The sequence below is a fragment of the Rhipicephalus microplus genome, chromosome 6, assembly GCF_043290135.1.
Source record: "Rhipicephalus microplus isolate Deutch F79 chromosome 6, USDA_Rmic, whole genome shotgun sequence".
NCBI lineage: Eukaryota > Metazoa > Arthropoda > Arachnida > Ixodida > Ixodidae > Rhipicephalus > Rhipicephalus microplus.
Window position 1 is genome coordinate 95,759,034 of NC_134705.1, and position 63,152 is coordinate 95,822,185.

Sequence of the window (63,152 nt, forward strand, 5' to 3'; positions counted from 1 at the left end):
CTCTAAAACAACATATGGGCCGATAAATCGAGGCTGGAACTTGTCGCAGAGACCAGGTGTGCGAATTGGTGTCAATAGCAGCACCTCGTCACCCGGTCGGAATGATACCACACGATGAGAGGAGTCGTAGACGGCCTTCCTTGCTTGTTGCGTAGCTTCCGTGTTCATACGAGCGCGCTGGCGGCACTGGGCAAGGCGAGAAATATATTCTTCGCAAGAAGATGGTGATGTAGGGCCATTGCTGGTGAAGAAGGAAACATCAATAAAGAAAGTAGGTGAACGTCCGTAAACGAGATAAAACGGTGAGTAGCCGGCTGTGCGCTGAACAGCGGTGTTGTAGGCGAAAGTGAGAGATGGTAGAAGTTTATCCCAGTTTCTGTGATCCGGTTGAATGTATACGGCGATCATGTCGGCAAGGGTTCGATGAAATCTCTCGGTCAGACCGTTTGTTTGAGGATGGTAGCTAGACGCCATCTTGTGTGTGGTACCAGAAACGCGAAGAACTTCACCTAAAAGCTGTGATAAGAACACCTTTCCACGGTCACTCAGAAGTACACGAGAAGCCCCATGACGTAGTATTATGGCCTGAAGGACGAAGTCAGCAACTTCCGATGCTGAACCAGTAGCTACTGAAGTTGTCTCGGCGTAGCGTGTCATATGGTCTACGGCGGTGACTATCCATCTATTTCCAGCACCAGTAACAGGAAGGGGTCCATAAAGATCGACACCGACGACCTCGAAAGGTGTTGTAGGGCACGTCATTGGCTGTAACTGACCAGCCGGGGGAGATGTCGGAAGTTTGCGAAGTTGGCATGGAGAGCAGGAACCCACGTACTTTGCTACGCTGGTAGAAATCCCAGGCCAATAAAAGCGGCTTCGAATGCGGTCGTAGGTTTTGTGAAAGCCTAGGTGGCCAGCAGTCAAATCGTCATGAAAGGCGTTAAGTACATGATGTTGAAGAGCGCGTGGCAGAACAGGTACCCAGCGTTGGCCGTCAGGATGATATATGTGACGATACAGCACACCGTCCTGAAACTTGAAGTGCTCGAGTTGTCGACGAAGGCGTGCATTGGGTGGACGCGTAGCTCCTGAAAGGTGGTCTATGTAAAGGTGGTCTACGATGTAAAGAGGAGGGGCTTGCGGCGCAGTGACGGCTTGCGGCGCAGAGATGGGAGCAGAAAGGGCATCCACCCACTCACTCTGAGACATGTTGGCAGACTGAGGGTCCAAGCGGCGGCCTGAACGGAGCTCCAGCGAGTAGGCGTTGTAAGGAGAGGTACTGGGAACGTCCATCCACCTCCACCATGTATGACGACTCAGTTGTAACGAGGTTTATTCGTCGTGAACTCGGGAACGAACAAGCGCAATGGACCCGACAAAGAAGCGCTCGTGCCAAGAAGATGATGATTGTCAGCCAGAACATATGATGATGATTGACTGCTGTTCAGATGAGGATGAAGCGCATAATAGATGCCTACAATATATATACCCTTGTATTGTTGCAGTTACTTTCTTTATGTGCCTGCCCTGTGTCGAACGTCGCGAGTGTCTAAATCGTGTGTTATAATTTTGTGTAGTGGTTGATGTACGCGGGTATACGATATTTGCAGTTAGTAATAAATTAAATGAATCAGTAAACAGCAACAGGTCGTAGCGTCTTTTAACTTCCCGGCCCGAGCACAAATCCCGGTATGTGGGAAGTGATTGAGACACATAGCCAAGAGGGAACCAGATAGCCAAGGAGTTGAGTGGTCTTCCCTCTCTTTAGAAATTGGTGGCGTAGCGGGGGACGTCTCAAAGCTAGAGCTGAAAGTAGCGAACGGGAAGATCATGGCTTCCACTTGAACCCAAGTAAGCTGGTCGTAGCGTTTGATGAAAGGAAGGACGACCTTAACGCGTACCTTCACAGACTTGAGACGACTGCAAGGAGCCAGAATTGGCTGGAACATCAATGGGCAACTGCTTTGAGTACCTACTTGAGTGGCGAAGCACTCAGTGTGTACGGTAGGCTTGACGCCGGCCAATGCAGCCAACTATGCTAAGGTGAAAGCTGCTTTACTGAAGCGATTTAGATTTGCTGTGGAAAGATTCCGGGACAGATTTTGGACAGGAAAACCAGCTGATGGCGCGATGGCTACGCAGTACGCCGCCCGACTTAGCCATTATTTTGGCAGGTGGATCGAACTTTCAGGGACAGCACAGTATGATGAGCTTAGAAAGCTCCTTATTAGAGAGCAATTTCTTACCAGTTACCACCCAAGCCTGCCGCTGTAGTTGAAAGATAGGAAAGCTGAGTCACTTGAAGACATGCTTGAATTGGCCGACCAATTCTTGGAAGCGCGAGGTGGCACAAATCTGGCCAAGGTTAAGAAGGAATGTCCCGAAGATTCGAAGAAATCAGCACCCGAACAAAAGAAGTGTGCACCGGAGAGTGTTCCGCGATGTTTTCTGTATAACCGAGTGAGTCATCGCGCTAACAGCTGTCGAACTAACTTTACGAGCCCTACTGTTGTAAAATGTTTCAAGTGTGGTAAGACTGGGCACAAAGCAGGCGCATGTCGTAACGGAGTGAGTCAAACTCACCAAGTAGCCTGTGTGCAGGTGGCGCCGAAAGCCGATGATGATGACGTCACCGACGGATTCGTGGAGCTGCAAATTGGGAAGAAACTTCCAATTGTGGGTGCTATAATGACAAAACGGCCAACCGGTGTTACGAAGGGAATGCCAACGCTGCCTTGAAAAGTTGCGGGCAAGGACGTTGCAGTGCACGGAGAAACTTACTTCGGGAAAGTTAGTTAATAGGCAAAACGAAACCGGTTTGCCTAATTGACAGCTCGGTTCGTGTGCTTCCTGGAGCAGAGATTGAGGTTGAAACCCCTTACTTCAGCGAGAAGGTTACTGCCCATTGTATGACGACCCCCCTGTACGACCTCATCATCAGAAACATCGACGGTGCGCGAGGGCCAAGCAATACCGAACGTTTGGGGGAACACCCGAAGATGGAATCCTCGCCGACACAGGGACCGCATAATACAGGGGAGGATCATCCCGTGAAGGATTTCACCCAAGCTCAATGTGAAGCCCGGGTGCAAGATACAGTGAACCAAGAAATGATCGTGTTGAATGAGAGAACGTGCCGTGCAGCTGGACTTACGGCAGTGCGACCTCAACCGACCAACAGTGAAAAGGTGACGGAGTCAGCCAGCCAGGCCCAATGTTGTGTGATGAGCTGTTGAATAACCAGACAAGATCGAATGAACGTTATGACCCGTTAACGGTGTCGAAAGTGACAACGATGGCTGAAACGCCGCCTCAGATACCGTCGAGTGGAAGGGCTCGCCAGAACAGAACGAGGAAAACTAAGAAGAGATCGAGTGAGCACCACAAGAAAGGGCGCAAGCGCAGCTCGAAGCACACAGGATAAGTGCTGAGGTCAAATCGGAGTGTGTTTGGTAGTGTTGAGCCTCAGTTGTGTTGTTGTTATCTTGTGGCACAAGTGTATGTCGAGCGAGCCAAAGTGTTTGTTGCGGTGACGTGGTGTATAGGATTTTACAATTGTTGTCAAGACAGACCCTTGTACGTTTGTATTGTTTGAAATGTGTGATGGCGTGCAGTACTCAAGTACCTGTGGTTATATTCCATGTGTTGTGAAATTGAATTGCAATGTGCAATTGTACTGAGTGTTCTATTGTGAATTTGACGCGCCACGAGCGATGGACTGTGTTACGGACTGTTGTTGTGTGGAGTCTATTCACGCTAATTTGTGTGGTTTTGTATATTATGAGATAACATTCTTAAAGTGAGGGGCAGTGTCACAAACGAGCACTCAAAAAAAGGGCGCGCCGCCGAATTCTGGCGACCAAGCGCCAGAGGAGCGCCTCAAGGTCAACGATAAAGAAGAAAACGAGCATCTAAAGACTCCCCGGGCGCTCCGTCCCCCCCCCCCCCTCGGAAGCGTAGTTTCGCCGACCAACCTCCTCACATCGGCGGCCGAGCAAGCCCTGGAAGGTTCTTGAAGGAAAGGGGCGTAGTGATGCAGAGTTGCGTCACTTGTGGCGGACAGCCCTCGAAACGTCTCGCACTTTCCCCAGCCTTGGCTGTGCATCGCGCCGACGTAACGATTAGAATTTTCTGAAATCTAGCGCGGAAGGTATTCAAGCGAGCAGCAGAGAAGGGAAAACAGGAGAAGACGGAATTTAGCGCCAGTGTGCGTAGGGTTTTTCCGCCATGTGGGCGAAGCCATTTGTCCTCAGCGACAAAGGAGGAGAAGAAGAAAGTTTGCGCCAGGATGCGTAAGTTGTTCCGCCTTGTCGGCGAAGGCTTCTGTCCTCAGTGACAAAGCAGGTAATGAAGAGTATTTCCACCTGAGGGGCGAAGACTCGTGCTACAAGCAGAAGAGTGTGTCTACCGCCAGCGAGCGAAGACACGTCGCAGCCGCGGCGCGTGGGAAGCCGACGTGTTACCGGCCGCAGAAGATTGGAGCTTGGAGAGCGGTCAATTGAAGACGCAAGGTTTTCTGGAAGAGAAACTTCGGGGGCAGTGGAACGGCAACAGCGCTGGACTTCAGTGAGCGATTTTTGGAAGAGTACCATTCATACTTTGTTTTAAGGACTTTGGACTGACTAAGTTTTCGAACTCTGTACACTTGGTTGTTCGATGCTTGTGATTGCATTGTAGCGCGTATTGTTGTTTGAGTCCGTTGTTTTGAGTGTAGCTGATCGGACTGTGTAGTACGCTGTTTGTTGACATATCGTATTCAACCATTGTCGAGTCTGTATATTTGTGTATCGTTTGATCTGCTATATTCGAGAATATAATTAAGTTTTGTTTATCAACTCTCGGCTCCGACTTGTTCTTTGGGCCACAGCCGTCGTCCACTGGCGCGCCAAATAGGAACATCTTTAAATTGTCTGTGCTTTCGTGGTGCAGTTCGGGGGGCCGATACTTCGGCACTTGGAAGTAGCCCGACGATCGCCTCCCTAATTAACAGGACCTGTGACGATCATTCACCAATTTTCTTGCGCAAAACATCAAATAAATGTTTTGTTCACTCTCTCCACATGCAAGACTATCGTCTTTCGGCTACGTTTGCAGATCAACATGCAGATACCAGGCCAATTTTTCTACAAGCCATCTGAAAGCATCTTGACATTATCAATTTTACACGTGTTTAACTTCTATTCGAGTGACTCCATCCTTCATGTAAGAGATATTCGTTGTCCTATTTAAATACATGAACATTAACTTTGCAGTAACACCAGTCTCAATTGGAATCACTCTCAAGTGCCGGAAACACTGAGCATATGTTTTGTCGCGGTTCAACATACACACGTGAACGACATGCACTGATTTTCTCGACTAAACAATTTTGTGATGTATCCTTCTACTATGGGGTTGTTTTGGGCCCTTGACTTGACGCGAATAGTGTAACTGAGGTCGTAAATGTGGCCATATAGCCTTCCTACATGCAACTGTATTGAATGCGCGTCTATATCATTGCGCCAACCTGATGAGACTGCGACCTCCATACCTCCCCATCGTCGTTCATTGCTTTTTTTTTTCTTTCGCGCTATCCTCGCTCAGTGTAGAGTAGCAGGCTAGAGCATACTATTGCTCCGGTAGACCTTTATTCCACTCTATCCGCAAACCCCTCTCTCTTAGCCGTGCTTGATTGGTTCTCCAACAGGACAACGTTTAACATACATTTGAGCATGTGACAAATTCTTTTAGCAGCTTTTTTGTAGCTTAACTTACCAAAGTCTCTTCGAATCTTAAGAGCACACTATTTTTACCACATTTAATTCCTTCTCACTTTGTTTTCATTTAGTTCAATCGCTCAAACAGTTCGGACTATCGCAGAAAAAGAGACCTGGTGGGGTCAGACAGCTAGGCAATGAGTGATCACAGCAGGTTTCTGATGTGTCTGCGTCTCCTTTACGGCAGAAGCTTTCACGTGTCATATTCGTAGTTATCATTCAAAAGTTGTTTTTCTTCTATTTCTGACAAAGGGCTAAGAAAGTTGTCCAAACTTCCTCCTTCAAAATTGTTTCTGACGTTGAGACGTGCTAATAGGTGACGTTTACGAAATGTTAACTTCATGTTTATACGCTTCAATCGCTACGAAACTGACATTTTAGTGCACACGCGATTTATGTGAGCTCTCTTCACGAAAGCCTTGCTTAACTTAAACACCTCTACTGTTAAGTGACAGAATGATTCTTGACATCGTGTGCGCAGAACCTACTGGTCGTATACTTGATCGACGAAACTCCTGTGGTTTTCTTTCCTTTCCGAAGACGTCTTATGATACGCGCTGTTGATAAGCTATGATAAGAGGCACAGTCAAATTCACTGTTCTGCTTACGGTGCTGGCGCCTAAAGTGTCTTCGGATACTAACCTGCCACAGCTACACAAGAGGGATATACGAAAGGTGAGTTTCCCATAATATTTGTGGCTATTTCGTAAAATATCAGATAGGAACTTTTGTAAACACTACATAAATTTTACACGAATAATACTCTATTGTTTAGAATATCTTTCGCACATATGTTACTTTTTAGTAACATATGTGCCGAAAAGCATTCTAAATGAAATAAAAGAACAACTGACCGCCCAAAGCTTTCATTCAATACACGTATGAACCCACTCTTAGATATTTACTCTTTGTAAAACACTCATTTGTTAAATCGATACTTTGCAAAGACTGCTTTTTACTGAATTGTGGGCTCTTAATTGATAGTTTTGCTATCTTAAACAGGCTGACAACTATTGTGATTTCGTACCAGTCTATACAGTACGATGTATATCAGCAGACATAGCACGAATTTGCGTTTTCTTTTTTGAAGACGATAGTCTTTCTTGAAGACCTTCGACGCAAAAATTTTGGTCTGTCTGTCTGTCTGTCTGTCTGTCTGTCTGTCTGTCTGTCTGTCTGTCTGTCTGTCTGTCTGTCTGTCTGTCTGTCTGTCTGTCTGTCTAGATATTTGTTTGTTTGTTCATCCTTAACGGTACCCTAAACGGCACCAGACGGTACCCTTAACGGCCGACCCTATCCGCAGCGCCCACCAATATTGCTCAAGATTCATCATTCATACTTGTGTGATTGTGAATTAAAAACAATTATTGCGCATATCTGAGGCACGCTAACAACACGCCTATATACTGTATGTTTGTCTCTTTTTTTTAAATAAATGCAAATAAGGAGAGGTTGGTGTCAATGCGTGCCGCCGGCTACTCCTCTTCCCTTGCTCAAAAGTCGACATCGCATATTATGTAGCAAACACAAAGCTATACATATGTACATAGCACTACGCTTACACAATGAGTCCACGTTTTTCAATACTGAGTGTCCACACCACACAGAAATGTATACACACCACACACAGTTTGTAAAAATACAAGTAATCATGCCAATTTAAGTGTTCACACAAAACATGAAAGTTCAATAAAAGGTCTAAAGTGATCTTCTCACTTAAATACTGAACTGTTTTCAGAAAGGTTTTCCCAAAGGTATCATAGTGAAACACGAAAATACTGTTTTGAAACATACCAGTTATAAGTGACGAAGTACATATTCGTTTGTTTAGTACTTTTGAGATATTTCTGATTCCTTCAGAAAGTGAACGACTGCACGCGCTGCAGTGGCTTGCAGCTTTCCTTTTGGCCATGGACCCAAGATTTTTGCAATTGATGGAGGTGGCTTATCCAAAGAATTGAGTTTTTGTAAAAGGTTCTTTTGAGGTACGTCATGATTTTTACAATGCTAGAAAAGGCATACATGAGAATTTCTAAGGACCGTAGCATTTATCACGTTACGCTGACCATGCAACGCTTGCACGAAAAGGCAAGTGTTTCCAAAGCTTTGCTAAGACGACACGGTGGTGGCATCTACCCGTCGCCTTGATTTTTACGCCTTATCACCTCTGAAACGGTCTCAGATCCACACGTTTCGTTTTCCAAGATACTTCCAGATAGCGCTCATGTCTCACGTGTGACGTGACTTGATGCGCTCGTTCACCTCCGATCTTGAAAATATGCTGCAGTTCCGGCTTCCAGCCACTGAACACAAAATGTTTTGTCTTCAAAGCATATTCAGCCAGTACTAGAATGCACATATTGTCCTTGCTGAAGGCTTGTTGCAATCTTGTCCATGCTTCAAAGCATTTGTTGATACTGGTGATTCTGCATACCTTGTCAAGGAGTGGAACTGTTTTTTGATGAATGAACGAGTCCCATTTATATATATATATAAATGAATGATGTGTAGAATGATGTTTTCAATTATAGCTAGCAGTGCTATTGTTGCTAGGAATGTTACGCGTGTTCCAAGCTTTCCGCGTCTGCCAGTGTGATGTAAATTTCCTGCCACAGATGTCACTAGCCAAAGTGAGAAGTGCATCATAGCTCTGAAGCTGTTGAAAGATAGCAAGCTGTACAGGACTGTCACATCCAATTAAAACAGGCTGCGTACCTAGCTTTTTGAGTCCCTCGCTCTTCAGCTCATTGAAATGTGAAAATATAATAACTGAACATTCACAATGCACCATAATGTCTTCCCTGTCCCTCCTTTCAGAATTTCATCTTGCCATTGTTTTCTCTAGAGATTTATATGTGCAAATTAGGCATACTTCTGTATTGCACAAGCAACAAAATGATCTTAAGCGCTATTTTTCTTCACTTTGAAGGTTAAATAGAATGGACTGCAGCGAGCTTGCATTGGCTGGCAGAGAATGTGCGACTTCCACATTGTAAATAGCGATACAATTTTTGTGATCTCTTGTGGAAATCGTGAAACAGGGACATATCTACCATACTACGAGTTGTGCAGTGGTTTGATGTGTGTGGGTGTGGTGTGCATATATGTCTAGTGGACTCCAAACAAGCAAATGCTGTTCAAATTATTTGACAACAGCTACTGTACATACAGCATGAATATAAATATGAGGACACGACTATGCACGCCTTTGTGCTCGCCAGACACAGCTACCAATAGCAATGAATTTTTGCGCCACGGGTAGCAATAATCGGTTTGAGTTGCAAGCTGTTTTGAATGCTTGTGACACACTTCGAAAGCTACCAAACTGTTACGAGTCGACGTTTGACTCGTGCACAGATTATGTGAAAATCGCTTGTCGATTCCAGACTCACAATTTTATATGCGGTGCAATGTCATGGCTACTTGACAACGTGTTCGAGTCTTCCTCGATGATGATGATGATGATGATGATGATGAACAAACTTTATTTAATTCGCAGAAAGGTCATCTTCCCCTTTAAGGTGCGAGAAGAGAAATAAACGTTTTGTTCACTCTCTCCAGACGCAAGACTATCGTCTTTCGACGGCATTTGCAGTGTAACACTCAAATACGGGACGATTTTTTTTTTGACCGTCTTGCTTTGTAAGGGAATGTTTATCACGGTATGCAGCGAACCACTGAGAACATCACAGACACAAATAGAGATGGTCTGCGCTTCTAATTTCATAGTGAACGCTAAATCGCGAAGCGAGCGTTAGTGCGCATAGACCGACAGGTTTTACTGCGTCATCTTTTCTTAAACAATTTTTTACACAAACAAGCACAATGCACTTGCATGTATAATTTAAAGGAGGACCGCAAGCAAAAATGAAATACGAAGAAGGACATCAGACAGCACCGACACACAAACGCGGACCTACTAACCCAAGTTTTCATTTTGTCAATATGATAGTTCAGTACCTTTGTTTTCAACGAAGCACCGGCCTTTGCGATCACAGTTACGAGACCTCACCTCAAGCTCAAACTCAAGCGCACCTCAAGCTCAGCATAAACGTGAAGCTCCTCACCCTATGGTGTGCTCTACTTCTGTAACCCTTTGTGCGTAGGGTAACCTCAGTTAAGCTATCAGCGTTTTCCTGACTGTGATTACTGTTTTTCGCCATTCGTAATCTATTTTTATTCGATTCATTTCAGTTTCTAGATGTCAATGAGGTCATATGGACATACAATAGCACCAGAGGCTCAACTCTATTCTGCAGAAAGGACACCAAGTTATACTCCAACGAAAAACTAATTAGATTTGAAAGATCGCATTTCTTGAAATCTTCTAGGTATGATTTCCGTTTCTATGAAAGATATACAGGGGTTTTCATCTCATTTTTATTACGTGCAGGCTATGGACGGAAAAGTACCTCGAAGGAAACTATTCTGCTCTCTTCCCCTGGAAGAGTACTACTGAAAACTACCACAGTATCTTCGTTGGTTCCATAGGTAAAATATTTGGTAACTGACCGACGTAGCCAAAGTGCAGAACATTCTAAAATCTGTCTCAGAGTGCTTTAGTGCAATAATCATTTTTTGTTATTGTTCCTACTATGACTGGTGTATGCTGTTTCTCACTATTTACTACTTCCAGCGTTTTCTTGAGAAGTGTCTCTTTTAAGTATGTAAGAAAACATCAATTAGGTAAGTATTTTATCCGATCACTTAGATACCTACAGCATCCTGATAAAGTGAAACCTCGGTGATGCGATCATGGCTCTAACGATTTTCGGGCTGACGCGAATTTACTTGAGGTCGCTGTCGATGCCCATTAGCCTGGAAAATGATGAGAGACACAAAAAACAATGAAAGGAGAGAAGAAAAACTGGCAGATTTCACGTACAGTGGGAATAGATGATACGCGAAGAACGAGTGAGGAAGGTTGCTATGTCACTTTAAAATCAGCAAAACTTTAAGAGACAGAGGGCAACTAGAGTGCAATAAGCGTAGCATGTAGTCAGGTTTTACATGACACGCGTGTCATGATTATCTTGTTTGCACCAGTCACATACCTTCGTCGTCCATCCACATCCCCTTATACCAAACTTGGTATATGTGGAGCTCGCGAAACGGCCACGAGCGCATCATCAAAGGTCCAAAGTACTCAGACGTAACATTGACGCGCGACATGCTGTATTTTGCGCCGACATGCTGTATTTCGCGCCGACTGCGTTACCTGCAGGCAGCACCACGTCTGCCTTTCTTCGTGGCGTAGGGACGCCGGGCGTGCTTAAACGCGCATGCGTCAAAGCGGAACAGCGCGGCGACCACCTGCGAGGATATGACAGGCAGATCTACGCCTGGTGTGGCACCGCCGGCGTGACACGACGAAACGAACGCCGGCGCGCGCGCACACAGGGTTACGTCGAAGTGTATTGGCGCCTTGAGTGTGGCATGCAGTCATGTTCTTACAGGACAGGCATCTCATGGTTATCTTGTTTGCACTGTTAACGACCTTCGTCATCTACTCTCGTGACGTAATACCATATTTGACATATGTGAAGCTAGTGGAACGACCGAGAGCACATCATGATTGTGGCATGCAGTCATGTTGTTACATGACCGGCGTGTCATGATTATCGTGTTTGGACGTGTCATTTACCTATGTCGTCTGTTCGCGCCACGTAATATCGAATCTGGTACATGTGAAGCTAGCGAAATGGCCATGAGCGCATCATCAGCGTAGCATTTAGTGATGCTATTGCATAACACGCATATCATGATTATCGTGTTTGCATCAGTCACATACCTTCGTCATCCATACACGTCCCGTAATTCAAATGTGGTATATGCGAAACTAGCGAAACGGGTGCGAGCGCATCATGAGTGGGTCATGTAGTCATGTCGTTACATGACACGCATGTCATGATTTTCATGTTAGGGCCTGTCTTTTGTGTTCGCCATGCAGTCATGTCATACCACACCAGTTTTGCAACATTTCATGTTAATGAACCCGCTACAAGAGCAGCAAGACCATGGAATGTAAATCATGACATTCATGACAGATATATCATGCTTTTCATGCTATGACTAGTCGAAAATGTTCTTCATACAGTCATGTTATGTCATACCAAGTTTGGTATCGATACCACTATCCAAACGGGCAGGAGAGCTAAAAGTCGTAGGCGGATAGATAGATAGATAGATAGATAGATAGATAGATAGATAGATAGATAGATAGATAGATAGATAGATAGATAGATAGATAGATAGATAGATAGATAGATAGATAGATAGATAGATAGATAGATAGATATACGCTCAAAGTCACCGAAGTTTGCTAAGAAATGCTTCGCATTTGAAAACTGGGGGCGCCGATTGGACAGAGACACCCGTAGTCCGCTTTTAGTTAACGCGCACGCTGCGAATCAATGGTTCAACTACGCGCAATAGAAATCTCCCATCAACACTACATCGCAGGTGAAGATCCAGTGCCTAGCCCCGCCGCGGTGATCTAGTGGCTAAAGTACTCGGCTGCTGACCCGCAGGTCGCGGGATCGAATCCCGGCTGCGGCGGCTGCATTTCCGGTGGAGGCGGAAATGTTGTAGGCCCGTTTGCTCAGATTTGGGTGCACGTTAAAGAACCCCAGGTGGTCGCAATTTCCGGAGCCCTCCACTACGGCGTCTCTCATAATCATATGGTGGTTTTGGGACGTTAAACCCCACATATCAATCAAGATCCAGTGCCTATATATGAACGGTTAGGCAAGTTAACGTTTTTTTGTTGTTTTTGTTTTTGTTGTCAAGATACTCGTTAGCGGTCGCTGGCTACGTCAGCATTCTCTCGTGGGCGAGGGCGAGTTCCCGTTCCTTGCGAGCTGGTAGTGCAGCGTGCATCGCAGAAAGGGTGTTTCCATTATGGAAGAAGAAAAAGGAAGGAGGGAGCATTACGTCACACAAGTAAAGCCGACCGTGTCGGCGACACACGTGATCAAAACCTCAGAGTGTGCGGTACATTTTAGTAGCCTCGGTGGCGATTCATTTTTGAACCTCCCGCGTGAACCGGCGCGTCTGCGCCGAACGAGCACTTTGAAGTGTGAATACACTTTATAAGCGACCCCAAACCATCCACCGCCGTCGGCAGCGTCCGCAGTCTTCTCTCTATCTTTAAAAGAAAGAGGACTTGGCGGGCCGCAGCGCAACGCTCTACCGAATAAGCCACGGACGCGACGCTGATATCGGCGTCAGTAACGCGCCTTATATCTTTAACGCCGCTGCGCGCGTCCCCCTCCCTCTTCTCTCGCTCCTCCGCTCTCCTCGCTCGCTGCAACTGCGCGCGCACCCCTCTCTCTCGCGCGCCCACCTTCTCTCTCAGTCTCCCGTCGAGAGCGGGTCGTGCGATGGATGTCCCGGAGGCAACGCTACCATCAACAACGAATGCAGTACAACCGAATGCCAGCACTGCACCCGTCGTTGGAGGTGACGCTACCGCGGTGGTTTCGCCTACGTTGGAAGACAAGGCGGCGCTGCGAAAGGCTCGTGAGACCGAACGTAAGCGGGCGAAACGTGCAGCGGATGCCGAACTGCGTGCTCGCGAGGCCGAGTGCAAGCGGGCGAAGCGTGCAGCGGATGCCGAACTGCGCGCTCGCGAGGCCGAGGACAAGCGGGCGAAGCGTGCAGCGGATGGTGAACTGCGCGCTCGCGAGGCTGAGAGGAGGCGTCAGCATCGAGCCGCGAACGCGGCCCAAGAAGTGGAACGACAACGCAAGCGTCAGGCGGAGAAGGGCGATGAAGGCCGGCGTCAAGACGCCGCTCGCAATCGTCAACGGCGAGTGGACGTTGCCGAAGCCGTTCGAGCCAGTGAACGTGCCGCGCGGGAGAGGGTGCGAGCCCTGGACTTTGCTCGTCCGGACGCGCGTTTCAAACGCGACTTTGTGGATCGCAGCTTCGGTCACAGCTGCGCCGTGTGTGACCGGCTGTGGTTCGATAACAACCTGAGCTGCATTTCTGGTGTGAGGAACGAGACCAACAGGTTGAACGCGTTGCGGGTTCTTTGGAACAAGTTCGGAAGATGGTCGGGCGAACACCGATGTGACGATATGGATGCGCAAGACCCGCGGCTGGCTCCCTTCGGTGCGTTCCGGGTGTGTGCGTCTTGCCGAGTCCCTGCTGGCCGGGCGGGTTCCGCCGTTGACCAAGAGCCATGGCTACGCATACCCGCCTCGTCTCGCGGACCTCCCAAATCTGAACCCGGTGGAAGAGCGCCTCATCTCGCCTCGACTCCCCGTCATGAGCACCAGGTGGCTCACGCGGGGCAACGGTCAGTACGGCATTAAGGGACAGATCGTGAACGTGCCCATCGACGTTCCGAGCGTGGTGGAGTGTCTTCCGCGGCTGGTTCTCGAGGACGTTGCGATAGACGTGCACGTGAAGCGGAGGCTGGTGAGTCCGGCTACGTACAGGCGCGGACTGGTGAAGCGCGGTAACATCTTGGCGTGGTTGAAGCACCTGGAGCATGCGCCGTTGTATGTCGCTAGCGGCGTGCGCATCGACTGGAGTCGGCTGGGTGTGATTAAATTGCGATTCCCAGGAACCATTACACCATAAAGGCACCATAGTGTGATTAATTAATATAATAGTGCGAATTAGTAAATACCCCTCATAGCATCACCCCGTGCATTCGCACTTAACCATGTTGATTGATTTGTGGGGTTTAACATCCCAAAACCACCATATGATTATGAGAGACGCCGTAGTGGAGGGCTCCGGAAATTTCGACCACCTGGGGTTCTTTAACATGCGCCCAAATCTGAGCACACGGGCCTACAACATTTCCGCCTCCATCGGAAATGCAGCCGCCGCAGCCGAGAATCAAACCCGCGACCTGCGGGTCAGCAGCCTAGTACCTTAGCCACTAGACCACTGCGGCGGGGCCACTTAACCATGTTCACCCTCGGGGAAATGCTTGGACAGACAGACAAAGAACTTTATTCAGGTCCTGAGGAACTGCGTTGTAACGGCCCTGTTTAGGGGGAATCCGTAGCAGTCGCGGGCCGCTCCCACGTAGGGACCGGAAGACCGTGGCCCTCCGCCCTCTCGCAGGCCCTCTCGACAGCCCGAAGTTGAACCAAGAGGTCGCCGCTGTCAAGGGCTTCCTCCCAGTCCTCTTCTTTGTTGAACTCTGCGTCACGTAACGCAGGACATTGCCAGAGCATATGAGGTAATGAGCAATACGCCTCACCGCAGTCCGGACAATGCGGCTCGATGTTGGGAGAAAAATGACTGAACCTGCCTCGCGAAGGGAAAGACCCCGTTTGGAGCATCCTGTAGGCCGATGATTGCGGTCGCGTAAGTTTAGGATGAGGAAGTGGAAAAGCCCTCCAAGATAGATGATAATGAGTCATGATCTCGTGGAAAGTGAGTAGCGAGTCCCTGTATCTTCCGGCGTCCCCGCCTGCGAATCCGCCGGGACCGCCGCGGGAGCGATACCTCGCGCACGGTCATGGGCAAACTCATTGGCGTTGGGGACATCAGGATGTACGTTGGCCCCCATGTGGGCCGGGAACCATGTTATGGTGTGAAACCCAGCAGCCCCCTCACAGCCGAGGATGGCCGCTGCCTCACGCGAGATCGAGCCCGAGGCGAAAGCCCTAGCTGCGGAACGCGAATCTGTAAAGACATTAGGACGCGATGGGTCCTTCATTGCTATGGCGATGGCGATTTGCTCAGCCACCATTGCCGAAACCTTTCTAACCGAGGCAGAGCATAGGAGTGTGCCACTATGATCGACCGAGACCACTGCGAAGCGATCCGAACGCCCGTACTGGGCTGCATCGACAAAGGTCGCGAGATGCGGTCTGTTTGGAACTGATTTTAATAAGGAACGGGCCCGAGCTATGCGGTGCCCTACATTGTATTGTGGGTGGACATTTCTTGGAAGTGGAGCTACCGAAAACGTGCCTCTGATCGAGGGTGGTAGTGTTACATTACGTTGGTTAGTCGCCGTAGGACCGCAGCCTATGGATTCCAGGATGCGCCTACCAGCCCTCTAGGACGATAGTCGCACGACCTGAGCCATCTGCTGGGCCTCGATCACCTCCGAGAGGGAGTTATGCATGCCCAATTGTAGGAGCTTCTCGGTGCTAGTGTGGATAGGCGAGCCTAGAACTCGCTTTATGCTTTTGCGCATTAGTGTATCAATTCTTGCCTCTTCTCTTTTGGACCAGTGCAACGCCGAAGCGACATAATTAATGTGGCTCATGAGAAATGCATGATAGAGCCGAAGGAGATTGCTCTCGCTCAGCCCACCCCTGCGGTTCGAGACCCTGAGTATGAGCCTAAGCATGTTTTCCGTCTTGGAGGTGATGCGGGCTATAGTTCGTGAGTTGCCCCCCTTGGACTCTAGCAGGAGTCCGAGGACCCTGATGGAGTCCACCCTGGGTATTTTCTGCCCATCCCGTGTGTATAAAGCTAGGGGAATCTGTTCTAAATGAGTGAGGTTCCTCATTCCTTGTCGGGTGGGTCTGTATAGTAGTAACCCAGACTTTGCCGATGACAGGCTCAGGCCCGAACCGACTAGAAAGTTTTCCGTGATGTCTAATGCCTCTTGAAACGCCTGCTCTACCCCGGCGTCGGACCCTCCCATGCACCACACGGTGATATCGTCCGCGTAGAGTGCATGGTTAACCCCGCGCACCGTAGCGAGTCGCTCCGAGAGGCCCTTCATGGCAATATTGAAGAGTATAGGAGAGATAACTGCCCCCTGTAGGGTGCCTCTCGCTCCCAAGGTCAATTCCGTGGATTGGATTTGACCGATCCTAATGGTAGCCCTGCGGTCCCTGAGAAAAGACCTAACGTATGCGTGGAACCGTTGTCCTAGACCCATAACCGAAATTGCCTCAAGCACAAACTTGTGCGAGATATTATCAAAAGCTTTGGCTAGGTCTAGAGCTAGTATGCCTCTAGTATCCCTGGTGTTGTTGTCAATTATTTGTCTTTTGATAAGGAGCATCACGTCCTGTGAGGATAGTGCAGGTCTGAATCCTACCATATTGTGTGGAAATAGCTCTCTGCTTTCTATGTACTCGGATACCCGATGGTGAATCGCATGTTCGGCCACCTTGCCTACGCAGGACGTACGCGAGATGGGTCGCATGTTCTCCAAAGCCAGAGGTTTGCCTGGCTTTGGGATGAGCGCTATCGAAGCTGTCTTCCAGGATTCGGGGACGTGCCCCGTCTCCCAGATTTTGTTGACTTTCTCGGTAAGCTTCTCGATGGATTTACCATCCAAGTTACGTAAGAGCTTATTTGAGATTCCATCCGGGCCCGGTGCAGAGCGCCTGTTGAGCTCGTGGAGGACCTTCCAGATTTCTGGTTCAGTGAAAGGTGCGTCCAGCTCCGCCACCATTCCACCCCTGTAATGCGGATAGTCCGCATCACCGTAAGGGCCCAGCGGAAGATAGCTGTCCGCTAACCTCTTCAGGAGGGCCTTTTCGAACACTCCCTTCGCTTTTTGGTTGTGAACGATTCTGTCAATAGCCAATCGCTGATTTCCCTTCGACTGTGACTCATCAAGTAATTGTTTGAGGAGGTTCCATTTGGCCCCCACTCTCATCTGTCCGTCAACCAAAGAACATACTTCATTCCACTGCTGTTTGGAGAGTTCAATAGAGTAGGCTTCGATCTCGCGATTGAGCTGCGCAATTTTCTTTCGAAGTCTGCGATTGAGCCTTTGCGTCCTCCACCGGGACAGGGGAAATGCTTGGGAGTTTTTCGATTAAAAGCTACCTACCGGTCGCTATACCCCACAATCTCGGCAAGTCTCGTTGCTAGCGTGATCTCGCCGTAAAAGGTCGCTTGTTGGGCTAAACACTGATGCCTTGAAAACGCGTTGACTTACAAAATCTGGCGGAGTGACGTCACGCTCCCTCCTTTCTTTATCTATGGTTCCCATCGTGAACGCAAGTCATTCGCTTCCTCTCGCCACGCGACGAGCGCTGAAGTGCTGGCCCCCTCTCTTGCATTCAAGCAAATGAGCCGTCACGACAGCAGCTGACTACGATGCTTGGCGCTTAAAGGAAAGAGGATGATGTCTTAGCACCACTGGTGCTAGCTCCGCCAATTTCAATTTGATAATGTTTTTTTTTGCAGCTATAACATGTCTTCACCGTGTTATCTACAACGTTTGAGCTTTATTCCCAACTAAACTTCTGTTTCGTTCTGCACCTTTACATGAAACTTTCATGTGCGTGATCGGGCTCCTTGGTAATTTCTTTCTTAACGCGAACTGAGGAGACAACGGGTGAATTCTTTTGTCGCTTGTCTCTGAAGTTCTCGCTAAAGAACTGGTAGATTTGTTTTCATTTACTGAATAGCACTGAGTTAATTTCCAGTGACGAATTTATTGCTATTTTCATAGCAAAGTACACAATAAACTAGTATAAAGGGCATGAAACAGTACTATGATGTCGTAGAACTTCATATAACTTAGAGTTGAAAGCACTTCTAGTCTTGAATTTCCCCGCTTATTGCTCATTCTTTTTTCTCAATATCGGTCACTCTGCCTGCCGTCACATACCTAAAAACTCTAAGCGTAACATACCTAAAAATTTCCGTAGTGTGAGCCAGCACTCAAAGTAGCCCGGCACGCAAAACTGCATGGCATGCGTTTAGTACATTAGAAAATGAACATTTTAATCGAAGGGCCAAGCGTTCACCGACAAACACCTCAGACTGGATAAAAACTGGTACACATTGATGACAAAAGACTAGATGATCCGATATCAGTCTAAGTGTTAGCCAATACGCTCAAGTCAGACTATTGCTTGTATATACTACATTTATTGATATTAAGCCTTTCTTTTTAATTTCTTGTAGGCAGGAAATGGAACAAAGAAGAACTCTTGGTGTACCAGAGCGATGATAACAGTTGTGGAGTGTTTAAGATATTCACCAGAGGAAAGCGTATGTATTTCTTTACACACATTTATGAAACGTAAATACTACAAAGATGCTGAATTGTGATTCAACTCTTGGTAAACGCTGTTGGGCCTGAATGTACATGTCAATATAAGCAAATGCCCGTATATATTGATACATCTTGATCTGAAGTGTTATTTGACTAAGATTCTTTCACTGAGTGTTTATAGAGCTGTATATATCGCATCACAACCGATATAACTGGACGCGATTGCTCGCTCATTTATTACTTCAACGTTGAAACAAAAATAAATTTGGCACATCCCACGTATACCTTGGTAATCGACGTTACGCGAAACATGTGAATGGAAAGTGACTGTGTTTTAATTAGCGAAATGTTACGAAATGACGCTAAAGATGTGTACAAATGTACCTGGAACCGATCGGTTCTGATTACAATAAAAAATGACCATGCAGCATAAACTGATCTACATGTAGACCTATTTGGATCAGCCCTGATCACAATCGAAATGATGTGCGATGCCGGTGTCACAGTTTTTTTACGACCACTACGAAGCCCGCTCATTCAGGCTACACTGTGGCTGCGCTGCGTGTTCTGCGCAGGTCCAGCGTCCTGATTTAGCTTAATGATCTTTATTAGTTTTACGCTTAAGCTTTATACATCCTTCAAGTAAAAAAGTTCAGGTGATACTGATTCTTACAGGCGGTTTTTATGTCCACAAAAATGTTTTAAATATGAGTTTGTATCGTCTTATAGCGCTATCTGGAGTTTAATGTTACAAATCATGTAAGTCCGGTGTGAAGGCCTCATCAGGAGACATATGGGACTCCTTTTACCTTAGCCTGTGAACATATTTTAAACTATGAGGAGTGTATATATGTCTGAAATGAAGAGATTGAATTTGAAATGAACACCACGATTGAGGTTATGAGAGACGCCTTAGTGGAAGGCTCCGGAAATTTTGACTATCTGGTATTTTTTAACGGGCACTGGCATCGCACAGTATCCTGGCCTCGGCCACTTTGCTTTCATAGAAACAGGACAGCGGTGGGGTTTGTATCTTCTTTGGTGTTTCCCTCATTTGAGCCAACTCTTGACTTCTGTTTAGCTGGAGCCAAACTGCGGTGTGTTCCTTGAGAAACACACTGTTTCCGGATGCTAACACCGTAACAACGTATGAACGCATCATCACCCGTAAAATCTTCAATATTTTCATAGAGTAATAACGTTTCAAGTAAATCAACCTAGCCAAGTCAATCTTTCAGACATGTTCGGTCTTTTCTTGAGCCTTCAATTGCTGGAAAGATGCGACAATGAAACCCACGTATAGATATGGTTAAAGTAGTACAACTGAAACAAATACCGCAACTATAATACTAAACTACAACATTGTCTATTTTTTATGTGGTGTGCTTTTTAATTTTTCAGCCATTAATTTCTACCACGTCGACCTACGGATGAAAAATTCATCCGTTGGGCAAGGCCCGAGTGCCAAGTGCGTGGAATCTTTCATTAAGCGCTTGAAAAAACGGAAAAGCTACGTTCTGTACTATCCGGAATGTCAAGCAAACGTGATAAATTACACAGATATATTTACCCCACCCGTTCAATAAAATACGTTATTGTGCATTGAGAAGAAGAAAAAGGCAAAAGAAAAATAAAGGTAGACAAAGAAGGCCACCCAGCTTGAACCTTTCTTACTTATCTGTATAGTGCGAAGCTGCCGTAATTTTCGCCGATTGTCTCCGTGTCTTGCTAGAAGAGATAGCTGCTGACGTTCGCAGAACATTGCAAAAAGTGGCTTTTGCATTTCTTGTCATGCCTCGGTGGCTAAAATATGCCTTTTTGCTGCTTTTGTTTGACATTGATTTTCTTCATTATATAGGCGCTTTCCAATACGGTTGAAAAACTAGACAACTTAACTCTTTCGGAAAGATGAATCCTGTGCCATCGACCGCGCTTGAAGTTTGAAGAGGCAGCTGTGCAAGCGCTACTGCGACGACTTTGATATTAACGTCCTGTGCGTGTGTTCATGTGCGTTTGTTTCTGGTTATATATATATATATATATATATATATATATATATATATATATATATATATATATATATATATATATATATATATATATATATATATATATATTTATACAGTAATGCCAAGGAATGTACAGGGGAAGTTATTAGAACCAATTGAATGTAAATAACAAGAAAGAAGAGTGGATGAAAAAATAACCAGCCGTGAGCAGGAATCGAACCTACGACCTTCGAATAACGCGTTCGATTTTCTAACCACTGAGCTACCACAGCGGCCTCCCCTCCATCCACTTTTTTGGGTTTATATGTGAATTTAGAAGTAGGAGTGACAGTCAGCGACATCTATAAGGCAAACGACTCCTACTTCTAAATTCACATATAAACCCAAAAAAGTGGATGGAGGGAAGGCCGCTGTGGTAGCTCAGTGGTTAGAGCATCGAACGCGTTCTTCGAAGGTCGTAGGTTCGATTCCTGCTCACGGCTGGTTATTTTTTCATCCACTTTTCTTTCTTATTATTTACATTCAATTGGTTCTAATAACTTCCCCTGTACATTCCTTGGCATTACTGTCTGTTAGATCTCAATAATATTGTGTTAAAACACGGAAAAACGAGCCCTTAAGGTATACACTTCTTTCCCTTATTTCATTGAACGAGGGTCTTGTAATGGCAGATAAGAGGGACAATTAATCAGCTGCCCGATCATAATAAGTTCACGTGCTACGTGACGCCAAACATGCGCATAAGAGTGCTTTCACACTTGTCATTTGGCTTATAGATGGCGCTGACTGTCACTCCTACTTCTAAATTCACATATAAACCCAAAAAAGGGGATGGAGGGAAGGCCGCTGTGGTAGCTCAGTGGTTAGAGCATCGAACACGTTATTCGAAGGTCGTAGGTTCGATTCCTGCTCACGGCTGGTTATTTTTTCATCCACTTTTCTTTCTTATTATTTACATTCAATTGGTTCTAATAACTTCCCCTGTACATTCCTTGGCATTACTGTCTGTTAGATCTCAATAATATTGTGTTAAAACACGGAAAAACGAGCCCTTAAGGTATACACTTCTTTCTCCTATTATATATATATATATATATATATATATATATATATATATATATATATATATATATATACGTGTGTGTGTTCGCATGTTTTGATTGATATGTGGGGTTTAACGTCCCAAAACCACTATATGATTATGAGAGACGCCGTAGTGGAGGGCTCCGGAAATTCAGACCACCTGGGGTTCTTCAACGTGCACCCAAATCTGAGCACACGGGCCTACAACATTTCCGCCTCCATCGGAAATGCAGCCGCCGCAGCCGGGATTCGAACCCGCGCCCTGCGGGTCAGTAGCCGAGTACCTTAGCCACTAGACCACCGCGGCGGGGTGTGTTCGCACGTTTCTTTTACGCATACTGTGAGTGTCAGTAGAACAAGTGTGAATTCACTGTTTGTTTTTTAACACTTTACACAAAGAGTAATCCTTCCCAGGACGACGCTCATGCACAGCCTCACTACGTGAGAAGCACTCATGCCCGAAGTGGCTGCGGAGATGATCACACGAAGAAAGTATGGACTATCTCCCTGAAGGGAGAACCATAAAGGGACGCGAAGCAGTAGCCGTGCGCACGCCGTTGACCTGGCTGAAACTGACATAGGTCGGCGGATGGCAAAACAGTTTAAACCGAAACTCGGTGTAGCCTTTTCTCGAGTGAACGCAAGGGCATGGAAGGCGGGTTTGCCTTTGTGTAAGTTTCATAGCAGATAAACGAGTCGAAACTGTGTTCCCACTCGATCTGCGCTCGAACGTTGTTAGCGGGGAAGAGTGTGAAGCGAGAGAGATGACATCCGGCGAGCGGCGACAAACTAGGGAGAGAGTGGCGTCAACGCGCGCGCACTGCGAAGAAAGGCGTGACCTACTCGGCACCGCCCCGACACTAGCGGCCAGGGGAGCGTGGTGTCGACGGAGCGACAGCGTTACACAAGCTAGTCAAAGAGCTACTTCGCATATAATATAAGTACCTTCATACTATAAGTCCAGCCATCATGCACGGACTCCAAGTCATATGTCTCCTGTTATTCCTATAGCCGCTCTGTGCACAACATTGTGATACCGTGGCTTAGGCATATGCCGAATGCGTGTTAACATTCTGGGGTGGTAATACTAACCGAACGTGGATAAGATAAGTCTGGCATCACCGCTGGGTCCACCATCCCAAGACTCTCACTGAGCAGGGTTGTCAGGTTTGGCTACTTTGCACCAATGTAGCTACTATTTTAGGCTGGTGGTCACAGAAGAACACGCCTTAGCTACTTGACTGCTTTTTGGCTACTTTCAAGTTCTCTCGATTTGAAACAAATTTCCAATATTTTGTGACGTCACAGCTCCATGAGTTCGAGCATGCAGGGAGAGAACATGGTGACTAACGCGCGTTTAGAGCTCGTAAACTTGAAGTGTGAGCTTGCATTATATAAAATAAATACTTTTTGACACAATTCTCTTAGTCGAGGGAAAGCTGATGCGCAGAATATCTTGTTTCTTAGCAAAGCCATTTTGAATTGTATTCAGAAGCGAGCAGGCCTAGCCAAAGCACTTCTCATATGAGAAGCTCTGCACTCGTCGACATTGTGGAAATTCGATATGCAACGAAATTTGTAGTTGCTTGTTAAAATTGGGCAGAGTGCGCAACTCAGCAATATTAAGTACCGGGAATTCGTCACCACGTGAGAAACGATTACGAAAGTGATTACCGTTTATCCTTCAATCATAGCAAGTATGAAAATTAACACACTCATGCTGTCATCGTGTTGGTTGTCGCAACAAGATTACTATAATTAGTCCATCTAGCCATTTCATGACGTCACACTAAAATATTGTTAAGGTCGACAATTTACTTTATATTATCAGCCATTTTGATCGTGTCCCAGTGTTGTCCCAGTGTTTATTTATAGTTCAATCAAAAGTATTCGGCACTTAACTCTTTAAATAAAAATAACGCATTCTTTTTTCACAGGAGCCTCCTACTCCTGGCTATGCTTTAATTTATTGGCTCTCTTTGGCTGCTTTCTGGACAGTTAGTCCAATCTCTTGGCTGTATCTCGCGCTTTCGACCTGGCAACCTTGACACTGATTTATTTACCTTGAAAAACAAAGCCCCTATTTGGGCTAAGGCAGAGTAGGCGCTGGCAGCTCCGGATCAGTACGTACAGCTGCGTATGAAGATGTTCAGGAGCTATACATACAATTTTATCTCCTCGCGTATAACCCGCCCTGAATATTGTCCCTCATCGCCAACTATATACCATGCAAAAATTTTACCTACCCCCCCCCCCCCGAAAAAAAAAGGAGCTCCCGCGCCGAGCTTTCAAAACATGTTTCTTACCTTATCGTCAAAATTTCCGAGAAGCCAGCTTCCACATCAAAACGTCGCACAAAAAATGAAATGTTTCATGAGAACTTGATTATCAAATTATCGAATCTCTTAAAATAACAAAAGTTTGTGTGTGTGTGTGTTTGTGTGTGTGTGTGTGTGTGTGTGTGTGTGTGCGCGTGCGTGTGTGTGTGTGTGTGTGTGTGTGTGTGTTTGTGTGTGTGTGTGTGTGTGTGTGTGTGTGTGTGTGTGTGTGTGTGTGTGTGTGTGTGTGTGTGTGTGTGTGTGTGTGTGTGTGTGTGTGTGTGTGTGTGTGTGTGTGTGTGTGTGTGTGTGTGTGTGTGTGTGTGTGTGTGTGTGTGTGTGTGTGTGTGTGTGTGTGTGTGTGTGTGTGTGTGTGTGTGTGAGGGAGAGAGTATGTAAGCGGTTTCTATTGTATACACCATTTTACGAACATGCTCTAGCGCCGCTATCTTGGAGAGATAACGTTTGCATAGTTGTAGCCGTATCAAGTAAAAAACAGGGCTACGGTGAACTCGAACGCACAAGAACGCTTAGGCAGACACATTCAACTTTTCATGACCCTGATCATCTCATAATGCGACGTAGAAAACTGGCAAAACGATCACTTATCAGGCCAACATGGCAGCGCCCATAAGTCGATACCCAACTATATGCTATATAACTTGTATACCTACAAGCCATCGCTGCTGAACTCTGCTCTCAAAACCAAAGTGCTCAGTTCGATCATTTCAGCAGGTATAAAAGAGCTGCGTGGCATTAAACATGGCTCGTGAACTCTTAGTATTCGGGTACGCCCAGTCCAAAAACCTTTCTTTACCTGCTTTACAAGCAACCATTGTTGGATACTAGACCTCATCACGGCAGAGATGTGAAAAATGGCGAGATCGCATCTGCATGTGAAGTTGTAAGCTCACCCACCAAACATTTACAATTAGTACTTGGAACAACAGGCGGACAAACAGACATTTCCACACAAGGGGTAACATAGGACAAAAAATATTGGGCTTAAACCGACACTTTCGCAAGCAACCTTGTCCATACTTTCTCTTCCCCACCACCCGCCCATCTCCATGAAGTTAAGACCCCTTGTCGCAACAAATCCACCTACAAGCCATGCTGAATATTCCTCTCTTGAAATCTTTCTTCTGCTTTGTTTAGATTTTCATCTTGTGAGCATGTTTCACGTGTCGTTCCAATGTCTAGCAAACTATTTTACGAATGAGTTGCAGAGCAATGCTGTGTGTGTCATCAGGTTTGACGTACCAGTCAAGGCAGCAGAGAAGCACTCGACTGGCTGAGCACTAGCAAACGATGAGTAAAAAACGTAACACACAATCTACATTTTATTTCTTGTATTGCAGTAACCGCAAAAATTAGGAAAAAAACGTATACGAACAACAGCTCAAGTCCTGGACAAGGAATCCGTTCAGATACCTGCACCTGTAGTCAGGTCTGATATGGAAGCTAGATGGGAACTCACTTTACAGGGCAAAGACGATATGTTGAGGTACTATGACTTAGAATGAACATATTGGATACTCTTACATGGTCTCAATTGAACAGGCTATATGTAAGAAACCATATGCTACAGCGAAAGGAAGAAAAATTTACTGAAATGGTAGATACCTAGGAGGGAGAGAGAATAAAATGAGAGAATGGCAGGGAGGTTAACCAGAAAATGGAGCATCCGGTTTGCTACCCTGCACTAAGGGAAGGGGGAATGGGGAAGAAAGATGGGAAAGAGAGCGAAGAGGGAAATTGACGCGCGCAAAAAAAGGGGGGGGGGGGCTGGGGTGCTACAGTCTATACAATAGGCCGCGGCCACGCCAAGAGTTCAGTAAGGCCTTCACTGATTTTCTGTGGGCACACTAATCATGTCGCCTTTCAAGCACTGATTGTTCAGACAAAGGTCTGTCGTCAAGGCGAGCTAACGCAGCAGCTAGTTGCCGTCTTTGCACGCTGTAACGAGGGCAGTGACAGAGAACGTGCTCTATAGTTTCATCGCTGCAGCAATGACCGCAAGCAGCACTGTCTTCTATGCCGATTCGGAAGGTGGGAGCTTTGGTGCAGGCGACACCAAGCCATAGTCGGCAAATAGATACCTAAAAGTACTTGTACAATGTCTTTCTTCTATTGCTCCACATTTATCAACTGCAAATGTGCGGGGCAGCATATAATACGAAATTGAACACAATAGTTAATACTTTTGAAAATCAGGATGTTTCAATAATAAGGGCTTTAAACATGTCTTCGCCCTCTACCAGAATGACTGATGCAAGTCAACGGCATTTATTCCTCGAAGCTGATTGCACATAAGTCAGCTCCAACGGGCATCACAACAGTACCAGAGACGTGGACGAGCGTACTAAAATCAATTTGTTGCTTTAGTATACTGTTAAAAACCATAACGATCAAGCTCAAAGAAGGCCTTCATGAACATATTGTTAAGAACAAAACAAGACTGACAGCCAGGAGTTGACTGGAACCAGAGCAACAAAACGTTCTCTTCCTCTTCACATCCCAAAACGAGCATGAGCCACAGCAGCTAGTTCTTCAAGGGTGGCGTGCGTCATTACCCCTTCTCCCAAGGAGCATCGTCTCGATGCTGTATATGAGGCAAAAAGAAAATGAGACGAAGGTGACTTAGAATCAAAATGAATGACGTAGAGCAAAATAACGCAGTTGGTTGTGAGTCAGGAGTCAAATCAGAAAATAGGAAAGAATGTAAGACGCAGAAGAAAACGAAAAGAACGACGCAAAGTCACCAATAAAGTGAGTCACTCCATGGCCAATCCCCCACAGGGGGTATGAGCCACAAGCGAAGGGCAACAAGAACAAGAACAAGTCACTCCACTGGTGAGTCACAGAGCGAAAAGTACGGTTTGAGCCTTAAAACATGAATGGCTTTAGTTTGCGGGGGGTGACAGGAACGTCTCGAAGTGCCTTCTGAGAGAATCTCGTAAGTAACGTCGGTGAGACGTCATAAGACCTTGTAAGCAACTTTTCTGAACGGTCACACTAAGGAATAAGGGTGCACACCAAGACTTCATCACCAGGCTTGAAAATAACTTCACATTGACGAAGATTGTAGCGAGTGCGTCAGCGGTTTGGTGACACTGAATACGGCGACGAGTGAGTTGACGGGCTTCATCTGCGCACTGCGTGATCTTGGCGGCATCAGAGGAATACATTCCTAAGTTGTCGGGCAAGAGAATGGCATCGAGCATTGTCATCACCTCGCGACCATGGACTGAGCGAAAAGGTGTGAAACCGGTATTTTTTTGTACAGCAGTATTATACGCGAAAGTTATGTAAGAAAGGATATCGTCCCAGTTTATGTGGTCGATGTCCACATACATTGACAGCATGTCTGCAATTGTCTTGTTAAGTCGTTCAGTGCCTGTGTCTTTGTGAACGTCTGCATCTGTGTGTGTGTTTTTTTCTGCTTCATCACACCGAGGTCCAGCGAGCTCACATCCGTTAGTACAACGGACCTTGTTTTCTAATGAGCTGCGCCTACGAGCCCCGGCGAGCGCCACGCGCTCGCCCGACATCAAACGCGCCAACACGGCTCGTCACACCCCTCACAACTGGGCGAATCTACTTCTCCCGGCCTTCTCGGCGGCTTTTCTGGATGGTTGTGCCTTCTGAGCGTTTCGACGCGTGCACGTGAACATGACTCGAATGCCTTTTTTTTTTTTTTGAAGACGATCGTCTTTCTTGGGGACCTTCGACGCAAAAAGTGTGGTCTGTCTGTCTGTGCATTTGTCTGTTTGTCCGCTCATAACGGTTCCGGGTATTTTAAACGGCCGACACATCCGCAGTGCCCACCAATGTTGCTCAAGGTTTAGCGTTCATACTTGTGCAATTTTCAATTCAAAAGCAATTATTGCGCAAGTCTGGGGCACCATAACAACACGTATATATTCTGCATGTGCATCTTTTACTAGAAAATGTATACATAGGTAATTTTAAGGACCATAGCGCTTATCCCGTTGCGCTGACCACTCAACGCTTGCACGAAAACGTGAGCGTTTCTAACGCTTTGCTAAGACGCGATGGTGGTGGCTTCTACCCGTCGCCTTGCGTTTCTCACCTTATCCCCTCTGAGACGGGCGCGCGCACCCCTCTCAGAACACGTGCTTTGTTTTGCAAGAAGACTGCCAGGTGGCGCTCATGTCTCACGTGTGACGTGACTTTTTTTCTTCTACTTATTTTGCTTTTCCCTTCCTATCCACTTTTATTCCCACTCCCCCACCTCTTGTGCCGACTTGTTGAGGTGTCATCCCAGTAAAAGACAGTTACGGGCGGCACTTTTCTCTTCCTTTCACTTACATTATTTATTTATTTATTTATTTATTTATTTATTTATTTATTTATTTATTTATTTTGAATGCCTCAAAGGCCCCAGCTGGGGTATTACATGAGGGATGGGTATTAATTACAGAATAAAAAAAGTGATTCGAGGGCAATCTTGAGTTGATGCGGGTCGGAGTGGTGCACGGTAGTTGTAGGCAGATGATTCCAGTCCCGTGCGGTTGTGACAAAAAAAGAGCGAAGATGTGCGGTGGTTTGGGCTGGTGGAGGATACACTGCGATTGAATGGTTCATGCGGCTTGATGAGCGATGGACTGCAGGATGGCTGGAACTTCGATGGGGCCTTGATAAAATGTGTGAAAAAGGCTTAATTTACTTATTACTTAGATAGAGGGGGAGAGGGAGAAAGAGTGAACCGGTTTACTTGCAGGTGGTAAGCTGTTGCTTTACGATGTTCCGTGCCACTTAATCGCAAGACTTCCTGCATCATCTCTAAGGTGAAAGCTGTCGCACGATCAGTTACGACGACAGCTGGCGCACTGTGACGTAGGACGACGTTGTTAACGAAAAAATGGGCGTCGTCTGCTGCGGTAGCTTTTGGAAGCGCCTTTGTTTCGCAGTACCGTGTTATGTAGTCAGTGGCGACGACAATTCAGCAGTTTCCTGACGAAGACGTGGGAAATGATCTCAGCAAGTCAATGCCAATCTTATAAAAGGGCACCTTCGGTGGGTCTATTGGTTGCAGCAGTCCCGTTGGAAGTAAAGGTGGAATCTTACGTCGCTGACAGTCATGACATGTGCGAACGTAGTGCTTCACAGTCCTTGCGAGACGTGGCCAGTTGTAGGAGTGGCGAATCTGTTGCAGCATGCGCGTATAACCGAAGTGTCCGTACGATGGCTCGTCATGACACGCACGTAAAATGTCATCACGAAGCGTGGTTGGCGCAACAAGCAGACACGTAGCATGTGAAGAATCAAAGTTGTTTTTATAAAGCACTCTCTCTCGAAAATAAAAGAAGAATAGCGAGCGTGCAAAACTTCGAGGAAAGAGAGAATTGCGTCTTTCCAGGTAGTTGATGAGCGAGATGAGCTCGAAGTCGTCACGCTGTTGCTGAGCCAAGCTGGTTGCTGATACGGCAGAAAGAAAAGTGTCATAGTTTTCAAGGTCAGTGTTCACACTTTCGACTGAGGCACGTGAAAGACAGTAAGCATCAGTGTGTTTCCGCCCAGATTTATGGACGACGGCGACGTCGAATTCTTGTAGCCGAAGGCTGCATCGTGCTAGACGACCTGAGGGATCTTTGATAATCGCGAGCCAACAAAGGGAATGGTGGTCGCTAACATACCGTGAACAGGAAGCCATACAAGTATGTGCGGAACTTAGTTACGGCCCAGAAAACAGCGATGCCATTGTTTTTTGGTCGCGGAATAGTTTTTCTCCGCTGGGGATAACGTTCTGCTCGCATAAGTAATCATGCGCTCTACGCCATTATGCCACTGAACTAATACCGCTCCCATTCCAACATTGCTGGCGTCTGTGTGTTACCCCGTGTCGGCGCTTTCGTCAAAGTGACCCAGTACAGGCGGAGCCTGCAGAAGGTTTTGAAGTGTTTCGAACGCATGGAGCTGGTCTGGGTCCAAAAAAAATACGAAACGCCAGCTTTTGTAAGCTTGTTGCGGGGTTCAGCGATCTTCGAAAAGTTTTTAACAAAGCACCTGTAGTACGCACAGAGCCCCAGAAATCGGCGTAGGTCACACTTATCTGTGGGCACGGGAAAGGCGGCAACGGCACGGGTTTTCTCCGGATCTGGGCGGATGCCGGCATGACTCACAACATGACCAAGGAATTTCAGTTCTTCGTATCCGAAACGGCATTTCTCGTGTTTGAGAAAGCCCGGCTGTTATAATTACCTGAAGACCTGCTTGAAAGCGTTGGACGTGTTGTTCGAACGTGTCTGCAAAGATCACAACGTCGTCAAGAAAACCAGACATGATTTCGATTTGAGCCCCGTGAGAACCGTATCCAACATTCTTAGGAAAGTAGCTGGCGCTGAGCATAGACCAAAAAGCAAGACTTTAAACTCGTACAAGCCGTCGGGAGTAATAAAAGCCGTTTTTTCGCGGTCACGCTCGTCCACTGCGATTTTCCAGTAGCCGCTATGTAAATTCATGGAGGAAAAATACTTAGCATTGCGTATACGGTCCGGTGAGTCATCTATACGGGGTAAAGGATGAACGTTTTTGGTGACCTTGTTCACCTTACGGTAATCAACGCAAAAGCGCAACGTTCCATCCTTCTCATTACTAGCATAACTAGCGAAGCCCAGGGACTGGTCGATGGCTGGATGACGTCGTCTTGAAGCATCTGCTAGACTTGGTCACGTATAGTGTATTGCTCTTTTTGCTACACCCTATAGGAATGTAGTCGGATGGGTCTCTCGGTGGGTTCCATAACGGTATACGATGCTGGGCAAGTGGCGTCTGGTTAACCTTCGACGTAGTAGCAAAGCAGTCTCGAAATGAGCCCAGTATACGCAAAAGGCTTTCTCGTTGTGCCGAAGGTAGACCCTCGTTCACGTCGAGGGTGCTCACTGTATCGTGTATGCTACCCATGCGTCGCATGTAGCAGCTCCAGTGACAGACTGCGAAGATATCGACTTGTATATGGATGTTTCCTGAATAGATGCATTTTGATTCTTGCATTTCATCTGAACGATATATGGTGTCAGAAGCAGGATATAGCTCGATGAGTGTACGGCAAGTTGTTGTTGGCGTACGTATTCGAAGCAGTAGAACAACTAGTTAAGCCATCGGAGCACCTGCAACTTTCCGGCAACATTGTGAAGAATTGGGACTTGTTCATCCAGAAGTTCGAGCTGTTTCTTCAAGCGACAGCATGAACGAAAGAGTCAAGGTCAGAAGCTGTGAAAGCTGCGCTGCTGCCCAGTGTGGCCGGCGACGATGCACTCGAAGTGTTTAACAACTTCAGCTTTCTGGAAACGGAAAGCAAGGGTGACTACGCGACGGTCATGTGTAAGTTTAAGGAATACTGTCAAGAACAAGTAAATGAAGTTTATGACATGTACATATTCCAGTCAAGAACCCAGGACGAAGCCGAGCCCGTTGAGCATACGCGATCTGCGAAAATTGTCCTGAAGCTGCAACTTTGGTGAGTTGGCCGAGTCAATGATACGCGGCCAGGTGGTATTCGGTATAAGTCTCCCAACGTTGCGGCAGACGTTCCTGAAAGTGAAAAACATTACGTTAGCTAAAACGGAACAAATTAGGAAAGCCGCGGAACTGACGAGTCAACAGAACGAGGCGTGGGCCGAGAAACATGTCTCGTTGATTAAAAAAAAAAAACGCCCGTTCAAGTGCATGAAATGCAACCAGTTGCATGAGAGAAGCAGGTGCCCGGAGTTTGGAAAGACGTGCTTTGTCTGTGGAGGCGCAAATTACTTTGCAGCATGTTGCAAGAAATGGCCTACAGTAGGCGAAGTCGTCAATGACCCAGACACCTTCGACATCTTTGACGTAAAAACTTTCAGCGTGCGAAGTTCGACGGACTGGATCATATATGCTAAAGTGGCCGACCAAGATGCATTCTTGAAAGTAGAGACAGGCTCCCAAGCAAACTTACTGCCATACTCGGTCTATCGAAAGTGCAGAGGCAGGCACAGCTTGAAGCCAAGCAGCTCCACTTTGCGGTCCTATAGCGGTGACGCTATCAAACACTTGCGACCTTGCCGGTGGCCATTAAGAACCAGTCTGGTCACTTTGACTACTTCATAGTCAAAAAAGGTAACCAGGCAATACATGGACTGTGTGTAAGCAAGGAGCTGGGATTGGTCAAGAGAACGGTGGATAGAGTTGACGTCAGCGCTAATGAAGTATTGCGGGACTTTTCTCACCTGTTCCATGGAACTGGCTGTGTAAAACGGCCGTATTGGATGGTACCACGCACTGGATCAGTGTCTGTAGTCCAGCCAGCACGACGCGTGCCCTTGACACTGCAAGAACCGCTGCAGGAGGAGCTGGACCACATGAAACGGGGCGGCATTATCACGAGAGTGACGGAACCAACGGACTGGGTAAGCCCGCTTGCGATCGTACATAAAAGGGACGGCTCACTTCTGGTATACATTGATCCCAGCCATATCAATGCATGCCTGAAACGCGAACACTATCAGATGCCTAAACGTAAAGACATTGAGGCCGAGCTCACTGGCGCTAAATATTTCGCCCGCCTCGATGCTAATTCGGGATTCCACCAAATTCCTTTGGATGACAACACATCGAAAATTGGTCCATTTGGTACACTTTTTGGTCGGTATATCGCTTTTTGAGGCGGCCCTTCGGGATCGCGTCTGCTTGGGAAGTGTTACAAAAAACAGTGAGCATTGTTTTTGACAGGGCTCAATGGGGTGCAGGTGTATGTAGATGGTATCCTTGTGTGGGTGTCTATTAAACAATAACACAACACGCACCTTCGGAATGCATTGCAACTGGCGGGAAATGCTAATTTGACCTTTGACGCAAACAAGTGCAGGTCCGGGCTAACTCAAGTCGACTTTTTGGGTGATGTCATCAGCCAAGATGGGATAAGGCCAAATATTAGTCGAAATTCCGCAGCCAACGGACAAAGCCGCTGTCCACAGGATGTTGGGCGTTGCGAACTACTTTGGGAAATACATTCCGCATTTGGCAAAAAAGACTAAACTCTTGCGCAGCCTCATCAAAAAAGACATGAAGTTTGAATGGTCCAAAAATCACGCAAGCGAATGGTCGGCTATTTGCACATGGCTCAGCAGTGCACCTTTGTTGACCGTTTTCTATGCTGCCCGAGAAACAAACTTCTGCTGATGCTTCTAAACAAGGACTGGGCGCCGCACTTCTACAGCGGTACGGTGACAGTTGGCGGCCTGTTGCGTATGCATCACGTTTGATGAATGAAACTGAACAAAGGTACTCGCCAATTGAAAAAGACGCGATGGGTATAACTTTCAGGTGTGAGAAATTTCATCATTTTGTCTACAACGCAAGATAGTTGTAGAGACAGAATTAGCCATTGCATCCAAAGGAATCGGTGATATGCCGCCACCTTTCAGTGGTTTTTCCTACACCTATTGAACTACAACTATGTGCTAACATGAATGTGTACCAGGGAAAGAACTGCTGCTGGCCGACATGCTCTCAAGGTCGCCGCCCATCCACCAACGCCAGAGCACCAGTGGCTCAACAGAAAAAAAAATAGAAATTCGCGCAGTTAGTGCTGTCTCGGAGTGATCATTTAGTTGCCGCAACTGCAAGAAACCCTGACTTGAAACAAGTGAATCGCTACATCAGCAGCAGTGGCAATATTGCTGACTGCATGAAACCTTATGCTGTTGAGCTTTCTTTGATAGAGGGAGTTGTGTTGAAAGGTACCAAAGTAGTTGTCCCAAAATGTATGAGGGAAGAAATGCTTCAGCGCATACACGAAGGGCATTTGGGCGTTATCGAATGCAAGGCACGAGCCCGACCACTGGCTTTCTGGCCCGGGCTTAATGTAGACATTGAAAACATTTTAAAAAGCTGCGCCATGTTCCGAAAGTATATAGCAACCAAGCGAACATTTTATGCTTAGACCCACACCAGATCACGCTTGGTAGAGAGTTGGCATTGATATCTTTCAGCATGGTAGATCCTCATACTCGTGCGGGCTCGAGGTGCAGTCAAACTTCCCAAAGGTGGAAAAAATAACCGATACCACATATTGTACGGTCATCGCTAAATTGAGCTGTATTTTTGCACGATAAGGAATCCCGGTTGAGGTATGCGGTGACAATGGCCCTCAGTTCGCGTCTCATGAGTTTGCTACCTTTGCATCCAGGTACGACTTCAGGCACGTGAAATCCAGTCCTAGCTTCCCGCAGTCCAATAAATTAGCGGAAAAAGGAGTGCAACGGATAAGGAAAAAACGCAAGAGAATCGCGACGACTTCTGGCTGGGCATGCTCAGCTACCGCTCTACACCGCTGGAGAACAGCCGCTCTCCAGGCGACGGCTGCAAGGCAGGAGGCTACGAACCAGCGCCTAAAGAGCCGAAGCATGTCTTCGGCAAACATGGAAACGCGTTCGTCCGGCCGCTGGTTCGTGTAGGATATGGCTTGTTCAGCCCTCCCCTTCCTTTCGGCGTTGCGGCAGGTGTCGCGAAGCTGTCAGCTAACTCTTGTCATGTCGCAAAGGAGCCCTCGTGGTTCTCGTACCACGTCTTCGCAGAATCTTCCAAGTAGAAGCAAACCCTGTGCACCGTGCGAACATCGTCCCATTCGTTGATACTGGCAACCCGATCAAAGTGGTCGAGTTATTCATCAACATCCTCGAAGATATCTCTACGAAACGGTTTTGGTGTCTGTGGCGCATAAATACATGCGCGAGAGAACTATGGGCATCACTGGTTTGGGCCGTTTGCTTTGCCGTCGCAGCTCTCATCTTTGTGGGTGCCGATGCCAAGGTACCAATGTTCGGGGGTAACCCACGCAGGCGGCGGCTGTTTCATGCTCTGGGAGATGTAGCTGTCTCCAAGATGGCTGACACAACTGAAGTACTCGTACCCAGCGTCTCCACCAGTAATGTCGCGAAGATAACAAGATTGACAGCCAGGAGTTGACTAGATGCTGATGACCTCAGATGAATGGCGCTCACCCACAGAGGGGGACGGGCCGAGAACCGAGCGGCAGGATACTTAAATGAAACTAAAATGAAGTAAAGCCAATCTGAAAAACTAGTTTATAGAGATAAAACTGCCAATAAACAAAAATGGTTGCTAAGCAAGCAGTCTAACCATCTCTTGTTCCTGACAGACATAGCTACGAATTATAAACTAAAGATCTGAAAAGGTTTGGGTTCACCAGCACAGTAAGCTTCAAGTTGCATAGATGTGGTTAAACACAGTGGAGCATATATCCCTGTGGCAGTAACCAAATGAAGTGCTGCCAAGTGATAAAAGTACTGGTGCACTTACGTGTAATCCTAACTTCTGTAAAGGGGCTTCTGAAAATCTTTTTCTCTGATATAACGACAGAATAAAAAGAAATGTTAAATTGTTTAAATTTCATTGCAAAAAATGCACAGCAGTGACGCCTTGAGTCGAGCTTTGTTAAGGTAATAATTTTGTTGTGGAACTGTACAGCGCAATCTGGTATAAGTGGCTTCTAATTGGCGAGATACACACCACTGGTCATTCCAGCAATACCTTAAATGCTTGAAATCTTTAAATTTATCCAAATTACCTATTCCCCGTAGCAAACTTGCATTTCGGAACCTTAGCACTGTCAGGTAAGCCGTATCTGGCAAAACTGGGATGGTGGGCCCACTCAGGGATACTGCTGCTAAAGAGTCCGCCATTTTGTTCTAACCTGAGCAACGAAATATTCTCTTCTTCTTCACAGCCCAAAATGAGTATGAGCCACAGCTATTCGTTCTTCAAGGGTGGCGTGCGTCAATATGAAGATACACATATTCCACAGGACTGCATAATGCATTAAATGTACTAACAGAATATACATCATTAGGAAATGGGACAGAACAAGCAGACGCAAAGTTAATGGCTTCTTCTGTCTCATTTCCCGAAGTACGTATATTCTGCTAATGCTTTCTAATGAATACGTTCAAAGCTGTCTAAGCAACCACTCTTCTAGCATAATGCATTTAAAATTACAACAGAGCAAACACAACAAAATTTAAAAAAAAAGGAATGCAGCATTACAATACCAAAACTTACACTACAAATAGAACCATAAACTGTCACTGACGTCAGTTAGTGTACTTGCACTTGGATCATGTCATGCCAAACCATGCAGCATTTTTATGTCCATCACAAATATGGCTGAAAAAATGTCCAGGTGCTTCTTGAAGTTCGGAACTTGTCCTGCTCGTTTATTTCTATTTACGTTGCCGAAAACTTTCTTGCATATTTGTGAGAGCGTGTAGTTCTGCGCTGGCTGAGCCAGAGAGCTTCAAAAAACAATTTCAATGTCAACGAGATCTGTTGCTCCTCCACTCCCCCTGTTGTTCCGACATCATTATGACAAGCCTTTTCCCAAACATGCTTCAACAGTTCACGCATACACTCCAATGCATCACAGTTTCATTGTGAGGACAAAGTTATGATTGCGATAGCAACAGGTTGCAATATTATACAAAGTGAGGCTAGCCGAAAATATTTATTATAATGAGCCTTTGTGACGAGGACTGGACACTATTGAACTAGAGTGGTGTGTTGCCCTGTGTCAGTGAAACTTCGAAACTGAAACTGCATGAAGTTCATTGGAGAGTATACAAAGGAAATGCTTTGAACGGGCAAGGCGAGAAAAGGAAAACAAGGGGGCTGGTGTTTTTCCATTTTTTTTTCTTTGAACACTCGAGAGAAGACGTGTGTGGCTGGCTGTTCGAAGGGGTCTCAAGGCGGTTAGGTTCAGGACCCCCGCCAGTAGACCTGGTAGCCACCTCTTCAACCAGCGAGGACACCTGCTGTACCATGTTGCTGTGATAATGGTCTTCAGAGTGCACGCGACAGGTTTTCCAGTGACCCCTTCACAGTCTCATGGAAGCACCTGCCCTCCTCACTGCTGCTCTAACCAACTACATCAACATTTCACCGCAGCATCACCGCAACATCCTGACGTTTACCCTCTGCAAAACCATGAAATGAACTTTTCTCAATTTACGGGACACTGACTTTTAAAGTTTATTCTAGACTTTGTTAATCTGTATGTATAGTCACCATTTTTCCCTTCCCAAGTAACCACGGATATCCGTCGGCTGTCCGCTATGAATCCAAAGGTCGAAAAATTCGGATATCCAGAGCGGACACAGCACGGACATTCGCTGGACGTACAAGGAAGGTCCATTGACGGGATGTACTAGGTGGCTTTCTGGTGGATATCCGAACAGGATTTCAGTCGGACAGCCAGTTGCGAATGTCCACTGGCTATCCATCAAAGGGCCCCAAAGAACACATGAGAATTGAAATTAGTTTTGGAGTACTGCAGTGCATGAGCATATCGTATGCTCGCAGTCATCAGAAATTTTCTAAATCTTGTGATAATAGTGGGGCTTTAATTGCGTATGGTGATCCACAAGTGATCTGCTTTCAGATCTAGAGCTCATATCTCCTTGTATAGCGGCCGGAGTAGTGGCGAATGTGTGTATCTGTGAGCAGACAGTTTCCGTGGATGGCATGAGCTGACTCGCATGCCGATTCCCAGGCCAACACATGTACACGCTGGGGAAACCAGAAAGCCCTTCAAGGATGAGGTATTGTTTTTTAATTTTCACGGCATTCTGAACTGAATGCGACGGTTATTTGAAACGTAAAGGTCGCGGGATCAAATCCCGGCGGCGGCGACTGCATTTCCGATGGAGGCAGAAATGTCGGCCCGTGTGCTCAGATTTGGGTCACGTTAAAGAACCCCAGGTGGTAGAAATTTCCGGAACCCACCACTACTTAGGCGTCTCTCATAATCATATGGTGGTTTTGGGACGTTAACCCCACATATCAATCCTATTTTGAAGCGTAAAAAAAATATAGCACCTAGTTCAGGGTTTTTTAAGGCATGTGCACTTTTTGTCAGGGTTAAAAATATATGTGCTCGTATAATTTATGTTGTATACTGTGCATTGCTTGTAGTATATCGTGCACTTATCTTACTAGTTTTTGTCAGTCGAAAGTGACCAACAGTTTTAAAAATAATTGTTCCATGAAATCAATTAAATTTTTTTATCCCGTTGACCACTATAGCAAAAGATATACAATGAAACCATACACTCAATCTATCACTGAATAGACTAACTTTTCACTGCTGAACGTTTATTACAAATCACGTGTAAGAATACTTTAGGTAAATAAATGCCACGGAGCGAGCGCAACCCGACAAATGTAATAGTTACATGCGGTACACCACGGAGGAAGGTGATACACACGGTGCTAGCGATGACACTGCTGCCGCGTCGCAAATGTCTCTCTTAAAAACTGAAACAAGTCACAAAAATTGCGTTTCCAATTTAGGTTATTTGATAATAATTATCATCAAAAACTGTTGTAATACACCGCCTAATTGTTAAATATTATAAAGCTACTTTAACGACGTTGTTTATATTGGCGGTGATCTATCCAAACAGCGAAGAAAAAAAAAGTTTCGTTTGGCGAGCCATCGCCCAGTCAAGCCAAGCCACTGGATTTGTTCTGTTAGTCCTGTGAATAATGGCGGCGTGCTTGTAGTGCCAGTGCAGATACGATTCTATTTTCTTCCCCAGCTACGGAGGTAAGACAGCTACATTTATTTATTTATTAAGAATACAGTCAAAGATTTCAGAACTTCGTATGAGTACTACAATGTGTTTCCGTCGCAGGTGCCAGCATGCCTAAAGCGAAGGAAAAGTCTTACACGCGCAAGAAAGCGTCATTGCAAACAAAGGCAATATTTCGGGATTTCGGATTTCAAGCCGGCAGCCAGCCGTCAACGTCTGAAGGAATCGGGAACTTCGAACAATGCAGTAGTGCGTGTGCAGTAACACATGCTGTGCCAGTGAGTGTGCGAGCATTTGCGTGCCTGGGGCTGACGAAAACACTGTGGCTACATCAGCAGCTACTCAGGCGGATTGCTGCAGCTCGGCGTCCCCTGAGGGCAGTTCGCCTTGCGTCACCGAAAGTGACTCAACGGACACATCGCCTACAAAATGTTCACCCTGTTCGTCCACCGGAGCATCGCACACTGAACCCGAAGGCTCGCCAATGCAACTCAGCGATGTGCCTTCTCCTGTAAGCGGAGTCCCGGAGGTACCTGTTTGTTCATCTTCCACTTATGCATTGTCAAAGCACAAAGATTTTGTTGTGTCACTGCGCAGTTGGGTCATCAAAGAAAATGTTACTCATACAGCTATGTCCGCTCTTCTAAAAATTCTCAAGGTCAGTGCTTTCGATTCTTCATCTCTGCTTAGCGACGCTCATACTCTTCTCGCCACGCCTAGAGATACACAGCGTGCACCTGTTGTCAGTTCAATGGTACCGGGACATTACTGCCACTTTGGGCTACAGAAAAGCCTCGAGAATGCTTTGTCAAAAGCACGTTATGAAGGCAGTCATGTTTCTCTTGCCTTTAACATTGACGGGCTGCCAATTTCCAAAAGCTCCACCATGCAGTTGTGGCCCATACAGTGCATGATTCGTGAAGATCGAAGAATACCACCCTTTGTAGTTGGAATTTTCGCAGGCCCAGGAAAGCCTGCTTCAGCCAATGAGTTTCTCAACAAACTTGTCAGTGACCTGCAACAGCTTCTTTCCCAAGGAATGATTTTTCATGGGCACCTAATTGATGTTTCTTTGAAGTGTTTTGTTTTGGATGCCCCAGCACGATCATTTGTGTTCAGATTAAAGGACATACAGGTTATTCTGGGTGTCCTAAGTGCACAGCTGAGGGTACATACAGAAACAGTCGACTCAGCTTCCCTACTACGTCATCCACTTTGCGTACGGATGATTCTTTCAGGCGTCAGATTGACTCTGACCATCACCGGGGCGCATCAGTATTAACATCACTGCCCATAGACTGTGTGACCTCTGCACCACTGGACTATATGCACCTGTTGTGTTTGGGGATTGCGAAAAAGCTGCATAATGCTTGGCTAAGTAGTCCTTTAGACATAACGCCTTGGGCCTGCAAAGCGCAGACAATTCTCTCACCTTAATGTGTTAGCACCATATGTGCCGAAAGGTGCCCTGCATCATTGGCCGTGAATTCAAAGTAAAAGAAAACTTGTATGAGAAGCCATTTATTTCTGGCACCATTGATGTTTTTGTGGTTTCATAGCTTTCTGGTGTTAAATGTTGGCCATTAATAAATGTACGCAAGGTTGCTAGGTTACCCTGGCACGAAAAATTTGTTACTATTCCACTGCTTCATCTGTCTTGAGGGCACTAAAAGAAGAATTGATTGCATTTAGGATAGATTACCCTTCAACAGTTTTTGACACACCGCTTTGCTATGAAGAGATGCTTTGTTTTCTTAAAGGGGAACTCCGGTGCATTTTCGACCATACTGAGATAATGCTGTTTTCAAATAGTATTGACAATCCTGCAAAGGCTAATGTGGTTAATTTTGCCCAGGTACTCGTCAGTAATTTTAATTAAGCAATAAGCGACAAGTCAAAACACAGACCAAAAGGGGAAGCTGCTCTGTCATCCATGGTGGGTATCAGATGACGTCTCGAGAATTCGTCGCTGATGACGTCACGAGATCGGCTACACCCCGCCACGGCTTGCTAGGGTGCACACATAGCTCACATTCCTCTTCTGATGCGCGAAAAGCAAGTTGGCGATATCGACGCAGAAGCAAGCTGTGCCAGAGCGTCTGAACTTACTAGTGACAAGTTCAGCAATGATTGCAGCTACTACCTCAGCACAGAAGCATCGCTTTTTGATTTCGACCCGCCGGCGCGTGAAGCATCTGACATGCCCCGAATCGATTTTTTTGTTGCTCAATATTGTAAGACCGACATCAACGATGACGAACACGTTGTATACAGCTGACAAAACTGAACTGTGCTAGCGTTGTCACCTCGTAGAAGAAAGCGCACGTTGCATCTGTCTGCCGGGGAATGCAGGGTTTTCCAAAAAGAGTAGGCCCTTACGTCACATGCACAGGGTGGCCTGCGTTTACTAGTGTGATTGCAGAATCGGCTACTAATTTTAAAATTTGTTTTCCAAGAAACTGAATGACTTAGGGTGCATAATTTGGCACATATTATCACGGTACCGATGAAAACACATGTTTAAAGTTTTATTGAAATCAGGTAATATTGAAAAAACGCCGGAGTTCCCCATTAAGTTGTTGTTACATGAAAGTTTTAGTTTGTTGTTTTCTTGCGTTAAATGATATGTGGGCTTTAACATCCCGAAACCACCATATGATTATGAGAGACGCCATAGTGGAGGGCTCCGGAAATTTCGACCACCTGGGATTCATTAACGTGCCCCCAAATCTGAGCACACGGGCGTACATTTCCGCTTCCATCGGAAATGCAGCAGCCACAGCCGGGATTTGATCCCGCGACCTGCGGGTCAGCAGCTGAGTACCTTAGACACTATACCACCGTTGCGTTAAATGTTAAGCCAAGCCCTGCTGATCCTAGAAAATAAGTGTAAGTGCTCCCTGATAAAGTAATTACAACATGTTATTAAAAACTAGTCTTGGTTCCTACTGTACTCTCAAGTCGCGATATGAGCTCTTCACATGCTGGAGCAAGAAATTGTGATGTTCCCATGGCCAGGCGAGGTTCCCATCGCCAGAATTAGTACTGTAGCCTGACGTCAAGCTAGTGTCGATGTCGCGAGGTGCACCTTGGGAAAATTGGCTTTACTAGTACTGAGGGAAAAATGGCACTAAATTGGGACGAAGAAAGAATGACCGCACAACACTGAGGAACATTGGAACTGAGGAAGAACTGTGTGTGGGTTTATTACACGGGAAAATATAGAGCTGCAAAAACAAATAGGACTACAACACTTGCTCATAAAGATGAGAAGCAAGATGAATCTCTCACGAGTCAAAATGTCCAAAGTTAACAGCTCAGAAACATGTTCTCTTTTTCGAGGAGGGCAAGTGGAGGCTCACTGACACACGTGTCCTTTCTTCCTAATATGGAAGGCTTCAATGATTTCGCACTCGATCTTGTTACGATATCGTGAAAGCATCTTTCAATTATGGAAGAGCTGGGTGCAGCTGCACGAGGAACAATGGGCTGCTAAGGTGCTGCTTGTTGAAGTCTTGAGATTGAACGGGTGCTCATTCAGGTGATCGTTCAAACATTGACTGGTCTGTCCAGCATAGATGTAGCCACATGACAACGGAATGTCGTAATACATTGTTAATGCATTCCTCGTACTGTGTCCTGTGCTTCTTTATGCACGCATGCTCCTTGGGGTTACTTTACTTTTTCGCATAGGCTGCCGAGAAAGCCTTACGCCTGCTTTGCTAACGATCTTGAGTGCATGGCTCGCACCGCGTGCGTAAGGGATGGCGGAAATTTTTTGTCTTGTGCTGGGTATTTCCTGGTGCTTTGCTCAGCACAGGAAAGACAATAAATTTTTGTCATCTCTTAGGTACATAGTTTGAGTCATGCGCTCATGCAAATCGTGTATCAACTGGCCCTTCAAGACACCCTTCTGGCTTTAATTCCAAAATAATCTATCTCGGCATTTGCTGTACTTCACACTTGCTCCGAGCTATCTCTATACACAGGAGATTTGTAGGGCAGAGTAAACTGTCCTTCAAAAAAAATGGTGGCACTACCCCTTTAATATGACAGTTATTTGGTCACCATATTGTGCTAGCAGTGAAACGAAACAGCCACTATTGTGCAATAAACATTCACATTCTCCAAAGATAAAGAGGTGTATTGGTTGTGCTTGAATTAAAACTGATGTCTATGTGAGGACTGTTCATAGTGTTTAAGAGATATCCATGTCATAAGGGTATCTTAATTGTCCCATTGCATTGTTCTATGTAGAGCTCTAAAATGCTTCTGGGCGAACGACAGTTTTATGTATGATTAATGTTTATTGTACTTAATAAACAATAAAACTGTGTCATCCATTTTCAGCATGTGATGGAATTGAGCCCTGTTCTTTCCATGATGTGAATTTGTCTTATACATTTTTTTGGTATTTCCCATTTCATGTTTGTTTTTGTATTTTTGCAACAGTCATATTTGTCGCCTGTTCTGCAGTATTGTATTGGAATGGTGTTTTGCATCATACTGGATTTTGTCAGTTTTTAAATTAAACCTTTTTTATTTCTTGCTAAATGTTCTTGACATTTTTTGTTTGTACCAAAGCTTGTGTCTTTATGACCCTGTAAGTTTTAATTTTGATATTACAAAATGAAATAATCACAGTTAACTTCTTTCATTGTATTACCTTCACTGCTAGAATTGTGTGGAGCTGTGCTTCTATTCTCATCATTGTGTTCACACTTCAACTTGAACATCGTACTTGATTTAATTAGTGTTTGCTTAATTTATTCATTATTACTAGAGTACATGATTTGACCTAATGATAATAAACATTTTATTGCATCTGAGACCTTGTGTGAGCCCAATCTTCTTATGCTTTAGCACTTGTTCCTGGGCAAGTTGATGCCTAAGTTTGCCAAATATATTTTATTCTGTTTTATCGATGGTAAAAGCTTGAAAACAAATAAGCTTCTAAGCATGCACAGTGGCATGAAAGTTCGCTGTACTCTTTCACGTCGCTGTGCATGATTGTTTTTTCTAGCTTATACCATCAATAAACAGCTGGTAATTGGCACTCCGGATCCCTAGTCGTCACCTTATTTGTGTCCATGAATCTTGTTTTAATTTAGCATTGCACCAGAAATAATTTTAGCGCTTTGATATTTAATCTGCAGCAAAAGGGTTCTTGTGAAAGACGTTCAAGCATCAATTGCGAGAGTGCACAAAACCTCAAGGACCCTAGGTATTTGTGCTCGCTCAACATCAGCCTCGGACAGGCCGCATGGACATTCAAAGGACCATTAGGGGGTAGATTATTTATGCACAATGAATAAGAAATCAATATACATATCTATTATGAACATATATGTACCTGTGTATATGTATAATATATCCCCTGATGGTCCTTTTAATGTCCGTGTCGGCTGTCCAAGACGGATGACGAGCGAACGTACAAATTTGTTACCTTTGTACATTCACAGTATGTCCATTGGACGTACATTGTACGTCCGCGGATATCTGATGGATGTCCGGAATATCCGAGACGGACGTCCCGACGTATTCCTAACGGATATCCGTGGTTACTTGGGTTATTTGTGACTTTTCTTTTATTTTTAATAATGACAATGGATCATGTTGCACTGCACAGCTTCGTTCTTTATGCCAATGAAGCAATTTTTTAGTGACTATTTAACATTAAGAACCCACAACATGACAGATTGGCGTCCGTGACTGGTTCTGGGAAAACCTATCGGTTCAGGAAAGGTGCAAATCCGATGTTTCCTTTGTGACAATCTTGCGTAACTGCTGGTGTAAGGGAATACAACCGCTCCATAAAGCGTAGTTGTTTTTATGCTGTGTCACTTCAACACAAAGTACGTGCTGAGAGCACAGCACACACAAGAGTATATGATGACTGTCTACTGATGTCTATCGATATGGCATGCATGCCAGAAATCCCGAACACGCCTTTATGATCAAGCTTCGCATTTGCTGCTTGAGCAACAGCACCCCTTCATGCTACTTTGAAATAAGAGGCAGGACATTTTCTCTCTGCTTGAGAAGCCATCCCTAGTAAAAATGAATTTGGGCAGTCTATAGACTGTCTAAACACATTTTTAGGCAGTCTATAGACTGTCTTAACACATTTTTAGACAGTCTATAGACTGTCTCAATTCACTTTTGTGAAGGATCGAAGGCAGGCCTTGCATGCAGGACGATGTTAGAACTTGCGCCTTTACGCGACAGAGACTGCTAGCTCCTTTTCTTTCTGCTTGAACTGCATTTGACACAAGCACTGGCGCATAAAACATACGAAGTGTCGGGCACTGTTATTGATTCTGACTTCATGCAGAACATAATAGCAACGGCAAAAGCTCATTGATAGTGTCCAATCAATTGCTATCACATTACATCACTGCCAAAATGGTGTAGTCTTTTCCAAGCTTCGCCAGAAATAGACAAAGCTTCTTTTCACAGGTCAAGTGCATGCTTTGGTAGCTCTGTTGCATAACATTGAAAACACAACTGAATAGCTCTATTTTAATTGCACATATCCTGCAAACCCATCACATTTGGCTTAGTGTCTTGAACATCCAGAATTTAAATCTTCCTCTTCAGCAGCCATCAATTCGAGCGACCTGCAAGAACAATGAAAAACATTTGCAACACTACTAAAATTTTATTAATCCTCAAAGAGACCACTTAAGAGAACTAAGTAGCCCATCTAGCCATTAGAGTAATTTTTACACAGCTAAGTGTATACAGTAGCTAGTCTAGCTCTACATCACCACATTTTAAAATTAAAAATTATACTAATCAGTCATGCTATTTTACCTAAAAAAGTAATCTTTATATCAAGTCATCAGTGTATGTGTACATGAATTCTATGTTCAAAGTAACAAAACTTACAGAGTAAAAAGCATTCACCCCTATTTGCTTTACACATGCAGTCTTCATTTACAAGACTTACCAAGGAGCTGTGAAGTGAAAAAAATGTACACGGTTTTGTAAAGAAAATTAACGTGCGACAACACAGCACTAAACATGGCAGAAAGCATTACCGAATATATGTTGCAGAAATAAGGCATGAGCACAAGAGAAATGGATACTATGATTCCCCTAGATTGAAATGCATAATTTTTTAAAATGACGTCTTCTTTGAGCAATACTTATGACAACAATGTACAGTAGAGTCTCAAACAGAACTTGAAAGTACCGGAAAAATGTGTTCCTTTTAACAGGAGTTCCGTTTACTGAGAGGTGGACTGTGTTGCAGCACTTATGTATGAAACCAATCTTGTCGGAAGCACTTGTTCTATTTAAGCAGCAGTCCTGTTTAAAAGATTATCGTTTACTGAAAATCTACTGTACGTCACTGCAAATGTGACGTTCAAAGGTAACGTTGACCACAATGTAAGTGTTGGAGTCAAAATTGTGCTGATATGTGAATGATAAGTTAAGGACATTGCAGCGAACAGGCCGGGGGCATTGAGCAAGTGCGTGCAGTGAAAATGACATACAAAAAACTAAAGACACGATAACTTTGCCATCGCAAAGCTGAGATTTGACTAGTGTGAACTGTCATAAATAGGCATTCATACCAAGCAACCGCAATGGCCTTCAAATGTCAGCACCAAATTGGGGGAATGCACAGTTAGCTTTGACAGAGCAGGAGAATCAGGAAAAAAAAAATTATAACATGCCAAGGCACAGCTCCTCCTATCCCTTTCGGAGGCGCCCACCAACAGTCGACATGCTTTGAACCATGCACTTAAGCAGGGACTCGAACACTCGAGAAATTGAGACATGGTGCCGTTTTGAACGAAGCCACTATGACCAACAGGGCCACAGTCTCTAGACACAAGTGTAGAAACGAACCCGCTCATTCGCGAGCCTTGACTGTGCTATAAATGGATGGGTCGTGTCAACAAATCTTAAAAACATGCGCAACCTAATGCACTGGGCTCCTAATAATTTGAACATTCAGTTATTTCGAGCACTCAACTTTTTGGGTGGCCTTTTATGTTTTCAATGTATTTGAATGCTGTTTACTTTATATTGCCTTTTGAACAAGTTTCGTGAATTCAATCTTTTTGCTTGTCCTTACTCGAAATATCTGCTGCCTTAGTTGGTTCTAGCTGAACATTCACCTTGTTATGCCACTAACAATGACAAATAAGGCTGATTGCCTGCCTACAAAATGGTCAAACTAGCCAAACCATGCCAAACCGACAATCACATGCTGACTTGGGAAGAAAAACAAAAACAAGAGCAGGACCTTGTGACCTTGGTCTATCGAGTACTGAATGAGTCAAAGTCACTGCCACAATACAGTGGTGTCATGTGGGAAAGCATTCTAAAAATAAGAAAGGGCTATTAGCTATCACGGAACACAAAACATTTCGTCCCTACACATATGGTGTAGAATATCAACAGGCAGTATAATTGCTGATACTAATAACTTTACGGCAATCATGTAGAGCTGTCTGTGATGCTACTGCAACATTCAGAAACAATAAACATCAAGCTTTAGTGGGTACGCTGCCCCACATCATATTCAGAGAGCTTCTGATAAGTCAACCTAAATGCTGAGCGACTCTTGGGTTTGAATTATCTGGAGTCCACTCTATAGGTGCACAATGGCGGTGAGAGCTAAGAGTTGGACAAAGAAGAAGTGCTGTGTTGTGGATGCAGCACAGCCAGCCAGTCAGTCAATGATGTACTGCGAGATGATGCCAAACGGTCAGTAAAGTAGTATATTGAAGGAAGTGAAATTTCCCAGATAGTGACTCCAGGAGACACACGTCATCACTGACTGCCGAAACAAATTTCTGGTGGGCGCTGCAGTATGTAGGCCTATGTGTGTGCTTGTTTCTGGAAAATGAATCTTTAAGAGACGCCAGTAAAACACTCTGTGAAGGAACTGGACAAGCTAATGAATATGAAGAGACTTTGAACATTCCTAAGTATTCTTAAGTGCCTAAGCTTGTATTTGAGCATAAAATCAAATATTTGTTTCGAGAATATTGTTAAGCCCCTTTACATTGTATTGCGATTCAAGCAGCCAAATAGTAAGTGTGTATGCAAAATGTTCGTATACTGTCTTAATTTATAATCTACTTTTTTGTATACTAATTAACTCTTGCCTTTCAGTCTCTGAACCATAATAGACATTCACTGGCACACTAAAAGGACCTATTCTTAAACTGTCTGCGACTTTGTGGTGTGTTACGGGGCCGATATCTATTTCCTTCAAATTTGCCTGGTGACTGCTTCACATAGAGATACACCCACCAGCTCAATAGTATCATTAGTAAATAAAACCTACAACATACCACATATACTCACGGGATGAATGCGCTCTCATATTAAATGCACCCGCAACTTCAGTCATCAAAATTCTGTGTTTTTTTTTAATTCCATGTAATAAACGCACCCACATTAATTCGTTGCTGTCCCGCAAACACACACCTAGCATCTCTTTGCCCAATGGATCAGTTCAGTTTTTTATTATGCCAACTCCCTTCAGCTCACTTTTGCTCCCCCCCTCCTTTCACCCGCTGCCGCTCGCCGTTTTGTTTTTCTTGCTATCTGCGCAGGACACCTCCCTTCTCTTTTTTAATTATCCGTGAACCACAATGTGTTTCACTAATGGTGCGAGTGTTGAGACATCTCAGCTGACAAGCACACAGCGTTTGAACGTGATGAAACTGCCTACCCCAACCAATGATCACTTGCTGCAGATAAGAAACTTTTAAGCACGCGGTTTGCAAGCGACGATGAGCGAGGCTGCCACAGAGTTGGCAAAGTGCACCGTAGTGTCGTAGCGCACACTTCTGGATGCCCATCGAGATCACAGCAGATATCACTGTTAAGATTGAACGATTACGAGAAAAGAGAGGCACGATACACTTTTATAGAATATGCGGGCGGCGTGGGGACAACTTGCAGAAGATAGCGCTATCAACCACCAAACATGGGTGGAGTGCGACAAAGAAGTTGTTTTTAAACAGTGTACGCGTATGCCAATTTCGAAAAGTTTGTTACCTTTTTTTGTGTTACTGTATTTCTTGCTCATCCTGAAAACTTTGTCATAAAATTTGCCCCACTTATTAAATGCTACCCCAACTTCCCTTTGATTTTTAAGGGAAAAATGCGCATTCATTATGCGAGCACACACAGTATATCTAAAATTAATTTTAAAATGTATGTCACGTCCCTTAGCTCAAAACAGTACTTTGCAACATCAACTCATTAACGCGTTGTGGGCTCATCAATATTTTTCCCATGATAACATAAATTATGCCAGTGGGATACCTAAATGGTGTGCTTAGAAACAGTATGAAGCAAGTTTCACCAAAATATGACCATTAGTTTACGGGGAAAAAAGTGGGAGGTATGCGTCCCTTTGACCCATGATGAAGTGTCTCAAAAAGTGGAACAACACCTGTCCCCTTGTCTCACGAGGGCACCAAGCAGTAATATTTTTGCCAAGTTTCTAGCACAAAAGGGTCCGATGCAAGCGGTACAGAGGGACACTTCAAAAATGTGCAAAGAAAAAGTTCTGAGGCACCTTAATTCTTGGTGTGGTACACAATCTGTGCCTCTGCCTGTTGTGTGTAGGCAGAACCGTATTAGCTTCTTTCGGTCTCTTTGATTGTTGTAGATGAGGATGAACACCTCATTTATGCCTGAATTTCTGCCCATATATAATATTGTGGTCAAGAATTACAATAAGGCACATCGACGAGGTGTCACTGAATGCATTGAATCCTGTAAATGTGTTTACAACGACTACGTAAGATTCGTGAACTCTATTCAGGACCGAGATACTAGCTTTTCTCATGGATCTCGTGCCATCTATCATCTCTTTCGCTTCATGGCTGTGTAAAGCATCAATTTGTCATTCTTTTTCTTTGGTCCTCAATTTCAGAAACAGCATTTCAGCCACAGTTTTTTGTCTAATAGCCACTTCTCTTACAGTGGTGAAAAAGGATAAATAAAAACTTGACGGGCTTCTCCTTAATAAAGTGCTGCTTTCTTACACAACAATGCCTTTCTAACTTGAAGAAAACAGTGCTCGTTATGTAGTTAAGCTAAGTAAGGAATCGCTTTCTTTTGTCAAGTGCACTTCCAACATGATTTTTGGTCAATATACTGCTCCTATTTTGAAAAAAAAAATTCATAGTTGCATGCTCACATTACTTCTTTCAAGATCCAGAAAAAGAGAAAAATACCATAAATCAAGGAGTTTAGCTATCTTGCACACAATGTGACACACATTAAAAAAAAATTTGAACAGCACAAACCGATTTTTAACTGAACGCATTACCAATGCCATGCATCGGAAAAGCATCGAGGTGATGGCAAAAGGAAGCGGCGGAGAAATCTTTTACTGAAGAAGAAAAAGTGGGACACGTTCGCCCCATTATCCTCAAAGGGTTAATATAAACAACCAACCAACACATACGAGTTTGTGCTCCTTTCAGAGCACCTTACGCCAGCTCTCTGCCGCAGCTGTTGAGGTGGAACTCAAACGCTTGTGCTATTGTATGTGGCACACATCACAGTTTTGAATGGTCATGCAGCCAGCTTATGTTTAGAAACAAAATAAAAAAACAGCCCGTTTCTGCGCCTCTCAACAGTCCCTGAAACCAAAGCTACATATGAGTATCATAACAAGGTCTCCAAGTAAACATCTGTCATGTTCTTGAGCGAACAAGGTTTTCAGTTGGAATAAGTGGGTCATTAACTATAAGTAGGTCACTAGTATCAGAAGAAATGATGCAAAATTTTTGCAACAGTATTCCTTTAAAGCAACGTAAAATCGCAAGGGCATTACTGGAAATCAGGAGGATGAGTGCAAGGGGGGGTGTCTTTTTTCTAAAATGCGCATACCTTTTTCATGTGTTTGTGCACGTATACATACACATCCAAATTTAGAGATTTCAATGTGTTTTGAACCCCAACCTGTCAATGCCAAAACAAAACAGTGTTTCACACAAAACAATGTTTCACACATATACGAAGGACTCACCTGACTAGTGAGAACTCCTTTCTCTGCGGGTTTGACCTTGCACTGATGTGGTAGATATGACCGAAGAGGCAGCATTTTCTTGAGTCACTGCCATGAAAGGCACATCGGTATGGTGGCCATCGCGGTGCAATTCAGCCGGTGGCTTTAGATGGGAAGCTAAGCTTTCTGGCTAGTGCAGGTTTGTTGGGAAGATTTCTTCCAATCCCTGTTGATATATCACCGTAGTCACTTGACGCACTCTATTCGTGCAATGAGATCAAGCACACCGCGTGCCATCTCCACTTGCCAACTTGGGCTTCGAGTCGACTTGCTGCTCTAGAACTCTCGTTCAGTCAAAGTGTCTGCGAAAACCGAAGAACAAGCACTTCAGAAATGTAGTTCACGCAGCAGCCAAGAGACTAAGTTCTGTGAAAGTACATGTAGCTTACCACAGTAACATAGTACATAAAAGATTTGTTCTATTTAAGCAGTTGTTGGAAATTCAGAATTCCTAAGAGCCATTGATATTCTGCTGGAGTTATTACATGGTTCTTACAGTTCATTCTGAGAACTATTTAGTACTCTTTCGGAGGACCATTCTCCATTCTCACAAGGGGTGACTGTATTAAATATTCATAGCCTCAAAAATGCAGCATGTACGACAAGTGTCACAATTTCAGCGGCCATAGATTATAAATGTCTGCTTTTTCTCTGTTTTTTTTTTTCTATAGACAGTGCAACAGAAACATACACAGAAGGAAATTACGACTTCCCAAAAATCAGCAAGCAATCATAGTTTCTTTTCTTTCATGTTTGAATGAGGTCAACTGCATAATGCAGCAGCATTAACAATACTATGTAGAAAAAAAAAACAGGACCTGTTGCTATATCTACAAACCATTCCATGCTACATCTGCAGAGTTCTACTTCGAGACCCCCAGAATCAGGATGCCGCAAACGTCTTACATTTTTGAGATAGTTCATCTGTGTGATCAGATTTTTTTATTTTGCACAATACTACAGACAGTAGCCCAAGCAGGAGAGGATGCACGTAAACAGACACAAAAAAGAAGATCAGAACTTTCTGCATAGCAAGAGTGAAGAAGATGTTAATGATTTCCACTCTGCAATCGTTTGAGGGAAAAATGAAAGCTTATATAAATTAGTTCATGCAAATACAGGTTTGACGCAGTGGCTTCGCTTGTGATGTGAGGCTCGACCGATGTGTTTCTGAAAGTGATCGTCAGAGTTTATTCCGAGCTTACCAAAATAAACCAAAGATAAGAAACTTAAGCATGCCTGTTTTTTTCTTTAAGATAGTGGCTCTAATTTGTCATATCTGATGGTGAAGCAAGGCGTCTAGAACGCTTTTAAACGTAGCGGACAGTATAACCTTTGAATTTTTTCAAGTTTTTCTATGTTGACTTCGGTATAGGGATCCCAAACAGCACTGCCTTATTCAAGAGGGAGTCTAATAATTGTTTTGTACGTCGTCAACCTAAGAGAAGGGGGGAGGGATTCACCCAACAAGTGTTTCAGGAGGACTAATTTTTTCCGGGCTTTTGAGCATATGTCATTGACATGGGATCACCAGTTAAGACTAGAAGTTATTGTGATTCCTAAATATTTGCACACCTGAACTTTTTCAAGGGAGTTATTTTTTATACATTAGGTAAAATAAAGTTTTTTCCATTTCTTATTGATGCTCATGAGCACAGTTTTCTGAAGGTTAACAACGATTTCCTATTTGTTGCACCATTCTGCCAACTTATTTAAAGTGCTGTTCAAGGTTCAAGGATAACATTAATTTGATGCACATAGTCACGTGATGCCCATTCAACATGAGAACAACAGATTCATTCCATCATATGGTCATTTCTTAAAGGGGCCCTGAAACCACTTTTTTTGAGTAACCATGGAATTAAGTGACTGGAAAAGTGTGTTGCCTTACAATTTCAAAGCCGCAAAAATTTTAAGAATCCGTCCCGTACGAGCCGAGTCACAAAGATTTGTCACACGCTGCAATCGCATTCTCTCTTCTCTCGTCCCGACGAAAGCGCTGGAAGCTAAGCAGCGAGGGATGGGAGGGGCAAACAAAAAAACGTCAGGTGCGCCTCATGACCTTGAGTACTTTTTTTCTTTTTTTTTATTCAAATACGTGGCTTTTTCAGTGCGATCGTGCACGCACGCATGGACAAGTGACGGCCTCTCAGGGCGATCTCTGTAACGACCGAGCGTTATACGTTCAAATCAGCCAATGGCTGATAGATGGGTTTACTACGAGTGATTTTTGGCCTTATTGCGTGATTTGTGGAGAGAAGACAAAGCAATTTTTAGCTGACTTTGATAATTTATTGTGAATTCCCGGCCGCGTGCTGCACTACAATATTTGGCTCGCAGGTTGTCTGGAGCCTCTACTACCGATCGGAAGAATTTTCTGACCATGCTCAAAAAGTGTTGCAGGGCCCCTTTAAGGTGCAGTGTTATTAAAGTACTTTAAGTATTTAAAGTAAGTATTAAAGCTTAGGATTAAGAATATTTAGTAACTGATAAGCTGCATATTGTTCTGAAGTTTAAGAGGCTACATATGGAGGGATGAGTCACTAGTCAGTATGGAAAACACTTGCACTGGGGTTGATGAATAAACGATTTGATGTCATGCCATAAAATACTCATACACCAGTCACTATCAATAAATGTCGCAAGTACTGCAGGGGTGATAGCTTTGTGACAATCAAAAATGGTGGTTATTGCGTCTATAATATGAATTAAAATGAGTTTGTGTAAATTTCCTCGCGATGTGGTTTCACCGTGGAAAATATTTTTGGGGGTTTCAAGTGACGAAACCACAATACGATTATAAAGGAGGCCAGAGTGGGAACTTCCGATTAATTTTGATAACTTGGGTGTTTTTTTAATGTGCATCTAAACCTAGGCACATGAGCAATTTTCGCATTTTGGCTCCATAAAAGTGTGACAGCTATGACCGAGATTAGCACCCTGCCCTCGAGCTTAGCAGTGCAACACTTTATGTGTTAATTCACATGAAAACAGCGCCAAAAACGAAGGACAAGAAAAAGAAAGAGATAGACAGTGGCATTGTCATACAAACTCGCCCAAGCAACCACTTCAGGTATAGCATGTGAAGCGGCGAGATATGCAGTGGACTGTAGGCAGCTCGCTCCTGAACTTACAGCTGCCACTCAAGGCCACCATAAATCGTGACATGACAACGATGCATCTATGCCAAACTACCCGACTGGTTCCCTCATTTGGATGTGAATCCCTTCTTGCAGCCCTAGGCTTTCAGACAAATTTATTTCACGCTACAATAACTACTACCATATTGAAGGCCCGCATGTCACCTATCCAGTCCATAGTTGAACTCGTGACGCCGTCTCATGATCTCAGACATCACCGTCATGACACGGTTCGTGTCAGTAGATTCAAACCATACTATGACCCATTGACACTGCCTACACCTTAAGGACACCAGTATGGCTCTTCTTCTCTCCCAGGGGCAGTTGTAACGAAGAGAAAGAAGCATTTACGCTCGGGCGTCTCTTGCTGCGCATGTGATTTGGGTTTCTGTTGGACCGGCGCTACTTCGACTGTACAAATCGTCAGAGCTTCATTAATAAATCGTCATGCGACACATGCAAAAGTTTTTCTAGCATGTGCTGCTTGTGTGTGTTAGCTATGAAATGTGCTAGAGTCCAATCTCATCAGATACCAAAAGGCAGCCTATATGCAAAAAAAATGATTCACATACTTCTACAATCCATACTTCAACGTATTTACACAAAGCCAACCCAGCACCGCACTGTTGTGTGTAGTTACTGCTTCACAGTTCTCTGCCATGAAACATTTTATTGAACACTTCACCGGTTTGGAAGGTGCCAATGTCTGTTAATAATTGGGGCCAAGGGACAAACAATACACTTAATCCAATGCCTCTTAGAATATTTAGTGCTGCTTGTTGATGTGTTCTGGGATTACATATTGAAAAAAGAATTGTATTGAGCTTTACAGGCACCAAAGGCACATAGGTACAAAGCATGTCGTAACTGTCTCGTTACTGCGAGAATATTGTCATTTTTAATATGTCTGGGGAAGAAAGCTTTTGCCAATTTATAAAGTATTCCAGCACATAATAAATAATAAATTATGCATATTTAAATGCTCTTTTCAAAAACTTAGTACCAGAGCAAAAAGAAATATTGTGGAAGGTATAAAATTTTAAAGTGGGTAAGTTTTTGTGGCCAGCTGATAAACAGAGCAATAAAAACCCCCATGTTCGTAAAAACGGTTGAAAAAAGAAAAATTCAGAATATATGTTTTGGAGATAAATGACCAACAAATAGTACAAAAAAATACTAAATACTCCAACATAATGCTGCCGTTAACACAGACAAAAAAATATCTGGCCTGAGGTACTCCTTCACACCTCGTGTGCCATGAATGGTTACCTGATTATCGTGAAACACACGTCCACTCACGCAATTCTGGCACAAAATTTTTGTTATTTTATGAGAAGACCCTGCAGGTGTTCCAATATATAGATGGATGCCTGGGATATGAACAATGTCTATTTCAATCATAGGTCCAATAAACGTCACCAGTTTTTCTGATGTCGGCTCTTCCCAGGAGCTACCTTTCTCCACAGAGGTTTGCGTTGCAATATATGCATCCAAGCATATTTATAAGTATTTTTGCAGATAGTATTGAAAAAAGAAATAAATAACGTGCAGCCTTAAAACGTTGCACATTGCTCCATAGTGTTGGATCGAGATGTGCTTTGGGAGGTCTTCTTGTTGTGGCAAGAAGCTCAGCAGCCGACACCAGCATACTGCGCACAGCGAAATGTGGACTTCTGATTTAGCTTAAGAATGTCCAGAAAAATTAGCAGCTATGCACAACGATGGGAAGAGATCAGTTGAGGCCGTAAACGAAGCCAAACCCTGAATGTCTGAGGTCGCTGACACAGAACACTATCGGTGTCAGAGCTTAAAGCTGAGGTGCGATCACCTACAGACTCCAATGTCCTCGTCACTCATTTCAGATGTGATTCCAAGGCTGTTTCGGGCAGCACACGTTTTTCAAAGCACAAGCGAGAACCCACGCAAGTGATGACAATGACGTGGAAGCTGCTAACGACACTGGATGCGGCCCTGGGTCTGCTATAATAAAAGAAACAGAACCAAAGCTGCTGTAAAGCGGCTAAAAAGGCCCCCTCTGCATGTTGTACATGCGGTGGACCTTCGGAAAAATGTTTCTTAGAACAAATCTTCTCGGCACCAAACAAGAGCTCTTTGGTGAATAGCTGGCGGAAATTTCAGGCAATTATTTTCGCTCAGTACTGTCGGATTGCGAAGCTGACACCACAATTTGGTATTTGACTAGGAAAGGTTTTCTCTATCACAGCACTTGGGTGTTACTGATGCATAGCCACAAGCGGCATGCATTTCTCAGAGTTCTTCAAGCAAGCTCATTTTCCTAACAACACACACACACACATTGATTCCCGCAAAGGTCTCCAAAATCACTATGTCACCAAAACGAGCAGATTCAAACTGATTCTGAAAGTTCAGTGGCTGGACTAAATACTAGGAGGTGTTAAGTGCATAATAAAAGTCCAACATGCCAAATTTCATGATTGAAAGAATCGATCACCAATGATCAATTTGAATAGGCGTGATCACGAAAGACTTAAATAGGCCAGCTAACAAAGGACATGGGAACCATAGGCTGTGGTGTCACTGAAACCATTTTTTCTTCTATTAGGGTGGGGGAAGTGGGAGGCAATTATTAAAACAGAACACCCTCCCTAATCTGCCTGCCTGCCTAACCTTGCCCCCCCTATAGCCCTCTTCACAGACCGCTCCCTGGGTTCTGCTATGTTCCCTCCGGGTTGCGCTAAATAGGCATGATGCCCCCCAAAAAATGCACTGCCGAAGCTGTCACATCCACCTTTGTACTCTTGCACGCAGCCCAGCTTGGAGACATTTTTTTTCTCTCCGGTGAAAATATCTATACGCACCACAGCAACCACAATGAGGTAAGGCGTGAAAATGTATACTGGTGAGAACGCACCTTATCACAATGTTCAATGTGAGAAACTTGAGTTGAAGCGTCGGCTCCAGTGGTTACCGACATGAAGACCACCAGACTCCATCGTGCTTTCGGTGCTCTCTGACATGCCTGAAAGGTTTGAAACATATTCAAAAGGCCTTTTTTCTCGGTGCAGTGCTCAAAGTGGCCATCATCTTAGAAATCGCAAGAAAGCACGAAACTCAGTTGAGTATTTAGAGTGTGTCTATACTTACAGTATAGGTTGGTGTCGGCAAATGATCTTGTCGTGATGCCTTCAATGGGACAGATGAAACTTGGTGATGACCAGCGCATGTGCCTATGGGTAGGGTCCTTCCTGGTAATTTCAGGTCTCTTTGAAGTGTACAACAGGGGCACATGCAAGTAGCTTGATCTCGCATTGCTCGAGGAGTATTTTGTAGAGTAACACGTTCCACGGAATTCGAACCCAATGAGCGGCGCCGCAGTCCCCTTTAACAAAATAGAAAATAACCAAAGAAAGTGAGTGGTAACGACCGAGGACATGCTGTGCTACGAGCTGCATAATGTGACAGGGGCCATAGCAGCACTTGTATGTATAGGACTTTTGGGAAAGTTGAGTACAAACATACAGGATATTTCAAAAGTTTATGCCCTTACCAACCTTTATTAGCAATGAAAATGAAACACCAATTTTCAATATGCTCTCCCTTCCAACAAGTTTTTTCCATCTCTACACAAACATTTCATGCCCTTTAAAAATAACATGAATTTTCATTTCCTATAAGTCTGCAGAGTGCATTATTCTCATCAGCAACGTTCCTTTCACCTCCCCGATCATTCTTTTAAAAACAGGTAGCAGTGACTAACATTCAAGCCACAGACCTTTGTTGAAGCTTCCTCAACACTGGTTGTAAGAACTAGAGTATAGTCGTAAAGCGCCCGGGTGCCCTGGCGAAAATCCCTCACCTTTTTTCCTCTTTTTTTCAACACAGTTCACGTAAACAAATGCACCAAATTGAAACTCCTGCACAGGCCATTTAGTAATTAAACGGCATTAAGACCCCGGGGCATCCACGTCAAGGTTGCTCCGAGCCTTAGATGTCAGGCTGGAGACTTTTGAAGTTATCTACATGTTGGTCCTTTCAGTGCCATGCAAATCTACACGATACATTAATGTTCAAACTACCTACGGGCAACGTATTATTACTATGCACAATGCTTTTCCTTAGTGGTATGGAGCCACATGCTAAGATGATACCTACAACGTAATAACTATCATAATACCAATAAGCTCTCATAACTCCAGAAAACAAAAATTAAGCAGTTCATTCAAAGGCTATGGCAACGTCATTTTTTTTTTTTTGCAAATATATGTGCATATTGATTCCAGTTTTGTTATTTGTAACAAATTACAACACATTACCCTACAATGTCTAGTACCTCTGACAACCACTGTATGCAGTCAGCCTCAAGTTTCTACTTCCTCCCCACCCCCCTACCTTGGCAAAATGCACATTGTGGTGGCATCTTGCCTGATCATGTAGCTTTTATAAGTCACTATAGTGTGAACTCTCTTAATCAGTAGAATTAGAAAGAAGGCACTGTTAAAGCTCCACTAGCTATGCATGCCGAATTTCGTGTGGCATGATTTCGGTCAAATAAAACTTGTTTCTGGGCTTGTTGGTTCTTGCTTAACAGGCAAATAGATAGGTGGAAATTGTACAAAATGACACAACAGGACAGAACATTGAGCAGTACTTGTCTTGTGCTTTTTTTTTCTGTGTCTTTGTGTACAATTTCTTCCTAACTATTTCCATTTCATTCATTTCCAATCAGTTTCCTCATTTGCCCATGAAGGACGTGATGAGCAAGTTCTCTCACAAAATTAAAGCACAATCTTTAGATAAATGCTTACGACGTCATATACCTTTGTGCTGCTTCAGAATTAGACGGTGTCCGTTTCTTGTAGTACACTGGTGGGAAAATCGTGGGCACATACGATGGATCGTTGCTCTGATCACTTTTGCAGTTTCCCACAAAATGTCTGCTACAAATCCGTGAATAGTTTGATGGAATCCAGACGCTTCCATCAGCACTGTGCAAGAGAGAGAAAAGAAAGAAAGCCATGCGCACACAAAGCATTTGATGCTGAAGTACTTGCTGTTGGACAAGTCAGTTCATACTGTGAACTGGCCATAAATCTGTGATCTCTTGGTGCAAAACAACCAATAAAAAGATAAAGAAGGTGCGAGGCTTTTACCTGCACGAATAGCCAAAAACATATGAACTTGAACTTGAACTTTATTTCGCATCTATACATTGTACAGATAACAGGATATCCCACCTCAATGGCTCCTTAGCACTACTTTCTGTATGTATACATACATTTGTCATTTCAGGTTGAGTGACCACAGTTTTATGGTTGGTACACACTTTCATAACGGAGCGGCGGCAGTGTCGTTAGCTTCACCATCATTTCATACAGTCGTGAAACTGGTAAAGAGATTAAGCCTGTATGTACGAAGGCTGTACTAACAGCCATTTATGCTTTCAACATTTAGGTTAAGCATTCAAATTGAACTTCAGTTTGAGTTTATTGGTTTTAAGAAAATAATTTAACAACATCAACATATACAAAGGCAAGGGTCCCAAAATGAGAAACTGTAGTGGGACCTTTGCTTGATTATACAAACACAGGGCGTAATGACTTGCATTACAATAAGCAAAAACGGTGCTTTGCTGCAACATACACACCCCCGAAAATGCGGCCCGCACGACGTTATCTGCGCAATCACTCCGTTGAACTGTACCCGGTAATTCCCGGTATCGCCGATATCGAGGAACGAACGACCGATGAATGGATCCATCAGCACGGTTGAACACCTCGCTAGGCGAGCGTCACACACCGTCAAAGCGTTTCCACAGTCACGCGCTTTCCGCAGCCTCGGCAGTGGCCTCGGCGCCGATGTCACTACTTACTTTGCACGGCGCACTGCAGCGATCCACGCATGTCGCCTCTTCGTCTCGTACCATTTCTTGGGGAAGTAATAAAATTTTACAGGGGGTACCAACCCCCTAGTGTTAAATTGGCTGTTGTGACAATCAACGACACAGCAGTAAGTCGAGCTACCTTTCCGTTTTCTCGTTGGAGCCATCGCAAACGACTTTACGCGTGCTACGGATTGCGGAAGTGAGGAACTCTCGTGTGACGCCGATTTCTGCCGCCAGGAGAGATGCGAGCTTCCGGAGGCGGCACTGTGGGCGGCGCGAAAATGGAAGAAGGTTTCAACTTGTTTTGAGGAAGGGGGGGGGGGGGGGGTGTTTATGTGCGCTTTCATTAAGGTATGGTGGCTAATTAAGGCACACCAGCGTTTTTGAAACAAAGACGGAGAATTTTAAGGGCTCGTTCTTCGGTGTAATGCTACATTATCACAAAATAATAGGCATGGTTTTCTTGACTTTATTTTGTTTGTTAGTTATACAATGTCTGTTGGTTCTCATAATCAAACTGTACTGCAATGAATGACCCTTGGCAACTAACCATGTCACTAACACGTTGTAAACAAATTTATGGTTGTCTACAAATTGTGGTTCTGGTTCTGTATAATGTTAACCGTGGTTGCTCTGTTGGCAATTTATACATCTGATGGCAAGGTTCTGTTTGGCGTTGCATAAACTGTTGCCTTCCCTTCCTCTTCCGTGCCTTTCTCCGTGTGTTGCCAAACTTGGGGGGTCAGTGTTACCAGACTGCCACCACATTTGGCAGAAAATTTTGTCCTTGTAGTTTTGACTTTTTCGTGAGAATTTTGTGTCGTCCGCGATGCATTTTGCGAGTGCCTGTGCGGCGTTGGCCGTTTTAATTAACGGAACGAACCGAGCGTTGCAGAAGTCGGGGCGCATCATCTTGCTGTGTAGCAATGCAATAAACATTATTTACGCACAAATCGGCGAGCGATAATGGTGCTAGGCCCCGTATAAATATGCGACAAACGCTGTCTGTGATATATGGCCAACGAATTTCTCTTGAATAGAGGAGACGACTCTGCTTCAATGCGAGCAGTGATGCTGCGCCTTAGGTGTCGCAGTGTAGTTGACGTGCCCAGTGAGCCCATTACGAACTACTGAGCATTCAACATGTCAATCTGCGTCATAAAGCTCTGCTCAAAGCCAAACTATATGTCAAAGGCGGCCCTTCACTCAGTGCTTCACGAGACACAGATTCCTAGAACGTGTGGGATCGGCTAGAAATATTCTTGCTCCAAGTGAATTTAGGAGATGTAGGAAGCTAAAGTAGTAAACACCTTTTCAGTTGCACTATACTCAATAACGAAATTAACAGGGAAGCGAAGTTTGTTCATTCTCGTGGGTAGGCTTGGGCGAATACTCGAACAAGTAATGTAGTATTCGAATTCGCTTTGAATGGAATTTAATTTTGAATTATTCCAGACGAACAAATAGATGCATATTAGTCCGCAGGTAACACATTGTAAAGATGGTTTCACTGCAGTAAAGAAATGCTAAGCAGTGAAAGCACTTGTTTAGGCAGATATTAGTTTACACGAGTATTTTTGTAAAAGTGGCTTCACTGCTGTGAAGTGGCGCTGAGCCGTGAAAACACGTAATCAAAAGAAATTCACCCTGCCAGGAGGCCACATTTCAAAGTTATATGAACATTTCACCCTCATATAAGTTAATTTTTTTTCAGTCGGAAAGCTCATTATAAACCTTATATGGCCTAAGTATAGCAAATTTAAAAACGCAACATATTTTACAGGCTATCACTTGCATTCTATGGAAAGTCAAATCCTGCTACTATTCAATATTGTTTCCACTTCCTTTGACAAAAAAAAAAGGCACAGGCCTTGTTTGAATTTTTAAAAAATATTGTGCAAAAATCGCTGGCCAAGACAAATATGCACCTCTTTCTTTTTTTTACATGTGATATATACACTATTCGAATTCGATTTGAAGTTGTTCGACCAAAATCACTATTCTTTCGAACCTAAATTCACTATTCGCCCAAGCCTACTAGTGAGAATTTCGTTGTTGCAAGAATAGAAAAGAACACAACCAATTACTTTGCACAACCCAAATTTATTTAAAACTAACTGGTTTTGCTCTGTATCACTTTGCCTGATTGGCCACCGAGGAAAGGGCGAATGATGTCGAAAAAGCGCTAAGAATTTAGCATGAACTTAGTACTTGCCTTTCTTTCGCTTAATTTTTTTGCTTTCCTTCATCTCATCGTCATTCTCAGATTATTTGCGTGCACTTTCAAGGATAGCGCCACCTCTGAGCTCTTCGTGCGTGATTAGATAGGCGTCAGCACACGAAAAGTAGTGCAGTTCTACAGTGGCTGGTATCATCCCATCGACAAAGCAGAGCCTGTTCCACACTTCGACTGTAGTGGCTAAAGGTGGTGACCGAATGTGAACAGAAATAGTCACACCAATGCACATTGGCAGTAACGTACTTGTCAAATGAGCGATGCTGCAATTTTCTAACTTCTGAATTCCCCTCATGGGTCGAAAAATATGTTGTGCATCACAACCGGAATGTTTTGTTATTGCAGGAGTGCTTTTCGAAATCTCTTCGCTGTCGAGAGGGCTAAACGCATTGAGCTCTCTGGACGTTTGCCGAGGACGCTCGCTGCCCTGAGAATTTCGTTCTTGGGGGCTTTTGTCACCGAGGGGTTCAACCGCACCACTTGTTGTTGACCATTGCTCTCAACACACAGTACAGTCGTACAAAATTACGTCGGCACACTGTGATGAAATTTCCAGTGGGGGAGTACCGGGCCTTCACCGAGTGCTGGCGAAAATTCGGAAAGAAGTCCAGTTCGAGCTTGCTTGAATGTGGCGTCAAGGCGATAAGTTTCTTGAAGGCTTACATCACCTGCCAGCATTCACATACATTTTTTTATATTATATGCCATGAAGATGACCCCACCTGAAAGGAGTGTACTGAAACGGCCCACAAATAACTGAACAACACACATACTGCTTTCCACAACAAAGCATCTTGGAGCAAGTTACCAGAGCCAGTCAAGCAGCCCCATGGGCAACAACAGTGCTCTTGAAACTTTTGAGAAAGGCGCCACAACTGCATGACTGCATGACCCACTCACCGTGACATAGGTAAGCTATAAACTGCATTTTACTTAGTGTGTCTGACTAAGCAAATGTGTTAACCTTCAGGAAGAGACAGACATCAAACGACAGATTAAATATGTTTGCTTTTTTTGCTCCTTTTCGCTACCTGCCAGACGCACTTGCTACTCTCGAAACCTCTATGGCATATGTTAGCCTGTCTTCGAAAGTAAGCACACTCACATATGGGAAGGTAGGGATCGAATGGA

The 63,152-nt window shown here is 44.6% G+C and overlaps 2 protein-coding genes and 1 long non-coding RNA gene across 3 annotated transcripts; 2 read left to right on the forward strand and 1 right to left on the reverse strand.

Moving 5' to 3' along the window:
• Positions 1-6,192: 6,192 nt before the first annotated feature.
• LOC119168074 (uncharacterized) lies at positions 6,193-20,362 on the forward strand. Its single transcript, XM_037419503.2, has 5 exons — positions 6,193-6,431; positions 9,951-10,087; positions 10,150-10,247; positions 18,615-18,701; positions 20,107-20,362. The coding sequence occupies exons 1-5, from the start codon at positions 6,327-6,329 to the stop codon at positions 20,289-20,291; spliced, it is 612 nt and encodes a 203-aa protein (XP_037275400.2). The 5' UTR covers positions 6,193-6,326; the 3' UTR covers positions 20,292-20,362.
• Positions 20,363-38,671: 18,309 nt separating this feature from the next.
• LOC142765377 (uncharacterized) lies at positions 38,672-43,553 on the forward strand. Its single transcript, XR_012884215.1, has 2 exons — positions 38,672-38,738; positions 38,827-43,553. It is a non-coding gene; the product is annotated as an uncharacterized LOC142765377 (long non-coding RNA).
• A 1,679-nt stretch (positions 43,554-45,232) lies between these two features.
• Positions 45,233-60,006, reverse strand: LOC142765376 (uncharacterized). Its single transcript, XM_075866221.1, has 6 exons — positions 59,774-60,006; positions 58,722-58,889; positions 57,049-57,283; positions 56,816-56,923; positions 50,744-51,084; positions 45,233-45,344 (listed from the first exon to the last, which is right to left on the reverse strand). The coding sequence occupies exons 1-5, from the start codon at positions 59,947-59,949 to the stop codon at positions 51,076-51,078; spliced, it is 696 nt and encodes a 231-aa protein (XP_075722336.1). The 5' UTR covers positions 59,950-60,006; the 3' UTR covers positions 45,233-45,344; positions 50,744-51,075.
• Between the last annotated feature and the right edge of the window lie 3,146 nt (positions 60,007-63,152).

Coding starts and splice junctions, on each gene's coding strand:
- LOC119168074 (XM_037419503.2), top strand. CDS start 6,327: ATGATAAGAGGCACAGTCAAATTCACTGTTCTGCTTACGGTGCTGGCG. Junction 6,432..9,950: donor ACAAGAGGGATATACGAAAG/GTGAGTTTCCCA, acceptor GATTCATTTCAG/TTTCTAGATGTCAATGAGGT. Junction 18,702..20,106: donor GATATTCACCAGAGGAAAGC/GTATGTATTTCT, acceptor TTAATTTTTCAG/CCATTAATTTCTACCACGTC.
- LOC142765376 (XM_075866221.1), bottom strand. CDS start 59,949: ATGGCTCCAACGAGAAAACGGAAAGGTAGCTCGACTTACTGCTGTGTC. Junction 58,890..59,773: donor GCTGCAGTGCGCCGTGCAAA/GTAAGTAGTGAC, acceptor TCTCTTGCACAG/TGCTGATGGAAGCGTCTGGA. Junction 56,924..57,048: donor TGCCGACACCAACCTATACT/GTAAGTATAGAC, acceptor CAAACCTTTCAG/GCATGTCAGAGAGCACCGAA.